This window comes from Peromyscus maniculatus, chromosome 4 (genome assembly GCF_049852395.1).
Source record: "Peromyscus maniculatus bairdii isolate BWxNUB_F1_BW_parent chromosome 4, HU_Pman_BW_mat_3.1, whole genome shotgun sequence".
Classification (NCBI taxonomy): Eukaryota; Metazoa; Chordata; class Mammalia; order Rodentia; family Cricetidae; genus Peromyscus; species Peromyscus maniculatus.
In genome coordinates this window covers 97,961,696-98,031,087 of record NC_134855.1, presented here as the reverse complement: position 1 = coordinate 98,031,087, position 69,392 = coordinate 97,961,696, and the positions used below count along the sequence as shown (strand labels likewise).

Here is a 69,392-nt window from a genome sequence, read left to right as displayed (position 1 = left end):
AAGTAGGTGGTCAGGTGGCCCAGCAGTTGAAGGCTTGTGCTGCCAAACCTGATGACTGGAGTTTTGGTGGAAAGAGAGAACTCCTCTAAACTGTCCCACAAAGCTATAAATGAATAAATGTAAAAAAAAACAATTAGCTAAGGTGAGGGATAATTGAGAAGGACAAATTAATATTAATATTATTATTAATATCTGGCCTGAGTGCACACACACTTATACATACCTGCGTGTATATAAACACATATACTTCCACAAAACATTCCACGGGGATAGAGCTCTAGTTCCCAGTCGAGTATGTTCAGCATGCATGAGTCCTAGGTATAACCCACAGGACAGCTAAAACAAAACAAACTTACAGAGCCATCATAATCAAAACAATGTGGTATTGGCATGAAAATGGAGAAGTGAACCAATGGAACATGGTAGAGAGCCTAGAGGTTACATTTATACATTCCTGGTCATTTGAATTTTGACAGAGGTACTAAGGACAGATAGTAAGAAAAGGACTTTTTTTTTTCTTTTTTCAGTAAGTCATGTTAGAGAAACTAGGAGTCTAGTCAAAATGACGTAAAGGCTCTAGGGGATCTAGTTCAGTTGTAGAGTTCCAGCCTTGCCTGAATGAGGTCCTAGGTTCAAGCCCCAGGACCATAAATGGGGTGAGTTGTGTGTGTGTGTGTGTGTGTGTGTGTGTGTGTGTGAGAGAGAGAGAGAGAGAGAGAGAGAGAGAGAGAGAGAGAGAGAGAGAGAGAGAGATATTAAGGTCTTAAATATAAGACCTGAAACTGTAAAACTCATAGAAGAAGACAGGAGAGACATTGCATCATAGTGGTCTGATAATGAGTTGTTTTTTGTTTTTTAATTTGGTTCAAGCAGCTCAGGCCACAGAACCAAAACTGGAACAGCCGTCACATAGAACTGCATCAAACCAGAAAGCTATATGGTCAACAGTAAATAGTTGTGGAATGAGAGAAAATATGGTTAATATCTATATATATAATGAACTCACAACAAGTCAGTAGCAGGAAAACATACTGACTAAAAGGAGGCAAAGGACTTGAATAGAAATTCTCACAGGAAGATGTTACAAATGTATGTTTAAAAAATGCTCACCACAGCTAATCAAGAAGTGCAAAATAAAACCCCAGTGAGCTGTCTGTCACCTTATAGCTGGTAAAATGGCCGTTATCCTAAAGGCAAAGATGAAAACCTTGGTGAGAAGGGGGAGTACCAGGAACCTATATGTGCACTGCTAAGCATGAGTTAGTGTGGGGAGTCCCTGAAAATCAAGTAAAGCTACTTACTCCGTGACTTAGAATCCTGCTGCCGGGCACGCAGTCCTAAGAAGTCAGCGTGCTGAAAGGATGCCCGTGTTCCCAGGCTCATTGTGGCAGCCTCAGCAGCAAAGATACTTTAGTTAAGTTCATTCAGTGACCATGGCATGCTTGCACACACCTTTAATTCCAGCACTCAGGAGGCAGAAGCAGGCAAATCTCTGAGTTCAAAGCCAGCCTGGTCTACAAATAGAATTTCCAGGACAGCCAGGGCTACATAGAGAAACTGTGTCTTGAACACCCCCCCCCCAAAAAAAAAAAAAAAACAACGAGAAAAAATTTCACTCAGTGGATGACTTAATGAAGAGAATATCCACAGTCACATTGCATTTATTCTTAAAACAGAAGGAAATCCTGACAATTTCAGTAACACTGTTGAACTAGAAGACATTTTGTTAAATAAGCCAGATGTAGAAAAACAAGTTCTTCATGATCCTTATTTGTGAAATCCGATAATGTTGAACTCACAGGGAAAGAAAGTTGAGTAGGAGTCAGGGGTTGGGATACTGGGGAGGGGTTAGTCAAAGGTATTTGAAGAACATTTTTAATCCAATTTTTTGTCAGCCTCATTTGCCATGTGCATGTACTATATGACAAAAGGCTGCTAAAAGAACAAAGGTCTTATGAACTCGGATCTATTCTTGAGACATATTGGTATGTTTTAGTAACAGTTGGTATTTATGTTCCCAGCAGGAAGATGATTTGAAGTGGGTAGAAGAGAATGTTCCTTCTTCCGTGACTGATGTGTAAGTGTTCGAATCGTTACTCTATGAGCCCTGTTTCAGTGCTAGTATTACTTCATTGTTGTTTTCAGTGGACAAACTGAAGAGAAGTCTAATGAGAATATGGATCAAGCACTGGTTGAAAGATTAGGAGTAACATAAAAACAAAAATAATTAGGATTACTCATTCAAATGACATCTGCTTAGAAATATTTAGCTCTGTCTAGGTCAGTCTAAAATCTGTAGGGTATGCCTTTAAAATGTGATGTTAATGGGGCGTTGATCCTGCCGCACTGTAGAGTATGTTTTATTCTTTCTATAGAACTTGAGTGACTCTGATTCTCTACTTGCTTTTGTTTCTCCTCTTGAAGGGCTATAATAAGGTAAAATCCTAGCTGAGTTGTAAAAAAGCTTTAAAATGCATTCTGTTCTGTTGTCCTTCATGAACTGGTTATGGCCTTATTAAATGTCATGTTTCTCTGCAGAGCACTTCCGGCCTTGCTGGATTCAGATGAGGTTAGTAATCAAATCACGGACATTATCTCTGTGGATCTGGTAACTAAATAGTATTCATGAATATTCTGTTGAGGAGTCTTATCCTTTCTGTATGTCTGTGTAACATACTCCCTTTTCCAGAGTTATGTGGTCAGACTTAGGAATATTTTCATTTAAAAGTTGAGTAACAAGCCAGGTGTAGTGGTGCACACCTTTAATCCCAGCACTCAGGAGGCAGAGGCGGGTGGGTCTCTGAGTTTGAGACCACCCTGTTCTATAGAGTGAGTTCTAGGACAGCCAGGGCTACACAGAGAAACCCTGTCTCAAAACAAAACAAAACTAAAAAGTTGGGTAACGGACACTGAACTCTGTACTATGTAGTTCCTTTGTCTTTAAGAAATTCAAATTTATCGTACTCTAATCTTGGCAAAACTAGGAATAATGCTGAAAAAAGAATATAGTAGATTAGAACAAATCCTGAAGCTGTTGGATATATTAAACAATGAATACCCTTCATTTCTGATCTGAATTATTCCACACAACACTTTGGTTTCTGGGTTCTATTCTTTAGATTCCTGGATCTCTCTCAGGATCTTCCTCTGTTGCAGGATAGTATATCACACTGTGGACCCCGAGATTGCGTTATCTACTAGAAAAACCTCTTTCTAGTTGCGGTGTGGCTCAACCCTCGCACACACCTTTAATCCAAGAGCTTTCTGCTTGAATATTGTAAACAGGACTAAATCAAGTCAACCATAGGTCAGGAGGTGGAGCAAACAACCAGCTGACAGGAAGTGAACATAGGATTATTAGGAAAAACCGTAGAGTAAAGGGAGTCAGGAGGACGGATAGAAAGACGCACAGGAAGTAGAAGGGAGGAGGGACATTCAGTATGAGGAGAGGTGTTTGAGACAGCACAGGAGAAGGGGAGAGGCTTCTGGAAGTAGGCTGAGGAGGAAGGTCAGCTGGGTGCTTTCTCTGCCTCTCTGAACTAGCAGGCTTTCACCTCAGAATCTGGCTCCTAAGCCTTTGTTGGTAAAATCAAACAATTGAAATTTTGTTAAAAAACAACGTTCTTCTGCTTTCTGTTTGCCATCATGGACCCCCTTGATCTCATCTCTAGCTCTACTGTGTGCAGCTAAGTAGGACAGTCTGTGTGAAGCCATCTATGGCTTACATGAAAATACAGGCTTATTACAGTGCTTTTGGGAATTGATTTCACCGTTTAATATTTGCTTTTGTGGAAAAACTATAAGACTTTGCAAGTAAACAAAATGGCTACCATAGTCCTCTATGTGGTAAGAAAACACAAACTTTAATATTCTTAAAATCTTTGTTTTCATTTCCAAGACAGGGTTTCTCTGTATTTCCTGGCTGTCTGGGAACTCAATTTATACACCAGGCTGGCCTTGAACTCAGAGTTCTGAGTGCTGGGATTGAAGGTGTATTCCCATATGCCCAGCAACCTTGCAATCTTTTTTAGTGTACAATACTCGTGTGTGTGTGCGCGCGCGCATGCCAGAGGTCTATGTCATCGTCTTCCTCTGTGTATGTCCACCTTATTTTTTGAGACAAGATATCTCGTTGAACCTGCAGCTTGATATTTCAGACTGTCTGGGCAGCGTGACCCTAGATCTGAGCACCTATTTATTTATGTATTATTCTATGTAAATGTTTGCCTGCATGTATGTATATACATCATGAGCGTGTCTGGTGCCTGAGGCCAGAAGAAGGTACAAGGATCACACACACACACACACACACACACATCAGTTTAGTTAAAATAAGATTTCCACATATCTACGGTATAACACTGTGTTTACCTTTGACAATACAGTATTGTACACTAAAAACTGTAAGGATACTAAGTTTCCTTCCGAGTTGTAGTTAAGTTGTTTAACCTTGGTTGGGGCCTGTAATATTTCAGTATTGTCATAGATACGCTGCTGTAAATAATTAACACAGAAAAGTATTTGTGGAAAAATGTGTTTGAGCCATTTTTCTAGAAACTGTTTGGAATGTAGACCATTTTAAGTTCTTAAAACACATCTTTTCCCTCCTTAGGAACGAATGATCACACACTTTGAAAGGTCGAAGATGGAGTGAGCAACGGGAGACTGTGTTGAAGATGGCTCGTACCAGGGCGGAGACCAGCGTGGGCGTCAGTCTTCTGCACTGCGCCATGGGATTCAAGGAAGCAATGGCATCTCGCTCTGTTCCTTGATCTTTATGCACAGAGCTGGGGAGAGGTGTCAGCCAAGAACAGCCTACAGAAAACATGTTCATAGGATGAGAAAATCTACAAGCTTCTTTCCATCATTGACACCCTTCCCTCCCAAACCCTATCATGGCTGTTTTTGCAACCTACATGTTGTCCCTGGACTTTCTCTTCAGTTGTTTAATCTGTCAGACTAGGAAGTTTAATATTTCTGAAAGGACTATGTCAATCTGCACCATAATTTGTCATCTCTAGGAGCAACTGCCTGTGATTTCATTTATTTAGGAAGTTGTATCGGTGATGGGAGAAATTGTCATTTATCTTTCAGTTTCCCGAGAAGTCAAGGTTACATCTGCAGAAGTAGTTTGAGTGAAATAGGCTCTTCTGAGTTAAGGAACCATAGACCTATCAGTGACCAAAAGGGAGAGGGAAAAAGAGAGAGAAGGTTACACGTGTTTGAAAATCAAGTGCAATTTTGTTTACAAATGGTGTATATTAAAGATTTTTCTATTTCAGATGTGCTTTAAAGAGAAATATTAGCTTAACTCTTCTGACATCTGATATTATGACACATCCCATTGCTGGCAATGTGGTGCACACTCCAAAAATTTTAACTACCGTTTAGTTGGCCTCCAAGGGAAGCATTGCAGAGTCACAGACAATGCTTGGTTTGCCTTCATGTCATTCTTTGGGTTTGCACTAGGTGCCAAGAGGCACTCTGTTAAGTGCTAGGATTATTCACCCTGTAGGAGGGAACTATCCTGCTTCAGAAGGGGGAGCTTATAGAAAGGGAATAGGCCCCATTGCTTTTCAAGCAGTTATTCTTGCATGAGTGGTGTGGAGGCCCTGACTGCTGCTCTTTTTTTTTTTTTTTTTTTTTTTAAAGATGGACTGTTCTAGTATCTGGTGTTGGTTTAGAGACTGCTTGTAAGGAGCATCACCAGGTGTTGGGATTCACTTGAAGCGCTGAATTCTGTTTTAACAGTTCTGTCCAGTTTTGCCTTCCCAAGACTTTTGTTCTACATGAAAAGTTCATGCCACTTTTTAATATAAAAATTTTAACAAAATTATTGGTTTCCTCATTTATTTCAAATTTTCTCTGTACACTCTTCTTTCAGATGCTAGAGGAGACTTTCTCTCTGTGGCTTTACAAATTATCTTATTTTCTATTGAAACTGATGACCACAATTTAAAATAAGACACACTATATGTTCTGGTTTGCTTTCGTTGTTGTGATAAACACTATGACCAACAGCACCTTGGGGAGGAAAGCATTTATTTCAGGTCCTATCATAATCCATCATTGAGAAAAGCCAAGGCAGGAAGTCATCAAGGCAGAAACGGAAGCAGAGGCCATGGAGAAACGGCTTACTCCATGCCCTGTCAGCTTTCTTTTCTTTCCACCCTGCCCTGGGGTGCCGGGGTGGTCCCGCCCACAGCAGGATGGGCTTTTCCATATCAATCATTAATCAAGAAAATGTCCCACAGACTTGCCTACGGGCTAATCCGATGGAGACATTTCTTTTAACTGAAGTTCCCCCTCCCAGGTAACCCTAGTTTATGTCAGGTTGACAAAAAACTCACTCGCCTACCATAGTAAAATGTTAATAGCATTTAGGGAACATTTCTCTACAGCTTTTTGCTATGGTGGCTTGTTTGAAACCTACCTTAGGCAGTGCCTTTAAAGAACAAATAATGTGCCGGGTGGTGGTGGCATGCCTTTAATCCCAGCACTCGGAAGGCAGAGGCAGGCGGATCTTTGTGAGTTCGAGGCGAGGCCAGCCTGGTCTACAGAACAAGATCCAGGACAGGCACCAAAACTACACAGAGAAACCCTGTCTCGAAAAAACAAAACAAACAAACAAACAAACACTGTGAGGAAATGAGTGTATTCTGAAGCTAACCCAGTGTAAATGGCTGGTTGCAGGTAAAGCTTACCAGATGGAGTCCTCACTACAGTATAGCAGGGTAGCTGCTCACAGATTCTTTAGATTGCTTGGATGCTAACTTGGGACTTTGGGAAAAACTCTGTTGTGTTAAGCAGAAACACAATACAGTTTATAGCCCCTTGGGCCTGATATTATGATATTGGGGTTGGACATAGAGTGTGACTTTTAAGGACAGACCAGAAAGGTAACTTAGTTGGGCAGAGTTGGTCTCTTCCTTTCTTAGAGTTTAATATTGGTTGGTCTTAGTCCTTGTATCTGGAACTCAAAATATTAGATCTTTCCCTAACATAGAAATTGGCATTCTAAAATTCCAAGAAAAGACTTGATTAGAAATTCTGTGTTTCTAACTGCTTGACAGTATACTTTCATTGGATTATCTGAACAGTATTTGATAAAGACAGGACAAGCAATTCTTACATATGAAGGAATTGATACAGTACAAAAAGTAAAAACTCCAGGACCAGTTGTTTGGACATCATAATATCATACTCACCCTTTATTAGTTTTGCATTAAACCCAAATGCTAAAGTTTATGGCATGCCTGATTGTTAGATACAGACCATTTGTACAGCTTAAAATGAGTTGGTTTTTAATTCTACAAATGGAATAAAGTTATCCTCGAACATTAAGGACCCCCAAGAGTAAAGAGCCATGTTACCTGCTTCCCTAAAATGAGTATTAGGATATATGGGAGAATCAAGTTGTTTAGGAGTATTATCACCAATTTCAAAGCCCTCCAAAAGTTAGTGAATCAACTCTCAGGCATGTATAACCTGTGGCTAGAGGCATGCAGGCAAGGATAACTGAGTGTAGTTCAAAACTTTCTTAAAACAAGATTTATTTATCTTTGTAACTCGACTTTATATTTCTCAAATATAAACTCTAGATGACAACATTGGTCCAAAGTTGTCAAAAGGCTGCACATGTATGAACTCTTGCTACTTGAAATGTGGTCTCAGAGATCAGTATCGTCAGCCATACCTGGAAGTATATTCAAGGTTCTCAGTTGAGGATCCCATTCTGGTCCTATTGAATCCAGTTTACATTTTACTAACGTCTCCAGGTGATTTGTAAGTACGTTAAGAAGCAATGGCCCAGGGGGCTAGGGCAATGACTCAGATGGTAAAGCGTTTGCCACACAAGCTTGAGGATCTGAGTTTGGATCCACGGTACCTATGTGATGAAGCTGGTGCCCTTGCTCTGGGGCTGAAGACAGGTGGGTCCCTGGGGCTCATTGGCCTGCTAGCCTGGCTAACTGTAAAATGGTGGGTGTAGTGGCACATGCTTCTAATCCTAACCCTCAGAAGGCAGGGGCAGGCAGATCTCTTGAGAGTTCAAGGCCATCGTGGGTTGCATAGTGAGACCCTGTCTCAAAAACAACAGTAAACAACACAGGCCCTTTCTCATAAAGGAACAGTGGCTGACCAAAAGTGTTTACCAAACAAGCCATTTTTGTTCATGTGTCTGATCTTTGGACAAGCTGCTCTAGAATCTCTCTAGCAGGTAAATTCTGAGGGATGTCTCCAAACATCCTCTAGTGCATAACACAGTTTCACATGCAGCCCCTAAAAAATTGTGCTGGAGCTGAGAAACACTAGCCTATAATGGTATGAAGTGAGTTCATACTGTTCCTCTCCCAAGTTTTAAGTAAAGTTGGAATGAAGCACAAAGTTGTGTTTTGAAAGTTGCTGGTGGAGGGACAGGAGAGAACCACTGATCTACATACAGCTTTAACGCAGTAAACCTAAGGTAGTTGAATTAGTTGAACTGTAATGATGATACTAAAGCATATCTATTGACTTGTTAAGAGTATATCAGACTTGATAGATGCTCACAATTGTAATAAGCCTTATGCTGAAACAGTTTTTGCAGAGTAGGAAGGGCCTGCAAGGTCCATTTCCGGGGTGTTGGGGGTGGGTGGGTGGACTACAAATTTCCTAAGTGGTGTATCTCCAACCCAAGTCTGACGCCAAGGCAGAAATTCCTTTGGTTTGTTTGGTTTTTTTTTTTTTTTTCCTGGGGTGGGAGAGCTGGTTTTTGTTTGAGGCAGGGCCTCACATATCCTAGGCTGGCTTCAAATTCGCTATGCAAATGAAAGTATCTCTGAACTTGTGATCCTCCTGAGTGCTGGGATTTCTGGAGTGTGCCATCTCTCCTGGCACTCGGGCCCCTGAGCCACATTTCCGGACAGCACGAGGTCTTCACTACGTTTACTGCCTTGGACGACTCCAAGATTGGGACCAGTTTCCGCCTTTCTACACCAGCTGTCAAGATGGGAACTCAAAGGGAGGGGCGGAGCTCGTTGCAGCGGAAGGGGCGGGCTTAAGTCAGCAGGAAGTCCGGCTGCCAGGATGGCCGTGTTGCCAAAGGTCCTGTAACAGGGTCCCAGGTGGGATCCGGGTCGTCCCTGTCTTCGGGTCGCAGGCTCCGCCCTGCAGCCGGGGCGGGACGGCGGCAGAGAAGTTCCGCAGCCATGCACGACGCTTTCGAGCCGGTTCCGATCCTGGAAAAGCTTCCCCTGCAAATCGACTGCCTAGCTGCCTGGGGTGAGCCGCGGGGCCTCGGGCCAGGGAGGTGGCTGCCCCTCGCGCCTGACTGGAAGGAGACAAGGCGTCTGACCGTGTAGGTGGGCTGAGGACGCAGGCTGTCGGAGAGGGCAGAGATAACCGGACTGGGCACCCGGGGCGGCTTGCGCGATCTCTAAGGACAGTCCATTTGCGGGCGTTCAGCTCTCTCGTGCACTGTGCATTTGGAGGTTGGGCTTGCTGTATTAATTGTGCTCGATTGGGGCCCATTTCTGTGCCCAAGAAGTCCTGAGCGGAAAGGGCAAAGCATCAGGAAGTCGTTAAGCTGCCAGGGGCTTGAACTTGTTCAAATAAATGATTGTGGTGTTTTCTAGGTGAAAGACACAGGTGGTTTACCGGACATTGAACACTTTAGCACCGTATGTTTCAGAACCCTAGTTCACTCAGTTTACTTTTCTTTATGGTACATAGCTCACATAAGTGGTTGAGTGCCTTATGTCGTGAAGTACCCAAGTTACCTGACTCTGAAGTGGGAGAGCATCATAACAGACTGCCGTGAAACCTAACCCACACGACCTTGTATACTTTTTTCTTGGGATTGGCTAGTGCAGAAAGCAAGGTCAGCATCTTTTGTGTGTTCTGGAGTTCAAGAATGTAAATCTTGGCTCTCAGCTACATTGAGTGCTTTTCCATGAATCGTTATTACCTGTTACAACCCCCAAAGGCTAAGTAGAAAATAATTTAAAGTTTTTTCTATTAATGTCCTTGTCCTAGAAATCAAGGGCCTATATGCAAAGGTAAAGTTTAGAGAACTTACTTAGTTTTTACACTGAGGAAGGTACCATGATGGACCATGTGGAAATCTTGATGGTGACCAGTGTCCTATGCATCTATTGATAGTTCTACCCAGCCATCCTTCCCTGAAAGGACTTTGTGGACTCCTCAGAGGGATTCAGACTTTTGTGTTACTCTGTGGCTTTTCTCTTTGAGCAGCCTCTAGCCTCTGTAAAATAGTACCCCACTGTAAACTGGCCTAGTCCTTCGAATTAGGGAGAGAATCCTATTTCTTACAAACATCTCAAGAAAACCTCATTTCCTGGAGGAAAGTGCTCTCAGTAGAAAATAATAAATGAAGGGATTCATTTCTCTATTGTTTCATCAAACATGTATTAGATACCTACCTGGACTAAGTCTCTCCACCAGGGACAGGAATGCAAGGATGAATGAGAAATGGTGCCAGTGTACCTGGAACACAGTGAGGACCAAATGCATGAGGACGTATTAGGGTGCCAGGTAAACGATTTCAACATGCAGGCCAGGTACTCAATTCAGTCTAAAACATATGCATCCGAGAAGGATGCATGCAGCTGCTTGCCACAGGCTTGACTTACCTTGTTGGAATCATGGCCCCCTTTCCCCTCTAAGAGAGACTCATTAACTCCGCGTTGTCAGAGTAAAGATTCCACTCAGCTGAGGTTCTTAAAAACAGTTTTGAAATGAGAAGTAGCTTTTGTTCTGGTTTGACCTCTCACCAACGAGAAGAAAAGCGCTGTCTCCTAGGTTACCAAGGTCAGTGTCAGTACAGGAAGGTTGTTTACTTTTCCTTGTATCAAATGATTTCATTTTCAGGCTTTAGATAATGATTATTGCTACTTTAGCACTGATGATGATTGCTCCTAGTCATTGCTCCTTTTATGTATGTTGTTCTTTCACCTGGGAAGTTCATCCAGCAATCAGATCATGTAGAGCCAGACAGAATTTAAGCTGGAAGACTGTGGCACAGTTCATCTCTCTTCTGGGCATGGAAATGAGGACATTATTGTCCCTCCCTGAATTCCAGTTATAGATGCCAACTTTTTTTTAGCATTGGGATGTCTAATAGCATGACCCTAACCATTCTAGATTTTTAAGTGCTTTTTAGATGCATATGTTTTATCTGTATGAGTATTTGCCTGCGTGTTTGTTTGTGCATCCTGCGTGTGCCTGAGGACGTAAGAAGGTGCCAGATCCCCTGGAACTTGGGATCTGAAGCTACATATGGTTGTAAGCTACCATGTGGGTTCTTGAACCAAACTCAGGTCCTCCCAAAGAGCAGCAAAGGCTCTTAACCTCTGAGCCATCGATCCAGCTCCTGTTCTAGATTCTAATGCCACCAAATACTCCTATCGTGTGTCCCATGTTGTAATAAATCGTATTTCTTTTTCTCTTTAGTTGAGGCGAAAGGCCTTGGAATCACGGTTGACTTCTCACATTCTCAGTCTCCCAAAGGATTTTGACCGACCTGAATAAATCTCCAGTCTAGGCATTTCTTCCATGCCTGTTGCCATTGCTGTTGATGAAGGAAGGCTCTGTCTTTTATCTGAGTTACCCTGCTAGTGTTCTCGTTTACCTTAGCCTGATAGAGTAAGCCTTTGAAGACTTGAGTCCCATTGCATCTCTCTCTTTTGCTCAAACCCCTGCAGTGGCATTAACATAACTAGACTAAGTTCCAAAGTTTTCACCATGGCTGGCAGCATTGGGCATGATCATCTAGGAGGCTAAGACAAGAGCATGGGGAGCCCAGGATTTCAGGACCAACCTATTCTATGTTGGGAGACACTGTAGACCTTGTCTCAAAATAAGAGCAAGCAGACAGAACACGTGAATTGTGTATGTATGCCTGTGTATATTTGTATTTGTGAAAACTGCTCATTTTTACTTGTATGGCCCAAAGAAACACTGGAAGAATAAACCAGAATTACTAAATGATAGCTGTAGCTTTAGAAAGGACAGCAGTGGATAGAGTGGACGGTAATGTAGACTTTTCATAGGTTTTGGGCTTGTTTGTTTCTGTTTGTGCTGTATGTTTGTTTATTTGTTGAGATAAGATATCACTATATGTTTCTGACTGGCCTATAACTCTCTATGTAGACCAGGCTGGCCTTGAACTCAGAGATGTGCCTGCCTCTGCCTCTGCCTCTGCCTCTGGCTCCTTCATGCTGAGATTTAAGGCATTCATCACCACATCCAGCCCAATTTTTGGTTTTAAACCACACACACACACACACACACTATATATATATATATATATATATATATATATATATATATATATATGTATGTATATTTTATATTTATATTATATAATTAGAAATCAAATTTAATTTTATAAATGCCAATCTCAGAGTACCACCCTGGGAGTCACTGATCAGAATCATTAGGTGTGAAGCTAGGCATTTTCGAGTAAATCTACTTTATTCTGATGCAGCTAAGCAGGAGTTTACCTTGTAAGAGCCCCTGCACTGGGCCAGGACTGAAACTGTTTACTGCATGAAGTTAGGCTGCGTTACACTGCTGGACAGACAGAGTTTCATCAAGTCGATAAGAGCAAGAGGTCCCAGCCTTACTCATTTCCCAGGGAGTTCGGATCTAACCTCTAGCCTCAGGACTGGGTCTTACTTCCCCTTGTTATGACCAGGACTCAATATGGAGCCAGGGCTGACCTTCAATTTATGATCCTCCTATCACTTGAGTCCTGGGATTACAGGTATGGGCCACCACACCCACCTCCTTGGTAGTTTTCTGGGACTGACTCTAGTTGGTTTACATGTGTATTACGTGGTTGGGTAAGATGTTCTGTTTTCTGATATGCAGTACTGATTCCCAGGTGAACATCCATGTCGTGCTGCTCCCGGTCTGCCAGGCTTTTTGTTTTCTCTCTCTTGTGTTCCACCAGCTCTGTTGTGTGAGTCCGTGAGTGCAGTGGCGTGCCCTTTCTAGACAGTCGTATTACAGCATTTTTTCACTGTCCTCCAGCTCTTACTTTCTTTTTTACCTCCTTTTCCAAAATGTTTCCTGCGCCTTGGTGGGGTGGGGGTGGGGTGCTTCTGTAGACGTCTGTGTAGGGATGAGCACTCAATAGTCACTTTTTCCCAGCACGTTAACCAGTCATGAGACTCTTCATTAACTACTGTCAACTGCAGAAGACGCTTCCCTGGCCCCGTCTGAGAGTAGCGTGTGGTAATGAGCATAACCATAGATCTTTAGAAGGCAGTTTGATGCCGTGTCCCTGGAACAACAGTAGCAGATAATGGTAGCAGTTTACACCCCCCCCCCAGGGCTTATGACTCCCGAAGCCAGGGACTTTTGATTAGGTTTACCTCTTGGGGAGCAGGCCTCAAATCTACTCGTAAACTGGTTGGTTACCCACCTAACCACTGTGCAGTCACTGTTGTACCAGTGGGCATGTCCCGCCTGGTAGGTTGGTGTCAGAGCATTCAGGGTTCCCAGCTGAGTAACACCACTGTTGATTTTTCTCTCCTCATAGCCTGCGTGGCACCTCGTAGTTCTGGGACGGCTAGTCAGCGGGGAGGAAATGCCTAGGTCAGTTCCAGCTCAGTTTCTCCATGCCCTGCAACCAGAGTGAGTTGTGTCTTCAGCAGTAGTGGCTTGCCCTCTAGATATGGTGGGAGACCAAGAGTGATGGCAGTACACTGTATTGTTTGGGGGGCCTCTGTGACCTTCCTGGCCAGGAACATGAGGTGTCCCACAGCTAGTGCTGAGATTTTCATTTGGTAACCACCTTCTTCCTGGAAAAGCATTGTCTACCCATATAGGATGCCTGTGTTCAAATTCTTTCTCTTGCTAAAATGATACACACACACACACACACACACACACACACACACACACACACACGTATGTTACTTTTATTTATTTATTAGTTTATTTGAGACAAGGTCTCACTAGGTAGTGCTTACTGGTCTAGAACTCACTCTGTGGATCAGGCTGGCCTCCAACTCGGAGAAATAAAACATTATGTTTTCAATTTACTTACAAAGTAGTGGATCCATGAGGCTTTTTCATACATCCTTAGTCTTGGTTAGCCCATCCCCACTCCCTGTCCCCCAAACTTAATTTTAAACAATGAAGCCAAGGACATTTCTTTTCTTTTCTTTTTTTTAATCTGCTAACTTTCTAGCCTAAAAATAATCTTATTTTGGTAGCCCAGGCTAGCTTTACACTCATGGAAGTCCTCCTGCCGTAGTGGTCCAAGTGCTGAGATTATAGGTGTGGACTACACATCTGGCAGAATAAGTACTTCTTGGTTGTTTCGTTTTCTGACACCCCTTTCTCTTCCTCCTCCTTTTCAGCCCTTCTCTGCCCCCCAATCTCCCCAAAACCGTGAATGCAGGATTTATATGTCTCACACCAGGCAGGTGCTCTGCTGCTGAGCCACAGCTCCAGCTCCTCAGACCCAAGTTAAAGAACTAGGGTTTTCACGAAAGCTCATTAACTTTCTCTGGGCTCTTTTCCAGAGGAATGGCTTCTTGTTGGAACCAAACAAGGACATCTTCTTCTCTACAGGATTCGGAAGGATGTTGGTAAGTGTCTCAAACCAAGAAACAGCTGGCTTGTGGTGATACGAAAGAAAGCTTTACTAGTTAACTAGTTAACTAGTGCACAGCTGTGCAAACAGATTCCTAGACCAGTAAAGGAGTGGCTAGGAGAGGAGTGGGGACTGAGAGAGGAGAGAGGAGAAGCATGAGAATCTCCTGGGATCTGTTTTCTTTAACAGACTGTTTCCTCCTCTAGTGGGTGGAGCTGAATAGCACACACCTTCTTATATAGGAGATTGACTGCTTAATAAGAAATGTTTCTGATGGGATAAGAATCCCGTATAAATGCTATATAGTGATAGGCAAGAAGAGAAAATCCTGTAAAGAACAGTATCCATTGATGTGGGTGGCGCTAACCTATGAGGCTAGGCTACGAAGAGGGCAGTCTAGGTTTGTGTACAGTTTTACTTCTTGGCCACATGATGGGTGAGTCCTTTCCAATACCAGCATTCTCTTTGTAAACTTTGACAAGGTTGTTGGGAGCAGGTAAAGCAGTAATCGGCCTGGGAGAACTTTAAAAACTAAAGCTCTTTGTCAGTAATGGTGTACAATAATAACTAAAGTGTTTGGAAGGTGTCCTGCTAGGGACTATCCCCTTTTTTTTCTGGTTTATGCCTATACTTTTCTTTATGGAAAATGGATGTTTGGGAGGTTGGAAAGAGAGCCCCACTGGTAGTTTGTGCCTTGTCAGTATGAGGATCCCCAGAACTGTCATAAAACAGCCAGGCTTACCATGCATGCTTGGAAACACAGGTCTGAGGAAGTAGAGACGGGCAGACTAACAGAATTATTGAGTTCCAGGTCCCAGTGACAGACCTCATCTCAAAAACCAAAGGTGGAACATCATCTGATGTCCTCTGGCCTCCACCTGCATGTGCACACCTGTACATATGTTCCTGGACACAGGTGTGGACACACAGAAAGAAAAAGAAAGCTGATGTTTGCATATTATACCCTAAAATCACAAGAAGACCAAGTTGTCATTATTCGATCGTAATGGACCCGAAAGTTCAACAATCACATAGTTTTAATTTTTTTCATTTTATTATATTTATTTATGTGTATATGTTTCTGTGTCTGTCTGTCTGTCTGTGTGTCAGTGTCTATGTACACATACATATGTAACTAGGGAGGGCAGAAGAAGGCATCAGATCCCCTGGAGCTGGAGTTGTAGGTGGTCGTCAGCTGACAGATGTGGATGTGCTCTTAACCATAAGCCGTCTCTCCAGCCCCAGAAATTACAGTTTTCAACCTGATATGTATTTCCTTAGTATCTTAGGGTAAGAGTAGACATAGGACCCTCTCTTTTGGAATCTGGAAAGGGGTCTCATAACATTGGGGAAAAGAATATCTTTCTGAAGCAATACAGAAAAAGGAAGGGCCCTCTCCTGGGCATGGTGGCTTACCCATAATGCTCAGGAGACTGAGGCAGAAGGGTCACAAGTTTAAGGTTAGCCTGAGCTGTATAACAAGACCCTTTCTCATAATAAACAATAAAAAGGCATCAGGCATGGTGGCTTGCACCTGTAATTGCAGCATGGAGGAGGAGGCTGAGACAGGGGAGTCATCCATGAGTTCATGGCCAGCTTTGCTTCACTACATAGTGAGCTGGTCTCAAAAACTAAACAAAATAAAAAGGAAGATCAGGTTCTATGAAAGGTAAGAGGAGAAACCAGAGACTAAAATAGAGAGTCTATTTCATTCCTAAGTTAGCTATATTTCTAATATTTCCTGCTGCTCCTGCTCAAAAGTACCCTGGGAAAAAGTCGGGGGAGGGGGGAGCAAAATATACAAAAACAGTCTTTCAGGCCAGGTGTGGTGACTTCATGCCTGTAATTCCATGACGTAGAAAGCTGATGCAGGAGTATTGCTTCAAATTCAAGACTAACCCATAGTTAGTTTTAGGCATGCAGGCCCGCGGTTATCTCGGAAAGGTGTTTTGTATGTTGTTCTGTTATGAGATGAACTGGCTGATTTTTTTTTTTTAATGACACATTAGTTTTGCCTGAAAGACTAGTTTTTCAGACCCCTTGGGGTATTGAGTAAAGTTTTTTTGTTTGTTTGTTTTTCAAGACAGGGTCTTACTGTGTTAACTCATAGAGACCCACCTGCCTCTGCCTCCCGAGTGCTGGGATTAAAGGTGTGTGCCACTGTGCTCGGCTGTTTTGTTTGTGTGTGTGTGTTTGTTTTGTTTTTAAAGAAGTCACTTCAGAGGAAGACAACTGGCAGTATTTGTCAAAAGTTATAAAAGTTAGCACTTCCAGCAGAAGGCGAGAGTTGTGGCCAGTCAGTGCATACCCCATATGCTTGCTGCCTTCTCAGACCTGAAAGAATTTTTTAACTCATCCAACATTGATTTGACTAGAAACCATTGCTAGTACTGCTACAGAAGGCTTCCCCCTTCCCTACTCACTTGCAGTTTCCACCAGAGAAGGGGAACTAGAGCAGGAGGAGAGCAGATGGGAGGAGATGTGGGGACTTCAGGAAGCTCAGGGAAGGGCAGGAGGAGGGCAGATGGGGTGTATGCAAAGGTGGATTCCAGGCTGCTACAGGACCATCCAGGAAAGACAGGTCTGTGAGACATTTCATCCTTCCTGTCACTAGGTGTCTGTCAAGAAGGGTAGCCAGCAGGTCTCAGGCTCTGCCTCCAGGCTCTCCAGTACTGAACCAGGGCTGCTTTGATGGTGGTCACCAGCTTCCAAAACCTGCTCTGGGCACCCAGATAGCCACACCCCTCTTCCTCAGAGTGAAGTAACTTCCCATCTACTGTCCTTGGAAATAACCTGGAGGGTTATAATAACCTTTCCACAAATAATCGGACATCCAGGGAACTCATCTTCTAGCTTTTTCTTGACCCAGAGCTACTTTGGCTTCTAGCCTCAAGCTCCATAGAACACAACTGGAATAGGCAGTGAGCAGCCTGGCTCTGGATTGCAGCCCCTGTGAAGTACAAGAACCAGGTGTGGCCAGCTCTGGAGAGCCTGAGGTCTTGTCCTTAAAAATTTTTCGGTTGAGGTTGGGGATGGCATTACATAATGAATATGATGTTAAATATTCTAAAATTGCAATATGCTATCCTTTGGAAAATTTGTGACTCGGTGAAACTATTTTTCCAGATGTTAGTTTCCAGTTGAAGTTTCAAATCATGCATGAAAAGGGCCATCCAGTGCATCAGACAGACCAGTGTGCTCTTAATGTGCTCTTAATGCTCAGAATAAAAAATTCACTGATATGTCTGAGGGTGAGTCCTCATTCTGAGAAACTCCCTTGGTCAAGTATATTATCGACAGTGAAAATCTAGTTACTTGGATGGAATATTGCTCTTTTCCAGCTCTATCTGTGTGAGAGCAGATGTTTGTCGAGCACTGGCTGTTCCCCTAGCTACTTAATCCATCAGACAGCTCAAATGTGATTTTGGAACCTGCCATAGTGCAGCATAGCTGTAACCCCAACACCTTTGGAGGCTGAAACAGAAGAAGGTCAAGAGCTCCAGACCACCCTAGACTATATAAAAAGGCCCTGTTTCAAAAATGCAGTGAGACCCTGTCTCAAGACAGTCAAACCAACCAACCAGTGAGGGGCCATTGACATGGTCCGGAGGGTGAAGTGCTTGGCTGACGACCCAGATCAGTCCCCAGAACCTGTGTAAGGGTGGAGAGAACCGGCCCCACAGAGTTGTCCTTTGCTGTGACAATGTGTGCTCCTGCCCCAGCAACAAAATAAAATTAGGGAAAAGTGAAAACCCGTGTAGAATTTGTGCCTGTGTGCTCCTGCCCCAGCAACAAAATTAGGAAAAAGTGAAAACCCGTGTAGAATTCGTGCCTATAATCTCAGCATTCGGGAGGCTGAGGCAGGAGGGGATTATAGTAAGTTCAAGGCCGGCCTGGGCTATGTAGTAAAACCTAGGCCACCATAGGCTACAAAGTAAGACCTTTTCTTAGAAAACATTGGGATAATAAAACCAGCAACTCCTTGGGGTTAGTTGTGAGGCGATTAAAAAATGTAGATTAAAATCAATCCAGCACTTTGTGACTAGTTACTGCTTCATAGTGCCGTCGGTATTGTAATTTCTCCCATTTTGATTGGGTAACTTCTGTAGCTGAAAGTGTTTGTTTCCCCAGCCAGATGGGCTCATGTGTCTCTGTGGTGTTGTCTTTCTCCCCCTTTTTTGCAACAGTGCCAGCAGACGTAGCCTCACCTGAAAGCAGCAGTAAGTGTAGACGCATCCCCGCACTCTGGCTTGGAGATGGTGCTCTTTGCTCTGTCCTCTGGTGCAGGGTGTAGGGCTTCGCTCGGAGGTAGTTGTAGTGGAAGTAGACTTTGCGCTGGGTCTCAGGGCTTGCGCTTTCCCGTGACGACTAATCTTTACCCTCTTCTTGAGAATCACTTGGCCAGTGTGTTTTGTAGAGTAAGGTCTTCAGACTCCAGGTACCCTGCTGCGTTGGTAAGCATCGTGTGATCTTTTCTGCTGTGCTAAAGGTGCATGCAACCCTCTGCTGGAACCCTGGAGTTGAAAACCACCTACTGTGCTCAGTAAAGAGAGCTGCCTGTTTTAGACCTCGGACTTGTAGTCTTTTAGGTGTTTTTAGAGATTTATTAGGAGTGCAAATGGTGCCACATTTTTATTTTATATGTGTCCCTATATTTGGAACTACAGAGGTTTTTTTGTTTCCCATAGGTTGTAACAGGTTTGAGGTAACACTAGAGAAGTCCAATAAGAACTTTTCCAAAAAGATCCAGCAGGTAAGTGGCCTTGATCCTTGCTGTAAGTATTATTCGGCTTCTGTGAGGCTCTGCTGTGTTAGTCTGGTTTTCAGTACTGTAATTCAATAACTGAACAAGGCTACTTTAGGAAGAAAATAGATGGACTGAGCTCACAGTTCTAGAAGTTCAAGAACACAATGCTGCTGGCATCTCAGCCGTGATGAAAGCCTCGTGACAGGACACACACAAGGAAAGGTCATACTGTCACACAGGAAGCCAGAGATGATTCAGGAAGAGACCTGACCTGTTTACCTCTCTTGAGAACTAATTGAATCCCATGAGCACTAATCCACTCTCTTCTAATTATATATGCCATTGACTTCCCACCAGGCCTTACTCCTTAATGTCACCGCAGTGGGAACCAGGCTCACAACACATGCATTAGCTATTAAGGGATACATTCAAGCCCTAGCCAAAGCCAGAACTTGATGATGCTATTTAATTTGAATCCTCTTCTCTCCACCCTCTGCCTGTGGTCAGGTGCCTGAACCCTCTTTCACAAGCAGAAACCGTGGTCACACAGAAAAATGAGTCAGGAGTCTCTAACCAGTACAGGCCCTTTAGTCTGATTTAGTCTTCTTGTTAAGTGAACTTTTGTTAAACCTTACCAGAAATGTTAATTGAGTATAATGATTTGCTATTTTCCAGATCCATGTGGTTTCCCAGTTTAAGATTCTAGTCAGCTTGTTAGGTAAGAAAAGGGGCTACATTTGTATTTCATGTGTTAATTTGACAGTTAACAATGAGCTGGTATCTTCTAACCATATACAGCAGGGCATACGGGTAATAAAAGCGGCATCTCCCATGACTTTGAACTCTAGTCTTCAAGATTCTCTGTTCAGTGATCAACAAGTAATGATCCATCCAGTGATCGTATATTTATATGCCATACCCTGTGCAAGCCTGAAGTAGACATGAGGAATACTGAGATCAATGAGACATTGTTTCTACCTTTGATATTTATACTCTGATTATCATGGCCAAAATTTAGGAAGGAATGGTGATACAAACGGTAACAGTGCTGTGGGATCTGAGGAATGGGAAGGACTGATAGTTTCCATAGGAAGAGAGAAGTAGGCAGAGCCTGGGTGGCAAGAAAGAACTTAAGCAAGGCTGTCACGTGGCAGTAGATGGTACTTGTGGCCTGACTGAGGACATGTGGTGAAGAGTGGCAAGCTTTCAAGCCAGAGGCAGCAGATAGGGCCAGACTGTTAGAGCCCTCACTTGCAAAGTCATAGTGTTGTAGGAGGCATCCAGAGAGGCCAAGACTAGAAACTTACCTCACACCCTGTACTATTTAGCCTGAGGCCTCGATAGTAGAGCCATTATAACCTGGGTCCACAGTTAAGACGTTTAAGCAGTAAATCTTCACCATAGGAACTAGCTAAAGGTCATTTCAGGTGTTTTGGTAATCCTTCTGCCCACAGGTTTGCTTTCTGCAATTTTGGTTACCTGTGGTCAGCTGTGGGATTCAAGGGAAGATGGCAGTAGGATATTCTGAGAGAGACAGCACTCATGTGCTGTATTATAGTTGTTCTGTTGATAGTTGTTTCTAAGCTCTTACTATGCCAAGTTAATCTTTATCAAACGGTATACGAATAAGAAAGGATATTGGACACTGATTGGTGTCTTGGAACTGAGTAGTTCATGGGAGACTGCTGCATTACTTGGCTAATTTTGCTTAAGCAGAAATCCTTGCCATGGTTTCCACAAAATCCAGAGAGAATTTCGTTTTTTCTTATTGGAATTTCCTAGCATATGTAGCTCAGAAAGCTATTTCCTGGATAAATATGCTGACCTCTTTCCACACTTGAGAGGACAAGGGCAGTAGGAAGTGAAAGCCGCCTTACTGAAGTCAGCTCAGAGTCTTAAGAAATAAAATATCCGGGTCAGAAGATGTTTGCACTGATAGAGTCTGGAATGGATCATTGTTAGTGAACCTGGAGGTACGTCCCCTCAGCCAGGGTCTGTAGCTCACTTTTTATAGATGTGACACAGTTACTTTTTGTTGTTATTGTTTTTATCTTAGTGATTGTATTAGCGATTGACTTAGTGACATTGTACTTCGTCCCAAACAGAAAACAACATTTATGTCCATGACTTGCTGACATTTCAGCAAATCACTACAGTTTCAAAGGCCAAGGGAGCATCTTTGTTCACCTGTGACCTCAAGGTGAGTGTGTTTGATGGGAACTTTGGCTTTGTAAATCCAGCATTGCCTAAGTTCCTACCACTTCATGGGAAGAAGGACTCTGACATCCAAACCCAGCACCCTTCAGAGAAGAATATTTTGCTTTGGATCATATTATATGTGGTATGGGATGCAAGATTTTCATTCCCTGTATGCTAATTAAAATGCCAAGTGTCTGTGTGTCAGGAGGCAACTAGCCAGGGGTAAGGCAGTTAGTTGTCAGGCAAACCATTAGGGGAAAGTAAGACCTTAACACTATCATGAACCTGTTCGTCGTAGTAAGTTGACTTGTCCTAAACAAATTACTGTGGTCTTTGTTATTAGGGAGTTTGCATTGTTCAAAAATGACATCTTTGTTTTTGCCAATTCTTCATCCTTCAGTTCTTCAGACTTCCTAGGCCTCCTCTCAGTGGGGATCACTGTTAACTTTTGGTGGCTCGCTCCACTCTTTTTTTAAATTTGTTTATCTATTAGTGTACAATATTCTGCCTGCATGTATGCCTGCACACCAGAGGAGGGCACCAGATCTCATTTTAGATGGCAGTAAGCCACCATGTGGTTGCTGGGAATAGAACTCAGGACCTCTAGAAGAACAGCCAAGTGCTCTTAACCTCTGAGCCATCTCTCCAGCCCCTTCACTTCCACTCTTAATTGCTCTGTGCTTAGAGATTTTTCCCAGTTCTTTCTAAGTATTACAAGTGGGTCTGCTGTCACTAACTATACTAACCCCTGACCCAGTTCATGACAGCCATGGGCAAGAACATTTAAGGAAACGGGGCAGGGGGTGAGGGATGGCACAGTTATAGCATGGAAGACGTACTCTGGGGTGTTTTTCTGAGTTGAGAGTGTCCATTTGGAAGGAGTGCTCCTCATCCAGCTGTGTCTGAGTACTTGGCAGAGTGGTGTTCCTCTACCCAGCGTAGGCAGCGGGCTTTAGGTTCTGCAGATCTATATTCGAGTCGAGGTGGCCAGTCTGCTTGTCTCTGTCCTTGAACTCATCGCATCCTCCTTGCCTTGGGCGTTTCTCCCCAGCACACTGAGACCGGTGAGGAGGTCCTGCGCATGTGTGTGGCTGTGAAAAAGAAGCTGCAGCTGTACTTCTGGAAGGACAGGGAATTCCATGAACTGCAGGTAAAGGCCACTGTGCCCGCCGTGGGAGCGGGGTGGACGCTGGTGCTGTCGGTAGCCACAGCCTCCCGTTCAGACCCAGTGAGGTTCTCCCAGGCAGATACACTGACACAGTGCCCTGGGGCTCGCCCATGCCCACCGCTGCGGGATTCCACAGCATCACCAAAGATTCCTTTATCTTAGAGTGGCTCTAACCTTTTCCAGATGCATTTTTTCCAGTTCCTGGGTGATTTCTGTTTTTATTAGGGTGATTCATATTGTTTATTTGTTGTTTGTTTTTTTGTTGTTGTTGTTATTGTTTGTTTTGAGACAGGGTCTCTTGATGTAGCCCTGACTGTCCTGAAACTTGCTTTGTAGACCAGGCTGGCCTTGAACTCAGAATTCCACTTGCCTCTGCCTCTTGAGTGCTGGGATTAAACCCATACCTGGTTTATACTTTATGTACATAGTTTTGGGGGTGTAGGGTATTTTGCAGAATGGAAGTAGTATAACAGAAAGGCCTGAATCTCACCCCCACCCCCCTCCCCCTTTTGGAATCTTTTCATTTGAACTCATATTCTCTTTTTTCAGGGGGACTTTAGTGTACCTGATGTGCCCAAGTCCATGGCATGGTGTGAAAATTCTATCTGTGTTGGCTTCAAGAGAGACTACTACCTGATCAGGGTAAAACCTTCTGTTTTTGCTGCTCTCATCAGTTTGCCTTGGGAAGTGATCATGACTTTACCTTGACAGATGACCATCGCTTCTGAACTCCAGGTTGGGAGACAGACCTCCTTAAGTAGGGTGTAACAGCGTTCCTGTCTGTGTGCATAGTAAGTCAGGTGTCTGTAGCTTCAGCCAAGCAGAGTCAGCTCTCAGTTCTCTGCGTCATTATCCACAGTATCTGATGACTGGGACAGGATCAAGGCTCTGTCTGTCTGTCCGTCCGATCATCACACTCTTTCCCAGGTGTCACTGCTCAGAATTACATATGAACTTTAGTGTTAAGTATTTCTGACTTTAGAGTTCAAAATCTCTTAGTGTATTTGTTTTCAGTTTTTCCACTAATTTCAGAAGTTGCACAAGTGTATTATAGAAAATGCCGATGAGGAAATGGGGCTGCTGATCAGCCAGACTCCCTCTCTCCCCAAATCAGAAACAATGCAGGTGAAGGATGGGGGCTTCTGTTTAATTCCCTAGCACCTAGAGAAAAGAAAAGAAAAAAAAAATACTTCTGTTATATGGGTTTCTCCCCTCTTTTAAATATATACCTTGCTGGAGGCTGGAGATGGCTCAGTGATTAAGAGCACTGGCTTATTTTGAGGGGACCCAGATCAGTTCCCAGCACTCACATGGCGACTGATAGCCAGCTGTACCTCCAGTTTCAGGGGATCTGATGCCCTCTTCCGGCCTCCCTGGACACCAGGCACACATGTGGTGCACAGACATATATGCAGGCAAAATGCCCACACACATAAAAAACCCTGCTATATAAACTGTCTTTATAACTTGTTTTTCTACCACAGAGTGGTGAGGAGCCACTGTCTTTTCCCCTCTTGTGTGCATACTGGAGATAGAAAAGATGGAGTGCGCCTCACCTCACAGAGGGATCTAAATCTCTTGGCTTCACGCTGGTCTAATAATCCAGGCCTGGCAGTTCTAGAAGCCTTCCACCTTGCTCCCCACAGTGTTAGCTCGCTCTTGTTTATCTCTTCGCTATTTTTGCTCTGCATGTTTAGTTTGGGGATATTTTACTGTTGCCAGCACTTGGGGTGCAGAGTCCTGAAGGAGTCGCTGCTCTCAGCTGACAGGATTCTGACCAGGCATGTACATGCTGAGAGGAGTCTGCAGTGGGGCGGGGCCTAAAGCTGGAGCAGGCGTCTCGCCTTCTGACTCCTGTGGATGCTTCTGTCACACACCACCACCACCACTGAGCTACATCCTCGGCCCCCTCACCTCCTGAAGATTTCATTTTCTGAGGGTGGCAGATCTTGCTTTAGGACCCTGGCTATTAAAATATTGCTCATGTCTTTACATTAAATTCCACTCTTTTTGTTACATAATCTTGGCTTTAACAAATATCTAGGGTTATGTAACTGATGCCACAGAAACAATTCAAAGCAAGTCTGCCAACTCTCACATTCCTCCAACTGCCCCTCATCTAACTCCCAGACCTCCACCGCTAAGGATGTGTTATCTCTTAAGTTCTGTTTTTGTAGAACGTCATATAACCAGACTTGTATCCCATGGAGAGTGTCTGCTCGGCACAGCACACTTGAGATTCATCTGTGTGCACGTATCAGCGATTGCTGGTTTTCACCGCCGAGTGCCGGTCTGTGCCAGGGGTGGACTGCAGTTTGCTTATCCAATAGCCTGTCAGATGAAGGATACACTTGTTCCCCAGTTTTAGCAACTCTGAATAAAGCTGCTATAAACATCTGTATGTGAGGATTTCTACAAATGTAAATTTTTATTTCTCGTGGATAATCCCGAGAAGTGGTAGGGCAGGCTCCTATGGTAGGCCTGTGCTTAGCTCTGTAGAAAGCTGGCATATGAACTCTCTGTACCATTTTCCATTCCCACCAGCAGTGATGCTCTGTGTTGTAGCACCTAGTATCAGTAAAAGCCCCAGCTGCTCTGCATCATAGCATGGTTGGTGCCAGGCAGATGATTTTCTCTGCTTTTGAAAACTGGTCCTACACTGTGGTAAAGATTGTCATAATGAAAACCATATTCGCTCAAGTCAAACAAGGAACATTATTGGCTTCTCTGGTTTGGGTTTTATGTGGACTTTTCCAGGCTGCATTCATGCCTCTGTCAGGGAAGTGCTGGATGACTCCCCTCCTGTCTCCCTGCAGGTGGATGGAAAGGGGTCCATCAAAGAGCTCTTCCCAACAGGAAAGCAGCTGGAGCCCTTGGTTGCCCCTCTGGCAGATGGAAAAGTAGCTGTGGGTCAGGATGACCTCACCGTGGTGCTCAACGAGGAAGGCGTCTGCACACAGAAGTGCGCCCTGAACTGGATGGACATCCCGGTGGCCATGGGTGAGGCCGGCAGCTGCTGCTGCCTTGTCCCTTGGATGGAGGCTGTATCACCCCTGTGGAAGAGTTCCGTCATGCCGACTACAGCAGACTGCCCACCTTCTGCTGCTCACTCCCAGCTCCCCTTCTTTTGAGTACACACTTTGAGGAACATTAAGGAGGGGATAAGGTTTTTCTGGAAGTGGAGTTTTGCTTCAGAGGGGGAAGAATGCACAGAGAAGTGTGTATTTCAGGAAGTGGTTGTCGGCCATCGTTCTCACTTCTTTCCTGTCATGGTTGTTACTGGCTCCTTTGCCGCATCTGGAAATTCCTTCCTCATCCCTCTGATGTGTATAATTTAGAGGGTCAGACTGCCCTTGTGGCGGAGTTTCCTAAGCCTGCCTTCGGCTTCCTTTCCTCCGCAGTGGTATTTTCTGGAAGCAGGTGACATGCTTGCTGCGCTTTCTCTGCAGTCAGACACACAAACATGGTTAGTGCTTTCTGTACCGAGAGACTCTAGCTCATGAGAAAAGGGTTGCACTTCAGAATTTAGAAGTTCACAGAGAGGGGAGTTTGAGTGTTTAATTAGACATGAAGATGATGCCCTGCACAGGTAAGATTGGACTAGGCCAGGCAGGGAGTCTGGGATAGGATTTGAAGAACGGTGTCCTTACATTCTGGGCAGACGGAGCAGGGTAAAACTGAAGATGCAGAAGGCAAGCTTACTGTGAGTGAGAGCTTGTGCATAGAGAGCTTGACCGGCCCAGCCGGCAGTCGGAATTATGGAGGAATTAGGTAAGGTCCGCTGTCAGGCCCATGCGAGGGACTGAGAGGCTGCTCGAGTCCTAGGTGGCACCTCTTGACAAAGCATTGTGTCCTGGGGCCGGGGTGAAGAGCACTTGCTGCTCTCTCAGTGGACCAGAGTTTGGTTCCCAACACCCATGACCAGTAACTTAACAACTGTCTGGAGCTCCAGCTCCAAGGGATCCAGCACCCTCCTTGGGTTTCTCTGAGTACACCCACACATATATACACATCAGTAAATAATAAAATAAACCTTTCAGACCAGCAGTTTCACAGTGTATTCTTAGCAGACCACTAGCTTTCCCCAGTCTCAGAGCGAAGAATGCCATCAGATAACATCTAAAGCCTATAGTACAGTTTCCCAACTTTACTGTAACCCGCCTTCCTCTGGCCCCGAATCCAAGATGCTTTATTTACAGTTTCTTTCGTTCTATAATAACATCTCATGGAGCCACATTCACAGTGAAATGCGGTGTTGAGGGACACCGGAATCTGCGTTCCTCCGCCACAGTCATATTTAGGTCCAGAGTAAACTCTCTCTTACTCTTTTGAGGTGAGAACTGTTCTTGCATTGACAGTACCACTGACTGAGGCACACCTGCAGTACCTGTGTTTACATTTTTGCAGTTAGCCTTAATGTCGTGTGCAAACAGTAAATTCATTTCAGAATTCAGTATAAAGTAAAGCTTGTCTTTATTCAGTCTTAGAGGTTCTGAGGGTTTTTTTATAGTTTTTTTTAAATTTTATAATTAATTTAATTTTACATATCAGCCACAGATTACCCTGTCCTCCCCCCTCCTGCAGGTCCCCCCTCCCCCCACACCTCTGCCTTCCCCCCAGCCCGTCCCCCATTCCCATCTTCTCCAGGGCAAAGACTCCCCTGGGGATTCAGCTCAGCCTGGTAGATTCAGTCCAGGCAGGTCCAGTCCCCTCCTCCCAGGCTGAGCCAAGTGTCCCTGCATAGGCCCCAGGTTCCAAACAGCCAGTTCATGCACTGAGGACAGGTCCCGGTCCCACTGCCTGGATGCCTCCCAAACAGATCAAGCCAATCAACTGTCTCACCCATTCAGAGGGCCTGATCCAGATGGGGTCCCCTCAGCTATTGGTTTATAGTTCATGTGTTTCCATTCGTTTGGCTATTTGTCCCTGTGCTTTTTCCGATCTTGGTCTCAACAGTTCTCGCTCATCAAACCCTCCTCTTTCTTGCCAATTGGACTCCTGGAGCTCCACCTGGGGCCTGGCCATGGAAGTTTTTTTATCTTCAAAGATACATTTTCTGTCACCTGCATTCATGTTAAATCTCCCTCATCACACAGCCTCCCAGAGGAAGGCTTTCATGGCAAGGCTTCTAGGCTTTTTTGCATACTAACTTTGGCACATTTATAGATTCTTTTGCTTCACCCAGCGCACTAAGCTGGATTGTCCCATTCCTGTAACAAAGTACAGAAAGGAAAGAGTGCCTATGGTAAACACTCTGACAAAGTCGAGGAAGAATCCCTGTGTGGTAGTGCGTACCTGTAGTCTCTCCCACTTCCCATCAGCCCTTGCCTCCCGACACCAGTGCATTGGGGATTAAATGTCCAGTGTATGAGTATTAGAAAAGATGACAATATTCCAGCTATAGCAGGCATTAAGTGGAGTTTTGTATTCTTTCTCTGAAAATCTCAAGCAGGAACCTTACCAAGTGTAAGGAAGGGAGAAAGAAACTTCCTCCTGTTCTCTCTGTGGCCCAGCTCTCTGCAGCTGCAGTGCCAGGACAGCTGCACCTGTATTTATCTGACCTGGCCTCGTGACAGGTGGAAAGGCACACAGGAAGCTGCTGTACAGGGAGCTGGTCCAGTCGTGTTAGCAAAGCTCAGTGTAGCTCTGCTGGGCAAGAGCTGTCTCTTGACATCACTTAGGCAAGCAATGGTCCCCTTTCCTGTGGATTGCGTGAGGGATCATCCTGTCTTAGTGCTTGACTTGAAGGTTTGGGGTTTTTTTTTTTTTTTTTGAGATCTGTTTACATCACCTTTGCGTGAGCAACTGAATCCAAACCCATCCTTAACCCAAAGCCTTCGACCAGAACGCAAGCTCAACATGTCCTCTCTTACAGAGCACCAGCCTCCATACATCATTGCGGTGTTACCCCGATACGTGGAGATCCGAACACTCGAACCAAGGCTTCTGGTTCAGAGCATTGAGTTGCAAAGACCCCGTTTCATTACCTTAGGAGGGTAAGGAATTTCTCTCTTCACTGTGGCTGTGTTGCTCCCAAGTCCCTGTACCGTTGTAAATCTCATGCCCTCTTACCCATATTCTTCGGCCTCCAGATCAAACATTATCTATGTGGCCAGCAATCATTTTGTTTGGAGACTTATTCCTGTCCCCATGGCAACCCAAATCCAACAGCTTCTTCAGGACAAGCAGTTTGAACTGGCTCTGCAGCTCGCAGTAAGTCTTGTTCCTTAGATTTGGGAGGTAGACTGCTTTCCTTATCGTTTTCTAAAGCAACTGAACATGATGTAGCTATTTGTATTCAGATCTATATTTATATAAACAAGGAATAAGCTGGAAGCCTGGGGACTTTGATGGAGGGTTTGAGTCCACCTTCAGATACCCATGTCACCAGTGATTTTACTTGTTCACGTGTAGAGTGAATGTCAAGTATAATGGTGTCTTCTAGAAATTAATGGAAGAATAAAATAACTTAGTAGCTCTTATATGGTTTGCAACAATTCAAGACAATGCACACATTAACATATAGGGATAGTCATACATGTCATAATACTGTTGAGTGTAGCCGCCAGAGGGCCCCTCATTTCTTTCAGCAGTGACCCCTGTTGGCATGTGTAAGCCTTCAGGCTCTGAAACTGCCTCACTGTTACATTGAACCAAGCGGCTGCCTTCTGTTTACTGTGGCCACCGGGCCAGTCAGCTTTTTGTCACCGCAGCAACAGACAGCCTAGGAAGAAGAGGTGTTTATTTACCTCACAACTTAGAGATCCAAAGTCCAAGTGGTATATAGTGCAGGCTCCGTGACGAGGGCCACTCCTTGGCTTTGCTGCCACCTGGAACAGGTGGACGTACAAGGACATACGATCGGTTACACCATGAGCAGACCAGAGGGGTCAGGGCTCCTTTCATAACTGCCCTCTCTCAAGAAAGCCTTCCGGTAAGCCCCACCTCTTGAAGGTCCACCCTCACTTCCCGGTATTGCCGCCCTAGGAAACAAGTTCCCGACACCGGAATCTGTTGGAAGACGCAAAGCACGTTCAGCCATTTGTGGCCATTCTCCTGTGTGTTCATGTGGACTGTTCTAGCAAAGCAGCAGTGTGTCTCTCCTGTTGCTAATGATTTTTTTTTTCTCTCTTCAATTTTTGAGACAAGGCTGTGTAGCCCATGCTGGTCTCAATCTTGGGGCAGTCTGCCCCCCTCAACCTCCAAGTGCTGGGATTACAGGCATACACTGACACAGGTGGCTTATGGGATATTTCTTATTGTCTGTAGAGAGTGGATTTGATTTTCAGAAATGACCATAAGTCTCTGAACGTAACCTGGGCATTAGACTGGACAGTGCTAATTTAAAGACGTTAACAGTAAGCTTGATTTCTAGATGGCCTTGCAGGTCTAGACTGTCTCTGAAGGGGACACCTTTAATCACTTATGGCGGCTGCTTGTGTGTATGTGTGCATGTGTGTTCTGGGGTCCATGCACCGATATGTGTGTGGAGGCTAGAGGCAGCCTCAGGCACTGTGCGTCAGGACAGCCGTCCTCCTTGTTAGTGTTGTTTCCCCCCCCCCCCATAGGGTCTCCGCGGGACCCGGGGCTCATTAGTTAGGTTGTCTAGCCACCAAGTCCTAGGGAGCCTCCTCTCTCCGCCTCCCCGGTGCTGAGATTACAAGCACATACCTTACACCAGCCTTTTTTCATGGGTTTTAGGGATCAAACCGGGGTCCTTGTGCTTGCTGTGTAGACACTTTATGGATTGAGTTGTTTTTCCCGCCCATGGTGTCTGTTTTGAACAGCAACTTTTATTTTGTGTGTGTAAATTCTGTAATTAAATTATTAAATCCCACTTTAAGATGCTAATTTTTCAAGCTTTCCTGCATGTATATATTGTCTGTTGAGTACATTGCCCTTCTCTTCTCCATGTCCCCTTTCCTCACCCCCCCCCCAACTGCTGGGCCCCTTCGTTCTCTGGACAGTTTTACTTCTACTTCTCTCTCTCTCTCTCTCTCTCTCTCTCTCTCTCTCTCTCTCTCTCTCACACACACACACACACACACACATACACACACACACACACACACACACACACACACACACACACACACGAGGGGGGAGGTTTGTGTATCTGTCTAAAATCTAGGAACTACAAATGAGGAAAAAGGGTATACACATTTGTCTTTCTGGGGCTGGCATAGCTCACTTAATTTGATTATTTCCAGTTGCCTGCATATTCCTGAAAATAACGGAACTTTGTTCTTCTTTATGGTTGTTATACATGCCACACTTCCTTTGCCCTTCCTTCGTTACCAGACATCTCGGTCGGTTCCATAACTTCATGTTGTGAATGGGGCTGTGTAGACACTGGTGTGCAGCGTCTCTCGGAGGGGCTGACTTGAAGCCCTCATACCTGAGTGGTGAAGCTGGGGCATGGCAAAGACTGAGTGTAAAGGTTTGTAAGGACCCTCCACACTGGTCTCCGAAGTGGCTGGACTTGGCTTTCCTGCCTGGAGCGCATAAAGTCTCCCTCTTGTTCTCGCCCTTGCCAGCATCTATTGTTACTCATTTTCTTAATGACTGCTGTTCTGACTAGGGTAAGCTGGAATCTCAGTGTAATCTTAATTTGCATTTCTCTGGTGGCTAATGAGAGTCAGCGTTTTTTTCGTATTTTTATTGGCATTCTGTAGTCATCTTGGGTTTGCATGGTTGTTCCTGTGTAAGCATGTGATAGACAGAGGTTGATGTTAAGTGGCTTCCTCAATCACTCTCTACCTTATTTTTTAAACCTGGAGATAACCAGTTTGGCTAAACTGCCTGGCCGAGAGATCCCTTTCTCTGCCTTCCGATCACAGGGGTTATAGCCGTGCATAGTTGTACCTGGCTGGCTTTTCACTGGGGTGCTGGGGCTTCGAATTCAGGTCCTTAAGTACGTTACAGACTGAGCCATCACTCCAGCCCCAGTATTTCATCTTTTTTAAAAATATTTTTTGTGTGTGCCTGGTGCCCCCCACACACACACACAGAAAAGGGGAAAAAGTGAAAAGTGAGGTGCAGCTTTATGACATTTGGAGTTCCTACTGACTTGAGCAGAGGGTATGTCATAAATATCTGGGAATAAGCTTGAAAGACTTGGATACACAGTGCAGGTACAGCTGTGTGTTGACAGTAGTGAACTAGGGGGACAGTAGAGGAGCGAAGGGGGTGAGTAGAGAGGATGAGGGAGAAAGAACCGAGAAGCATTTTATTTATAGTTATGTATTGGTTTAAAATTTTGCGTGTGTACAGATGTGTGAGTTGTATGTGTGTTACAGCACACATGTGTAGGTCAGCGGACGACAGCACCTACCTCTACATGGGTCCCAGGAATCAAACTCAGGTCCAGACTTGTGCAGCCTTAGCCACTGAGTCGTCTCTCTAACTAGTCCTCTGAGAAGGGCTTTATTTTATTTTGTTATTATTATTTGTTTTTGCTTTTCCGGACAGGGTTTCTCTGTGTAACAGCTCTGGCTGTTCTGGAACTCACTCTGTAGACCAGGCTGGCCTTGAACTCACAGAGATCCATCTGCCTTTGAGATTAAAGGCTTGCACCACCACTGCCTGGCAGATTTTGTTTTTAAATATAACTGTACACTTGATGAGATTTGGCCACCTTTTATTAACATCCTTTCATGTGTGTGCCAGGATCAAGTCTGGCATTCACATTCATTTAATTAGCGTATACCGTGGGTGATCTCTAGGCTGTGACAGTTTCTTCCTCTTCCCTTGTTTGTCATGGCCTTAATGGACTTCAGGACACTAGTTAGGTCCTCTGTAGAAGTGCTAGTGATTTTCCATGGCATAGGTACTTTACAGTGTGATGTGAAGATTGTCATGCACCCTCTCCTTGGCTTTCCTGGCACCAGGCATATGTACACATACATACATGTAGGCAAACACTCATACAATAAAACTAAATATATTTTTAATTATATAACCAGAGGCTAGAGAGATGGCTGATAGGTTAAGCACACTGGCTGCACTTGCAGAGGACCTAGGCTGGATTACCTGCTCTCATATGACAGCTCACAACTGTCTGTAACTCCAGTTCCAGGGGAATCTGATGCTCTCTGCTGCATATATGTGGCAAAACACCTATACACATAAAATTAAGCTAGGCAGTGGTGGTGCACACCTTTAATCCCAGCACTCGGGAGGCAGTGGCAGACAGATCTCTGTGAGTTCCAGGCCAGCCTGGTCTATAGAGTGAGTTCCAGGACAGCCAGGGCTATGCAGAGAAACCCTGTCTTGAAAAACAAACAAATAAATAAATAAATAAAGTTTTGAAAATTATGTAGCCAGGTTTTAATGCAGTTGTTTTAAGAAGTAAAAGTTCTCATTAAAAGAAGATCCTCAGGCAGTCTGTGCAGGCACGTACCATGTTGCTCTTGTTCAGTTTATTTTAGCGCCTGTGGTTTCTAGGATGTTTTACCACCTAGAATGAGCAGAGCAAATATTTGTAGAGTGAATGAGCTTTCCTTTGTTCTGTCTTTTCTTAGGAAATGAAAGATGACTCAGACAGTGAAAAGCAGCAGCAAATCCATCACATTAAGAACTTGTATGCCTTCAACCTCTTCTGCCAGAAGCGCTTTGATGAGTCCATGCAGGTCTTTGCTAAACTTGGCACAGGTAACAAGCAGGTGTGGCTTTGGGGTAGGAACTGCTGGTGGAGAAGGGAGCGGGGAAGATGGGGAGACATGAAAGCAGAAGAGACCCACTCTCATCACAGTTGACTTCCATGCCTTACAAGCTCTTGTGAGGGGCCACGGTGGTCATACACTTACAGCCCTGCCCTGTCTACTGGGGTCTCACCGATTAAGGCAGGCTTCCAGTTTTCCAGAAGTCTTTGTCCTCATCGTTCAAGAGAGGTAACAGTCATCAGGTCTAACAAAGGTGCATGATCGGCTAGTGTTCACTGAATGTAGGGCTGGGCAGAAGTTCCTGGGCCACACAGTAGGTCATTGTGGAGAGCCAGCACAGGCCAGTGCTTCAGCGCCCTCCCTCTCTGTTGGAGTGTGGTGGTGAGGAGCAGATACATGGGGGTTGGCCTGTGTGGTGTGAGGGAGAACGTCTCCCATGGCGCAGATATTTGAAGATTTGGCCCCCGGTTGGTGCTATTTGGGAGGCTGAGGAGGAGTCTTTGCTGGAGGAAGTACTCATTGGAGGCTAACTGAGAATTTAAGGACTCTTGCCATTTCACTTTCACTCTGTGCTTCCTACTTGGGGTTCCAGATGTGAGCCCTCAGCTTCTGCCCCAGCCACCATGTCTGCTCTTTGTTGCTCCCCGTGCCGGGACAGACACACCCCTCTAGACTCTTCTAGACGTTGCCTTGGCCATGTGGCAGCTGTAGAAGAATGGCTGGTGCAGCCTGCCAGAGCTCGTGACAGCACTGGACTCCCTGCTTCAGTTTTCTCCTCTACAAATCACACTTGTAAGAGAAGTGCAGTGATCGCTTCCCTAGAGTTCTGTGGCGGTTATGTGGGGTGATTGGAACAGTGCGCAGTACTGCACCGTGTGTCTGTTGCTGTTTTACTTCCGTCGGGCTTTCTTCCATATCCTTTCGTTGGCCTCTCCCTTCCCCCCCTTTCCACATCCCTCCCTGGCCAGTAACTTGGGCTCTTGGTTGAGTAATGGAGCTCAGTTCTGAGTAAGTTCACTAGAGTCTGATCAGTTGGACAGAGTTGATGAATCATTAGGTGGTACTTGGAGGGACCCATAAAATTGATGGGTCAGTTTTTCATGGTTCCAGAGGGAATGCTAGAGGCCTTCAAAGCAGGAAGAAGGAGAGAAATTAGTCCATAGTCACAATAGACCGGGTGACCCTGCTCTGACATAACCATTTCCTTAGCTATTGCCCCTGCCAGCACCATGGTGTTTCATCCCATGGTGTAAAAGTCACTGACTACAGTGTATCAGTTGCTAACACCAGAGGTCTTCGGCTAGACAATCCATTTCCAAGGGAACTCACTGTCATGGCTGACAAGTTGGCGCCGTCTGGGTCCTAGGTCCTCAGTTCTTACTCAAGTGAGTCTTCATGGAGCTGAGCAAGTGTTATGCGGCAGCTGGCTTTTCCCAGAGGATGTGATCTGGGATACCTCAGTGGACAGCTCAGTGCCTTTGTGATTCTCGTGCCTGCTGTATTCTGTTGTTGTACAGGGGTCATCACAGGCTTACGACAAGGGAATCCAGACTCCTCTTGAGGGAGAGGAGTGTGTGGGATGGATATGTGCCACACTTATTACCCTTGCTTTACCTTCTCAGGGTTGAAGGGACCTGATCACCAAGATTAGGTCATTTCCAGACTGTAGTAGTGTAGAGAAGGAGGTTGGGGCCCTCTGATTGTGAAAGCTCAGTCAGCCCTCCAGCCACAAATACACACAGTGTGCAAGAAAGAGCTCACCGAAAGGAAATAGGTTGCTGTTGAGAAAGGAGGCAAAAGCCAGGTGCAGTGGTCCATGGTTGTATGCACCCCAGTGCTGAGGCTTGAAACAGCCCTGCACTGTGTACCTCACCTCTACTGGCAGCTTTCCCACAGGGCTTAACTTAGAAAATCCGTCCTTGAAGCTGTTAACCAGCTGCTATTTGCAGTGAAGTGGCATTTGTGTTGTTTTCTGTTTCTTACGGTCTGGTGTGGTTAAAGCTCTGATCTGCAGCTGTGAGCCAGCCTGCTCTCGGTCATTTCCAAACATTAGTGATCTAGGGGAGAATACCCACAGACCAGTGCGACTGTTTTCTAGCGTGGCATCATTTCCTACTTTAGCAACTACACATAAGCTAATTCACAGTAGCCAGAATCAGGTGAGTCTAGAATCTCGTGCCAAAGATGGCTTTGGGAGCACAGCATTGGTGAGGAAGCCACGTAGAGGCACAGTAGGTGTGAGCCAGAGGAAGACGCCACAGTGGGGGCCAGTCTCATGTGGCTGAAATACTGTTTACAAGCCCGGGGCACCTTTCCCCCAGTGCAGCGTGGGCCGGATCCAGATGTCTGTGTTTGCTGTCCAGCCACTCTCTTCTGTGTTCCACTGATAGGCTCCTTGTCACTACAGCCCTGTGTCCTGAGGGTCTGGACTGCAGTTGAATATGAAGTAGTTAGGCATCTCTACAAATAGGGCATGTTAGTTACCACCTGATAGACAGTGCCTCCGTGAGTCATTCCGGGGTCCAGGTAAGAGTATTCTAGGCTGAGAGAGCAGCCAGCAAATGTGCACGAGGTAGGAAGCGTGCCTGGGAATTCAGGAACTGGCCAGGCATTGGAGTGGGCAGAGCTGCCTGATGTTCTTTCTCTGCATGAGGGATGCCATTTCCTTGTTCTTGTATGTATGTGTTCTTGGTTTTGAGTGTGTGGCATAACCCTGGTCTCAGAACCCTCTCCCCTCCAAGCAAACCTAAATGTTGACAGTGCCAGCTCTGCCCTCAGTCCGGGGCTTCTAGGGTAATACAGCATGTCACAGGTGCACAAAGTTCTTGCATGAGAAACGACTCGGTTAAACATTGGGGTATGTGTGATAGAGTTCTCCAGGAGCAGAGAACTAAGTGAGGCCAGACATGGTGACTGACATCTCAGCACCTGGGAAGTTCAGACAGTAGGATTGTCCAAAGCCATCCTGGGCTACATAGTGAATGCTAAGCAAGCCTGACATGGAGTTTGAGAACCTATCTATTTCCACAACCAAACCAAAGAAAGAAGGGGTGGACTGGGCCCTGCAAATGAAGAAGAACATGGAGTGTGAAGGAACCATGGCGTCAACAGAACTCCCATCCTGTCCAGTGGCCTGTGGACCCGGTGTGGTGATGTGTGGCAGAGCATGCAGGAAGATACACTGGAGCTAGATCTCCGAGGACCTTGAAGGCCACAAAGGAGCGTGGAGTTTGATAGACCTTAGGTGACATTGCAGGCCTTGTGACTTTGCAGTGCTGGGATCGAAGCCTGGGACTTGAACGTGCCAGAGTCCCACCCTGAGCTGCAGTCCAGGCCTCCATCACAGAGTGCTCCGTAGACTGTTCTGGGTGTGCATGTAGGCACAGGAGACGGGCAGAGGCGGTGTGTGCACTTCCCGTTCTCCATAACTGCCTTCCTCCCGAGGTTGTGCTTTGGTGGGCTCCCACGCTGCCAGCTGCTCTGCTTGGCTACCCATTCTTGACAGTGCTTAGAGTCCCTGTCCTGAGGGACAGGGTCTCCTTAGATGGGCCAGATACTGTGACGTGGGTTAAGTAGGTTCGGAGCCTCAAGGGAAGACTTACCTTCTGGTTGGCTTGCCAAGGACTCATGTCCATTGCAAGGGAGGTGGCTTTCCTTTGCCGACTCTGACATTTTTCTAAGGGGAATAAAGTGTCAGTTGTCCATACAAAAGTTTTAAGATCGGGAGGAAGATCTTTTAAGAAATCTTGATCTGAGTTTGTTACTCATTTTGTCCCTTCTTCATACAGATGTTTTCAACATTTACACATTAACAGAATTGTGATCATAATGGCATATCCTTTCTGTGCATGCTTCATAATTAGTGTGCACTGTGTCGTAACACTCACCAGCTAAGTAAAATGCTTTATTCTGCTGTTGAAGGACTTATGCATTGTTTCCAAAACTGCAGTTATAATGAATCTCTCATACACACTGTGGCTATATACTAAATTCTAAAGAGTAAAAGAGAAAAAAAAAAACTCTTTGACATTGGGTTTTTATTGTGTTGATTTTTAATATATTTTATTACATTAAGTTTTTATCACTTTAAAAAATTACTGCGTGTGTGTGCACATGTGTGCATGCACACAAGTTTGTTGGTTGTACCAGGCTTTTTCTTTGGGCCACCAACCAGCTCCCAAATCATGACACAGACTTATTAGTTTTAAATGTTCGGCCTCGCTTAGGGTCATTTCTGGCTAGCTCTTTTAATTTAAATTAACCTGTTTCTCTTTATCTACCTTTTGCCTCGCGGCTTTTTACCGTTCTTCTGTATCTCTTATTTTCACTGCTTCTCATGTCTGTCTGGCATCTGACTGGCTTCCTGCCCCAGGTGTCTCCCTTCTTCTCACCTCCTCTCATTCTTCCTTCTCTTCCCAAGCCTAGATTTCTCCTCCTATTTATTCTCTCTGCCTGCCAGCCCCGCCTATCCCTTTCCTGCCTCACTATTGGCTGTTCAGCCTTTTATTAGACCAATCAGGTGCCTTAGGCAGGCAAGGTGAAACAGCAACACATCTTTTCATAATTAAACACACATTTTTACATCATTAAACAAATGCAGCATAAACAAAAGTAACACATCTTTGCACAGTTAAACAAATATTCCACAACAGTTGGTCTTTTTCACTTAAATATCAGTTTGTTTTCTTTGCAAGTTTTGAAAAGTCTGCTTCTTTTAGAGAGTTGATAAATAGTTCTAATTCTGTGTTTGTGAATCATGCCTTTTAGGTAACATTTTAATGAAATGGACATATAGTGTTCAGATCATAACTAGGTGGCTTATTAAGCTTTTCTGAACTTAGACTCGTTTTCTTGGTTGAGGGGTAATCCAGGCATGCTTATGTATGTCTGTAGTTGTAGCACTTGTGAGGCAGAAGCAGGAGGATTGCCACAAATCTGAGGCCAGCCTAGTCTATGTAATAAAGTCATGGCCAGCCAGGGTTATATAGACCCTGTCTCAGAACAACACAAAACAAAAAATGAGATAAGGCATAAACCATGGGTCTGGGCTTACTTTGCTGTCATAGAGTCATGTTGTATTTTTGCACTTGCCTTTCTTCCAGATCCCACCCACGTGATGGGCTTGTACCCTGACCTGCTGCCCACAGACTACAGGAAGCAGCTGCAGTACCCCAACCCGCTGCCCACACTCTCTGGTGCCGAACTGGAGAAGGCTCACTTAGCTCTCATTGACTACCTGACGCAGGTAGGCCTAACACACACTGCGTGGGGGCCTCTGCCTCGATTCCCACCCCTGCTTCTCTGTAGCCGTGATGGGGCTGCAAGAGGTCCACAGGTGAATGCTGTGGAGTCGGGGTGGGCCATCTGCTGCTGCCTCCAACTTCACAGGACCATTGATGTGGAGTCGGGGTGGGCCATCTGCTGCTGCCTCCAACTTCACAGGACCATTGATGTGGAGTCGGGGTGGGCCATCTGCTGCTGCCTCCAACTTAACAGGACCATTAACACTCGATCCCCTGGAAGCTAACAGCTATCCATAGTTCCTTGGTTAAGGGTGGGGGCTGTTTTGTTTTAAATCAAATCCTCATATCAGGAAGCATATTCATAGTAAGTTATTATTTGACCTAAAAGGGGTAAATCTTAATTATTATGAACTTTTCATGCCATACATAATTGTGTGTGGTGGGGGAAAATGCCTATAGTTTGGGAAACATAGAAAGTATAAGCCACAGGAGCATAGTGGTACATGCCTTTAATCCCAGCATTTGGAGGCAAAGGCAAGCAGATCTCTGAGTTTGAGGCCAGCCTGATTGATCTACATAGTGAGTTCCAGACAGCCAGAGCTACACACTGAAACGCTGTATCTAAAACAAAGTATAAGCAAGAAACATAACATCCATAGTTCTCCCTGAGAGAAGTAACCAACACTTTAGCATTGTTTGTTTAGTTTCTTATATGTATTCACGAACTAGCTTCTACCTGTTTTTTTAAAAGTTTTTTTGTTTTGTTTTGTTTTTTTTCGAGACAGGGTTTCTCTGTGTAGTTTTGGTGCCTGTCCTAGATCTTGCTCTGTAGACCAGGCTGGCCTTGAACTCACAGAGACCTGCCTGGCTCTGCCTCCCGAGTGCTGGGATTAAAGGCGTGCCCACCACCACCCCCTGGCAAGATTATTTTTATTTTATGTATATGGCTGTTCTGGGTAATGTGTGTCTGTGTAATACATGCATGCCTGGGGTCAGCAGAGGACAGAAGGACACTTGGTGCCCTGGAACTGGAATTATAGACAATTGTGAGCTCTATATGGATGCTGGGATCAAACATCCTCTGAAGAAGAGCCTGTGCTCTTAACCACTGAGCCATTTCTCCAGCCCATTTTGTTCTTATTAATTTGTTTATTCAATGAACATCAAAGGATATTTTCTGTTTTATAGTTTAAAGCTTAAAGTTTGGGAAAGTCCTTCCTTGTCAATAATTATTCTTCCATAATATACATTTATGGTTTAATTTTTTTCTATTTATTATTACAGACAGATGAATGAAAGTTTAAAGTTAGCACTACAACTTACCTCTTCCTAAAGCTCAGTTTTTTTTAAATACGATCTCATGTAGCCAAATATGACCTTGAACTCTCTATATAGCTAAGGATGACCTTGAACTTCTGATCCTCCTGCCTGGGACTACAGGTATACACCACTACACCCAGTTTATGTGATGCTGGGGATTTGTGCATGGTAGACAAGTACTCACCAACTGAGTTATATCCCCAGCCCTCCTTCAAATTTCTTAACTCACATTTTGTCACAAGTAGTTTCTGTTTATTTCTTGGGTACGCATTTGTGTCAGAGACTTTATAGATATTGTTTCAGGTATCTCTGTGGGCTCTGAAAAGTATCTCTGGGAGAATTGAAATGCCGCATTTCACTGTTGCTTCAGGGTCAGTGAGTGTCAGCTTGTCTGATCAGCATCTCAGACATGCTGTGTCCTTGACCTTGAGCTCCAGGATACCCAGCTCTGACTGGCAGCCCGCAGGCATCACCCAGGCTTGTCTCATTGTTCACACCTGGAGCCCTGGACCAAGGAAAGACGGTTCCTAGGATATATTTCCAGAAGCCTGTGTTCTTCTGCTTCTGCGATCTCAGCTTTAGGAAGCAGAGCGCACTTTCTTCCCTGTCCGCAGTGACCCTGAGCTGCATGAAATTAAGCAGCACCAGTGTTTTGCCAAACAAGGCCATGGCAGACACAAAGAAGTACAAACGATGACTGCACTATCTGAAGATTGTTTTCATTCATTCATTTAGGTTGAAATGAGTTCTCGCTGTATTGCCTAAGTTAAGCTTGAGATCATGAGATCTTGAATTCTCCACTCAGCTTTCTGAGTAGCTGTGATTACAGGCCTGTGCCCCCATACCCAGCTGGATAAGATTTTAGAACAGGCAGAAGCTAATTTTAGAAACAAGTGGGTTCAGAGTGTAGCTCTGTGGTAGAGGCTTGCCTGGCATATGCAAGGCCCTAGTTGGATCCCTAGTTCTGCAGAAACAAAGCAGGAATACATCACCATCATCACTGGATCTGTGGCAATGTGACAGTCATGTCTTTTGATCTCTGGAAACACATGATGTTGCTGTGAGACCTGAGTGATGGGCAAGAGCTGATTTGGAGGCATTCAGAGTTAACTCAGTAGCTCGGGTGATGAAGGAAGATTGAGTCCTGCCCTTGACCCCATGTTTTTGCCACGTACAGAAACGAAGTCAGTTGGTAAAGAAGCTGAATGACTCGGATCACCAGTCCAGCACCTCCCCACTCATGGAAGGCACTCCCACCATCAAGTCCAAGAAGAAGTTACTGCAGATCATCGACACCACCCTGCTCAAGTGCTACCTGCATGTGAGTTGTCAGGATGCTGGTCCCTCATTCTCAAACTCGAGGGATGTTGCAGGGATCTCTGTGGGAGATTTCCACTAGTAAGAGGAAGGTTTTGGAGGGTGAAGACCTCCCGGCCTTTGCATGATGCCTTTGCGCTTAAGAGGATAAGGCAAGATATTCATTTGGGAGCTTCCTTTGCTAGTAAAATTGAAGTTAGTGCCACAGTCTCAACAAGGACAGCAATACCTCAAGGAAAGGAACCACTTTGCCTCCCCCAGAACATTGAGACATATTATGAAAATGCCCTGAAGGCCACCGCTTATCATTCTGCAACAAAGGACCATTTGCTTTCCTATGCTTGTTTTGTGGGGCCTTTGAGCCTGGGGCAGGCCTGGGCTAGCGAAGGGGGGGGCTTCCAGGAAGAGCTTCTGCTGCTGCCCCACATGATCCTGTGTCAGCATCCTATCTCCCCGGCAGACGAACGTGGCCCTGGTGGCTCCCTTGCTGCGCTTGGAGAACAACCACTGTCACATCGAGGAAAGTGAGCATGTGCTGAAGAAGGCTCACAAGTACAGTGAACTGATCATCCTGTACGAGAAGAAGGGGCTCCACGAGAAAGGTGATTGGACGGGGCCTTCCGGAGTCGGGGCGGGGCTTTTGTATATGGGCAGCATCCAGTGGACCTCACAGGAGGAAGAAGCTCATGGGTTTGTTCTTGGGCTTTGTGGCCAGCTCTGCAGGTGCTAGTGGACCAGTCTAAGAAAGCAAACTCACCTCTGAAAGGCCACGAGAGGACGGTGCAGTATCTGCAGCACTTGGGTGAGCTCGGTGGTGGTGGTGGTGGTGGTGGTGGTGGTGGTTTTTGAGACAGAGCCTCTCTCTGTAGACCAGGCTGGCCTCGAACTTACAGAGGTTCACTTGCCTCTGCCTCCTCAGTGCTAGGATCAAAGGCATGTGCTACCACATCCAGCCCTGAGCCCCACTTTTAAGAACTGTGGAGGTGGCTTCCGTTTGTGTCTCCCTCCATTCCTGAGTCTGGTCAGTCCCTTCCCTTGTATTCCATCAGTTCTGTTCCTCTGCCTGCGTTAATTATTCAACAATCGAACCATGAAACTCTTTAGTATGTGGACAGACCATGAGGAACAAGCAGGTCTGAATGGCTGATGCTTGGATCTGTCTTGTCCACAAAATGAACCTACACCTGCACACCTACCCTTCCAGTCTTTCTGCACAGGCCTGACTTTTGTCTGCTGCTAACAAACCTTACTTTTCCTTTAAGGCACAGAAAATCTACATTTGATTTTTTCCTACTCGGTCTGGGTGCTGAGAGACTTCCCAGAAGATGGCCTGAAGGTAGATCATAGGCCCCCCCTGGGTTTGTCTGGTGCAACAGTTGATCCAGATTATATGAAAGAGACACAGATACAGGAGGAGGGTGAATTGCCCGTTCCTTTGGAGTCGTAGGGTAAAGTGGACGTGTGAGACAAGACTGTATATGGAGAAGGATCCTTGTCCTAAGGCCATTAGGCTCCCCCATAGACCACCATATATCAGTCAGCTACTGATACCTTATCCACCCTCCCCTCAAAGGGTCTGCAGCCCCAACACTTAGTCATGTGTGTTTGTGGCCTGAGTCAGTTTCTGCTTGTAGAATTCATGTTTGTTCTGACAGATATTCACCGAAGACCTCCCGGAGGTGGAGTCTCTGCCACGAGATCGAGTGCTCAGCTTCTTAATAGAGAATTTCAAGGGTCTGGCCATTCCTTATCTGGTGAGACACAGTTTTGTTTGTCCCAAAAGACTTTAAACCCAGGATCTAGGAACCTAAGGATCACTTAGGCAGTTCAGATTCCAGGTAGGGTGGGGATCACTTGGGTCTTGGTGGTGTTATTAATTAAGCGGCACCTTTTACCGTTCTAGAAAAGCCATGAGGTGCAACAAAACCCACTATAAGAGTTTATTAAGGGGAGGGAATAGAAGGGGGTGCATAGGTCTATGGAATGACTGTGCAGGACGAGCAGGGAGGGATAAGTGGAACCCACCATTATACGATCCCCCCACACATACGCATATGGGCTTTCGTAGCTACGCCACACATGCTCATAGATCACGTGATCACACAGCGCACGGACTCTATAGGACACAGAGCCCTGGGATAGCTGGGGAAGTGGCTAGGAATTCTAACAGGTGGGAATATGAGGGTGGTTATTTCAGCTTCCTTTGAGGAAAGCAGTCCCAGGGAACCAAGCTAGGAACGCTGCTCTTAACAAAAACTTCTCAATCTAATGGAGAACTGAGGGAACCAAGAATGATGCTGTTTAATCCCAGCATTTGGGAAGCAGAGGCAGGCAGATCTCTGTGAGTTCAAGGCCAGCCTGGTCTCCAAAGTGAATTTCTGTTTAGATTGAAAATTGAAGAAACCCTCCCTGACCTCACTGGGTTTGTTGTGGTTTGGAAGAGCTGCCCCTTGGTAATCCTTGCAGCTTAGTTAGGGACCCGAGAGGGAGACTGGGAGATGGGCTCACAGCATGGAGGGTACCAACGAGAATGCCCTTCATTCCTCTCAGGAGCATATCATCCACGTGTGGGAGGAGACAGGCTCACGATTCCACAACTGCCTGATCCAGCTGTACTGTGAGAAAGTGCAGAGTCTGATGAAAGACTACCTTCTGTCCCTGCCCACAGGTACCAGTGCCCATCCACAGCAGGTGGCCCCAGACCTGAAGGACCAGACAGCAGTGCCTGTGTGTAGTGTGGGGAAATGGGCCCTGTTGTTCTCTGTGGGCGGGAGGGCCTTTAGGGGAGTCAGAGACACTGAGTAACTCAGGAGCCCTGGTCTGGGTATGGGCATCTCTGGGGGTCCTCCCGGGTAGGACAGAAGGACAGATCTGTCTGCTGACAGCTGTGCTGCTGAGAGACATGTTGGCCAACACGTTTGTCTGCTCACAGCCTTTCTTAGTGTCGCACTGACGTTTTAGGGCCAGAGAGACTATGGAGTAAAGAACTACGGGAAATGTCCTTGGAGGCCCTTCCTTGATCACAGGGTGACATCACTGAGCCCCATCCCCTCATTTGACCCCACATTATTGCTTAGCATCCTTTCATGTGGAGCTTGGTTTCCCCTTAAAGGTAAAAATCCCGTCCCCGCTGGAGAGGAAATGGGTGAGCTGGGAGAATACCGGCAGAAGCTGCTCATGTTCTTGGAGATTTCCAGCTACTATGAACCAGGCCGGCTCATCTGTGACTTTCCCTTTGATGGTGAGTGTCTAGCTTAGAGCCAGAGCTGTTTCAGCTAAGCGCAATGGAGAGACTCATCTCGGCTTTATTGCCGCCTCCAGCCCTCGAAGGTAGATGTGTGAGGGCCCAGGCTTCCGGGCCTCTGCCCCTGTTCCTCCACATCACTTTTTTGCTAAGGCTGAGAGAAGACTCTGGGTGTGAACAATGTGCTAATTTGTAGATTGTCATCTGTTGCTTTAGAAAGAATTCTTGTTGGAACTCACTGTGGAGTACTCCTTGTAACCTGGCGTGACTCACTGAGGAAAAAGATAAGCCTGTCTGGCGTTAGCTGTGTGAGCGCCAACATCAAATCTTTGCCTCACCTTCCCTGGAGTGCCCAGTCTATATACACTTGGCTGTTTGATGAGTGTCCTTACTCAGTCGGAATGACTGTTAAAAGGGTGAGATATGACCAGGCATGGTGGCCCATGCCTTTAATCCCAGCATTTGGGAGGCAGAGGCAGGTGGATCTCTGTGAGTTTGAGGCCAGCCTGGTCTGCAAAGTGAGTTCCAGGACAGCCAGGGTTACATGAGACCCTGTCTACAAAAAAAAAAAAAAGATGGGGAGGAATTAGTCCAGTACCTTCTAAATTAGCTTCCTTCTCCTTTAAGAATTCTTAGATAGTTTTCTCCCTTTCAATAAAAGGTAATAGTATTTTCTGCCATTTTGTTTCATTGTATTTTTAGTATTTTGGTGCTTGGATTTGAACCCTTGCAAGTGCTGAGCATGCACTCTACCTCTGAGCTGGACCCAGCCCTTTGTTTTGTCTGAATTTTTTTGTTTTTGGAGGATTGGTTTGGTGTTTTTTGTTTTTGTTTTTGTTTTTAAACTTCCCTCCATTTATTATTCTTGATACTTTTTATTCCATTTATTGCCTGTTTGTGTATGTATGTGCCATGATGCATATCTAGAGGTCAAAGGACACTTTGTCCGAGGCCTGGGGATTGAACTTAGCTCATCAGACTTGGCAGCAAGTGCCATTACCCACTGGGCCATCTGGCCACTCTCCACCCCAGTCCTTTCTGACGTTCTTGCATTGCCCCAGTCTCCCTTCCTGGGTTGCTCTGTCCCTCGTCTGTGCTCATGCAATGACAGCGGCAGCTACTTGGAGTCCTTTCCCCCCTAGGCCTCTTAGAAGAAAGAGCTCTCCTATTGGGACGCATGGGGAAGCATGAACAGGCTCTCTTCATCTACGTCCACGTCTTGAAGGACACAAAGATGGCTAAGGAGTAAGTCAGCCCTGCTCTCGCGCTCCCCGCTGGCCCTCTTCGGTTACCATTGGCAGCACCATGGACACCTTCCACGGAGTCCCTCCTGCCTGCTCTCACCACTTCCTCCCTTGCAGGTACTGCCACAAGCACTACGACCAAAACAAAGAAGGCAACAGAGATGTAAGTAGCAGCTGTGACCAAGGGGGCATATGCACTTCTGTCACTTTAGCAGACCCCACTCGTCCAGTGTGGCCACAAGTGGCGCTTGTATCAGTCATGAGACACGGAATATGTCTGTGCTCTAAATGATTGTTAGCGCGTGTTTTCTGGGAAAGAAACTGAGTTACCGTATGACCTGGTTTACTTATGATTAATGTGGATTGGCCCATCTCAGAGGAAGGGTCTGATTATACATTGATTCATCAGTATCACGAGACATTTGTGATTGGTGTGACTGGAAGTGGGGGTGGGATCTGGGGCTAGAGGCCAGAGATGCACGGGACAGCCTCAGTGACAAAGAAGTCCAGAGATGCACGGGACAGCCTCAGTGACAAAGAAGTCCAGAGATGCATGGGACAGCCTCAGTGACAAAGAAGTCCAGAGATGCACGGGACAGCCTCAGTGACAAAGAAGTCTCTGGCCCCACATGTTAAGAGTGTTAGGATGGAGTGACCCTGTGGCACTAGAACCAGTCAGAATTATGGTCAAGCTCTCAGCCTTCAAAGCTTAAGAAAAGGAGGCATCTCTAGGGTATTTCTCAGTGTTAACTTTCTGTGAATGGTATGACATTAGACAGATACAAGGCATTCAGGGAAAGAGCAATATCAGCATCCTCATTTGGCTGTTTGACTTTGCCAGAAATTAAGGAGAAGGTGATGGTTTGGAGTGCTCCGAGCCCGTGGTTGCTGTCAGCCAGCCTTCTCATCATCAGGGAGGCTCAGGGCGTGAGGGTTCCAGGAGGGCTGCTGCTAGCCTGACATGCATGTCTGCATCTCCGGAACAGGTGTATCTGTCCCTGCTTCGGATGTACCTGTCCCCCCCCAGCATTCACTGCCTGGGGCCGATCAAGCTGGAGCTCCTGGAGCCACAGGCCAACCTCCAGGCTGCCCTTCAGGTCCTCGAGCTGCACTACAGCAAACTGGACACCACCAAGGTCGGGGGCCGCCGATGGAGCAGCAGTGGGAAGAGGGCTGGAAGGGGGCAGGCACAAGCTTTGCCTGGTCTCCCTCCTCATCTCCCTAACCTGTCTCCATCCTGTCTCTGCCCCAGGCGATCAACCTTCTGCCAGCAAACACTCAGATCAATGACATACGCATCTTTCTAGAAAAGGTTTTAGAAGAAAATGCACAAAAGAAACGGTTCAATCAAGTGCTCAAGAACCTTCTCCATGCTGAGTTCCTGAGGGTATGGGCCTTCCACACTGGGGTGGTCTTTGGGGGTTGGTTGGTTGGTTGGTGGGATGGTTGGTTGGTTGGTGGGATGTTTGGTTGGTTGGTTGGTTGGTTGGTTGGTTGGTTGGTTGGTTGGTTGGTAGGATGGTTGGATGGTTGGTTGGTGGGATGGTTGGTGGGATGGTTGGATAGTTGGTTGGTGGGATGGTGGGATGGTTGGTTGGTGGGATGGTTGGTTGGTTGGTTGGTTGGTTGGTGGGATGGTTGGATGGTTGGTTGGTGGGATGGTTGGTTGGTTGGTTGGCTGGTTGGTGGGATGGTTGGATGGTTGGTTGGTGGGATGGTTGGTTGGTTGGTGGGATGGTTGGATGGTTGGTGGGATGGTTGGATGGATGGTTGGTGGGATGGTTGGTTGGTTGGTTGGTTGGTTGGTGGGATGGTTGGTTGGTGGGATGGTTGGTTGGTGGGTGGGATGTTTGGTTGGTTGGTTGGTTGGTTGGTTGGTGGGATGGTTGGATGGTTGGTTGGTGGGATGGTTGGATGGTTGGTTGGTGGGATGGTTGGTTGGTTGGTTGGTTGGTTGGTTGAGACAGGGTTTCTCTGTGTAACAGCTCTGGCTGTCCTGGAACTCACTCTGTAGACCAGATTGTCGTTGAATTCATACAGATCCACCTACCTCTGCCTCCCAAGTGCTGGGATTAAAGGCATGCGCCACCACAGCCTGGAGGGCTTTAGGTTTTAATTGAGACAGTTTTCACATACCTCTTGTCATCAAGGCAACACATGGCTCAGGTGATCCAGCAGTCAGTATGGCATTTAGTGGAATCTATGTAAGCTAAAGACACAAACAGTGCCAACTTCTACTTTCTGTTTCTACCCTGGACATGGAACTTCTCCAATCTCTTCCAGGTTCAGGAAGAGCGGATTTTACACCAGCAGGTGAAGTGCATCATCACTGAGGAGAAGGTGTGCATGGTGTGCAAGAAGAAGATTGGGAACAGGTGAGCCCCCTCCCGAGCAGCATCTGGATGCAGATGGGGCAGATGGGGTTCTCTGAGAGTGGAGATACAGGGTAGATTTCTGCCCTGAGTTTCTGACCCTGTTGCTGTGATAAAGTACGCAACAAAGGCAGCTTGAGGGAGAAAGTTTATTGTGGTTAACAGACAGAGGCAGGAGCTTGAGGCAGCTGGTCACATTGCATTCCACAGTCAAGAAAGTGAGAATAGTGAATGCTTCCTAGGCCTCAGCTCTACCTCTCCATTTTCCACAGTCCCTACCAAGGGAATAGTCCTACTCACAGTCAAGATTGGTCTTCTCACATCAGTTAACGAAATCAAAATAATCCCCCACAGGAATGTCCAGAGGCACAAGTCCTGGGTGGTTCTAGATTCTGTCACTTGGACAGCACTAACCTCACGCCCACCATGGAGGGAAGCTGTCTGTATCATTGAGTTCTTGAGCTTTGAGAGAGCAAGTCATACTATCTTTTAGGGAAAAGCTTCAATAATTTAAAGACCTGACATAAGGCACAGAGCTGTTGAACTCTCACCCAGAAACCTCTGTTCCCCAGGCAGCTAAAATGAACAATGGAGCCAGAGAGTCAGTAAGAGGATGAGAGACAGAAAGTCTTCTTGAGATACAGGCTGGCTGGGTAGCTCAAGCTGATTTGGAACTCTGAATCAACCCTCCTGCCTCAGCCACACCCCAGTGCTAGGATTACAGGCCTCTGCCACCATGCCAGATAGAAAGGATGAGCCTCCACAGAGGGAGAACAGCAGATCTTTTCAACCTGCTGTCTCGAGACTTGAGCAACCTCCTGAGCCATCATTATTCTGTGTTGAGACATGCCCGAGTCAGCCCCCTGCCTGGAAGGAGCGTGATCTGCCTCTTATTTGGCTAGAAGAATCCTTTTCTTTGCAGAGGCTTGACTTGCTGTCATTCATTAGAACTAGCTCAAAACATGTTCCGCTGAACCTCATCCCCCAGGGCTAAACCATGGGCACATGTTCTACATTGGCTTTTTGTTTGCCCATTTATTTGCCTGGCTAGTTGGTTGATAGTGCTACTGAAGGTCAAACTACCACTGACCCAAACCCCCAACCCTGCGCTGATGGAGTAACAAAAATGTTTGCAAGTACTTTAATGTTGTATAGTTCATGCTCTGGTTGTTTGAAGAAGTGGTATGACAGCATTCCAGAGATATTGTCATAGGCTGTTTGGGGGGGTTTGGGTGGCTGCTGGGGATGTGCCTCTTGCAGGTGCTGGAGGAGACTATTAGAACACCGCTCACCTCTCAGCTGTTCTTCCACACAGTGCATTTGCAAGATACCCAAATGGAGTGGTTGTGCATTACTTCTGTTCCAAAGAGGTAAACTCGGCCGACACCTGAGCCCAGCATCCCAAGGACTCAGCAGTGGACAGCTCGGCTTTCCCAGAGAGTCGAAGGAGCAGCCACATTAGGAACCAGGGACTACCACCACCAAGCGTCTCCCTCATTTGGACGTTGCTGGCTGCCTTGCTCCCTGGAACATCTCCGAATTAACTGGACTTGTGACCTGGCATTGCTGGCTTTTTCCTAGAAAAAGATTAGTTATATCTTACACTGTTATGTTGCAGACAATTCCAGGAATTTAACCCCTGCTTGGACAGGAGGAAATGCACCGTCTTGCCTTTGTATACCAATCATCTGGACAAGGAGATTTCATCTCAAGTGTTTGTACCCATGGGGTTGTTGACTGAGAGTTTTCTATTACAATAACTATAGAGCTTCACAAGACACCCCCACCCCCAGCATGGCAGCCTGGAGAGTCCCTTGGGAGCTGGTACTAGAGCTCTCCGCCCCACTGACCAAACAGGCTCCCTGTCTGTACTGCCAGTGGTTTCTCCAAGGAGCTGTGCCCTGCGTCCTGTTAAGTATTCTCCCGCTATCCCTTTAGTTTTCAGTCTCCTTTTCCTCACTATTTATTTTGCTCCTTAATTTCTTCTCTTGCTTGCTCTCCCACTCTACAGACTGAAGGGGAGAGAGTGACCAATATTTAAATGAGGTAAAATGGGAAGCCGCAGTCTGGGTTTCCAGGAGTGCACTGATAAGCAGCTGTCAGGTATGTCGTATGAAGGTTCTCCGTAGCTGAACTTTTCTACTAAGGTGCGTGAGAGAGCGCAAGTCTGCAGGCGTAGGCTTTGGCACCTCCCTGGCCAGCACTGCACAGGGTATGTGGTCTCCTAGGCAGGATGTCTGCAGAAGTGCCTGCTCCAGCCACTCACCAGCCGCTTGGACAGGTGGTTGAGCCTTTGTGGGTGAGCTCTCCCTGCTTTGAGCATCTTCCTCTTCCCTAGCCACCTTCTGTCCTGTTGCTTTCATGGCCATCGTCCTCCCTTGGCCCCCTTTTTTTCAAGACTGGAGGATTGCTCTAGGATAGGGTGACACTGTGGGTCTCCCCAGCACACAGGGAACGGTTGACGAGAAACTGACTGGTGAGGCGTGTTTGTGAGGCGTGGAGGAATGGCAGAGTGACGCAGGAGCAGGCGCACTCACTGCTGCCTCTGTTGAGCATGTCCGGAGCCCGCACAAGCTATGCAGGGTCTTCTGGCGTTGGAGGCACACACATGCACAGACATATATGCAGGCAAAACACCCATACACATGAAATTTAAAAAAAAATGAGCAGTGCTGCCCATGATCCCATCTGCACCAGCTTAAAATACACTTCCTCAGGAGCAGCACTGGGGTGCCAGGCAGCTCCCCACAGGACGGGAGCCCTGTCCTCTTACCTGGTAGGCTTGTAGCATCCCTTCTCACGAACTGTATTTGAAGCAGTAGAATAAAGCCTGTGTTTTCTCCTGGATGGTGTGCATACTTAATTCTGTTTTCCCAAACTCCATCCTTTCTTCCCAGGACTAGGAAGTCTGTTTTCCCAAACTCCACAGAGGGCTAGGGAGGGGAGCAGGAGCAGCCCCAGCCTGACAGCCATGGAGGGCTGCTCCTCAATAAACACCAGCAAGAAACCAAGTCTCCTTGAGCCTGTTTCCCCTTCTGAAGACTTCAATGGAAATGTTAGTAAGGGGGGAATAGTTTAGCTAAGAAGAGAGGATAAGATGGTAAGTATGAAAAAAAAAATCAGAGTAACAGTCCTTTCACGAATGCCTCCATCTGGTGGCCAGCGGGTGTGGCTATGGGTGTCTGGCTGACACCGCATGCCAGAATATTCCCATCTTCACACCGGGAACCCTGGGGTTCTGTGTTCCCATCTTCACACCATCACACCAGGAACCCTAGAGTTCTGTGTTCCCATCTTCACACCATCACACCAGGAACCCTGGAGTTCTGTGTTCCCATCTTCACACCATCACACCGGGAACCCTGGGGTTCTGTGTTCCCATCTTCACACCATCACACCGGGAACCCTGGGGTTCTCTGTTCCCATCTTCACACCATCACACCAGGAACCCTGGGGTTCTGTGTTCCCATCTTCACACCATCATACCAGGAACCCTGGGGTTCTGTGTTCCCATCTTCACACCATCACACCGGGAACCCTGGAGTTCTGTGTTCCCATCTTCACACCATCACACCAGGAACCCTGGGGTTCTGTGTTCCTATCTTCACACCATCACACCGGGAACCCTGGGGTTCTGTGTTCCTATCTTCACACCATCACACTGGGAACCCTGGGGTTCTGTGTTCTCATCTTCACACCGGGAACCCTGGAGTTCTGTGTTCCCATCTTCACACCATCACACCAGGAACCCTGGGGTTCTGTGTTCCCATCTTCACACCATCACACCGGGAACCCTGGGGTTCTGTGTTCCCATCTTCACACCAGGAACCCTGGAGTTCTGTGTTCCCATCTTCACACCATCACACCAGGAACCCTGGGGTTCTGTGTTCTCATCTTCACACCGGGAACCCTGGAGTTCTGTGTTCCCATCTTCACACCATCACACCAGGAACCCTGGGGTTCTGTGTTCCCATCTTCACACCATCACACCGGGAACCCTGGGGTTCTGTGTTCCCATCTTCACACTGGGAACCCTGGAGTTCTATACAGTCTAAATGTCTAACACAGCATTGCTTTGTGCTGCTTCTTGAAGCTCACTGTGGCCAGAAGGGTCGGTCCTGTGAGGGTGTGGAGTTGGTAGGGGTGAGGGACTCTGTTTGAAAAGTCAAGTTGGCTCACTTTGCCCAGCTCTCAAATGACAATTGGGTCCTTCGGTAATGTCCCCTCCTTGAGCTGGCTGGCTGGCCGTCCTGCAGATCCTCTGCCAATGAGAATCATCCAGAACGTTGAGTTGAGGTGTGACGGCTGAGTTATGGGGAAATGGCTTCCAAGAGGAGAGTGTGGTTTAAGCCAGAAAACACTCAGCCAGCTGGTACTGTTCCCCTCCTGCCCAGGGCCAGGGCTTCATGTGGATTCAGGAGTATTTGCTTATCCACAAGATCAGCAAGGAGGCTGGATTCAGATCTCTGAGTCAGATCAACTTCAGAATCCACAGGAGGTGAAACAGGCCATTGCAGTTACATCACCCTCGGATCTGGAATTTCTGGTCTGAACCTGCCTGTTTGAGAGTTGATTCGCCTTGGCGGATGTCATTTTCAGCCTCCTACTGTACGTTTGAGGCAAGACAGTGGTGATTACCTGATTGTTTGAGATAGGGGTCTCATCTTGTACCTCGAGCTGGTGTCATATGGCTGAGTTCAAGTCAGCCTCCTGCCTCAGAATGCCATGTGCTGGGCTTCCATGTACCACACCACCCCTGGATCTAGGAAAGGGTTGTGGTTAAAGAGATGAAAGGGATCTCCCAACAGTTCAGTCTCCTAGAAACCTTTTCCCAGCGACTGCTTCTGCCCAGCCACCTAGATTGTGGTCCACAGGGAAGGAGATGATACATACTGGCGTAGCTGCAGGCTCACACACATGGTCATGAACACTAAGCCTTTGCCTCTGGCCGTTTAAGGTCAGGGAGGCCTGCCTCTCTCCAGTTCTTATTTATACTGCCTGGCCATGTCCCTGCCTCTATGCCTGAATCACCAGGCACTTCCATTGGGAAGGGAGTCATGAAGTGAATCTTTCCAGGGTAGCGGTGACTTGGAGCATAGGCAGAGTGCGCAGCAGGCCCTTTGTGCTGAGGGAATAACCGAGGGAGGCCAAAAGAGACATAAAATGTCTTGGAGTCTCCATGAAACCCCGAACCAGAGATTCCGTATTTCTACTCAAGAGCTGAGGGGAAATTGGAACTTGAAGAAGGAATGGTGTGAGGATTTCTGGCAGCTAGAGGAGGTGAGCCCTGATTCTGTCACCTCCTAACTTCTGCTAATGCAGACTAGTTGGAAACGGGAATGCCTCGGCTCTTGCCCTACCCACTAAACAGGACCACGGCAAGGGGAGAGGGTGGCGGGAGGCTCTTGGTGTCTGCTTTTCACAGCTAGCTCAGTTAGGCAGGGCCTGGGTTGGGGACCAGAGTGCTAAGCAGGACCCCAAGAATCTCTTGGAAAGGGACTAACTTGCCTCTTGCCTGGGGAAAGCAGGCGCCACTCATTTCCTGGAGCACTTCCAACCCCACCTCCAGCCCGTGGCCACCCAGCACTAGTCCTCAGCACAGGCTTGCTCCACCCTCCCCACCCTGCGCTGCCTGCCAGACCTGAGCTACAGTGAGTGTAGCCAGAGAGAGGGTGGCTCAGGGGAGCAGGCAAGCTCCCTGCTGGGACCCAGGCTGCAGGCCATGCCCAGGACCCTCTGGCAAAAGTGGCTGGCAAGCAAGGGACTGCCCCTTCTTGGAGCAGTGCTGCTGCGGAAGAGAGAGAAGAGGGGACCACCGTTGAGGCATTGGCGGGTAAGGTACTCATCTCTCTTGGGGAGTGTTGACTGCAGTCCTGGGAGATGGTGCCCTGTGGGGGCTGAGCCAGCCACCGCTCTGGGGTTTGATTTAGGGTGGAACATACCACAGACAACCTGGAAAAGCTCAGACTAGAGGGATGGGCCAAGGCCTTGGCTCCTGAAAGTGATCTCCAAAAAGAAATGATGGCAAGTCCTGTGACCGTTGCCTTTGGTTGGTTTGCCAGGAATGTGCAGAGCGGCCATATAACCCATTGTGGAGAGAAGGGATGGGGGGGTTGGGGTTCCGGGAGGTAGATTGACGCCCAGAAGGCTGCAGTCTGGTAGTATCTTTTTTGAACCCAATCTTCAATGTAGTAACTTGTCAGACTAGTGCAGGCTGGGGGGCTGCTTCTCCTCACCTTCCTACTCTCCACCTCTGGTTGGTTTTCCAGCCCTTGCCTGGAAGCCCATAGATGTGGTGGGTTCTGGCTTTCCCTTTAATGTTTAACCTTAAATACACTATCCCAGAGCTCAGGCCACGTAGACGGAGCAGCTGTAGGCTGGCCGTCATAAAATCTAACTAGCTTAGCGTTGAGCAGATCCAGGTTCCCCACCAATCCTGACCACCCAACACCCTGGGCCTTGCAAAAGCTTCCCAGAGCTCCTGCATCAGTGACCCAGGACCAGGCAAGCTCTGTGGTAGGACAGTAGAGAGAAAAGGAGCCAGAACTCACTGGAGAGAGGAGACCAGGATGCTCCTGGCTTCCTGGGACTGAGTCCCTGGGGTTCTGTTGTTTCAGAGAGAAACCCACCCGTATTATGACCTTCAGGTGAAAGTGCTGAGGGCCAGAAACATCCAGCACACCGATCTGTGTGAGTGAGCCTCACCTCCACCTTCTCCTTTTCTCTAGGGTGTTCTCAGGTGTGTGTGTGTGTGTGTGTGTGTGTGTGTGTGTGTGTGTGTGTGTGTGCACACACGTGCGCACACACGTGCACAAATACCCACTTGAAGTAGAGTGAAGGGTTGGTGTTGACTATCAAGGGAGGTTGCCCTGGTGTGGGGTGCACAGAGAGGGGGGGTGGCACTGGAGAGGTGAGTCGTGTAGACTCCAGCCTCCTCCTGACCCTAGGAGGCTGTGTGAGGGTGTATTAGGCTCATGTTACCACACATCAAATGCCTGCTCTCTGGTGGTGCTCACACAGGGCACAGAATTTTACTGCCTGAATCAGGCAATTTCAAGGAGTTGCCCAATGGTCTGTGCTGCCACACGATGCTTTGAACTGTGGCTGCTGCTGCAGGATTTCTTGTCAGTTGAGTGGGAGGCAGACCTGGCTAGGATGGAGCTGGGAGCACCAAAGCTCCCTCCCCTGCCCCAGGCAGGTAGCCTGTCCCCTTGCTCCTCTGTCTCCAAGCGCAGCCTCCCCTGGGGAACCTTTTCAACAGAAAGAGTTTGATGCCAGATCCTCTCCCGTCTTTCCTGCAGTGTCCAAAGCTGACTGCTATGTCCAACTGTGGCTGCCCACTGCTTCTCCTAGCCCCACCCAGACGAGGACAGTGACTAACTGTAGTGACCCAGAGTGGAATGAGACCTTCCATTACCGGATCCATGGTGCTGTGAAGGTACAGGCCGGTAAGGGACAGGGCATGGAGGCCAATGAGTTCCTCCACAATGCTGATCCTTCAGTCCCCTCCCCAGAATGTCCTGGAGCTTACCCTTTGTGACAAGGATATCCTGGACAGTGACCAACTCTCTGAACTTCTGTTTGATCTGAGTAATCTCCAGCCTGGCCAGCCTCATACACACACCTTCTCTCTGAACCAGCAGGTGAGGTCTACCTGGGTTAGCAATAAGTAAATCTCAGGAGAGGACCCCTCCACCCCTACCCCTAAGCCACTGATAAGCAGCCATCTTGGTTTGGCCTTGCTAAGTCTGGAACCGTATCTGGCACATATTTCTGAATGAATGAAGCTCTACTTAGAAACACCACTGTGCCTATGAGGTGCCGTACCAGACTCGTTTCCTAGGCCCTAGAGCTCAGCACAGGTGGGAGGCAGGAGTGGCCCTTGAGATTTTTGAAGGTGTGTGAAAATTGCTGCCGTTCTCACCGCCCCCACCCCTTTCAGGATTCACAAGAGCTGCAAGTAGCGTTTACACTGGAAAAGAGGTGAGTCCAGTGAGAGCCAGTATCGATCTGTTTATTCCAAGTGCCAGTCCTCAAGTCCTTTACTTGCCTTGGAGGCGTGACTTTAGAGAGGACAGCCTGGAGTTGACACCTAGACGGGGAGATGCTGGATGACAAGCCTCCCTACCCACAACCCTATCATGCTTTCCAGGCTCTTACACCTGCTTTGATCATGTTGTTTTAACAGCCGTGGTAAGGGGGTGATGGCCCATGAAACCCTTATCTTTTACAGCCAGGTGCCTGCATCTGAAGTCATCACCAATGGGGTCCTGGTGGTGAGTAGGGAAGATGGGTGTAGAATTGTGTGGGACTGGGGAACAGGAGATGTAGTAGACTGTGGTTGAGTCCAGGATGCCCCCATGTCTCTGGAAGACACTCAGTTCTTCCTTAGAAGGAAAGTGTGTGAGGGGATGAAGAATACATGAGCTTGTGTGGGTATCACAGAACCTTTGTTCCTCTGGGGCCCTGGATGCTGAGGGAGCCTGTGGGGCCCCATAATTCTCTTTCCCACAAATGCCCACTTCTTATGAGTCCTGAGGAGGAACACGGCACAACCTTGGGGATTGTGACAAAAGACCCCTGCCCATAGGACCCACGTCCCAGAGAGCTGCTATGGTCCTTCCCCTGGCTGTTCTTCCCTTCTCCATCCTGATCAGACCCTCTAGGCTCTCTTGACTGCTAAGGTTTCTGCTTTCCTCAGGCTCAGCCCTGTCTGAGAATCCAGGGCACGCTCAAGGGAGACAAGACAGCCTCACTTGGGGAGCACGGTGAGTCGGGCCCTTGGAGCTTGCCTTCTTCCTGGAGGCCACGTCAGATGTGAGGGCTGTGGCTCTTAACATTTTCACAGCTTAAAGAGGGGGAGAGGGCAGCAGGGACTTGGCTAAGAGTGGTCTCCCCGACCTGTGCCCAACTGACCAGCCTGGACATATTCTTAAGACCTCAGCAGAGGCAAGAGAGCCGACTCAATTGAGCAAGTGCTTTTAAAGCCTTTAGTCACATCCTGGCCATTCACAGGTTACTGGCCCAAACAAGACATATGCTTAAACTCAAAGTCAGAGGGCAAGGGGTATAGTCCACCTCCTTAGAGGGGAAACTGAAGTCACTTGGTTAGCACAGAAGACCCGAGACTCTGGGAGAAGGGAGTCCTAAAAGATAACACAAGGCTCGTTTCCTACCTGTTCAGTCTGCCATCTTGTGTGAAACCAAGGCCTCGGCCTTCAGTTTAAAACCTCAGCTTTAAAAATAACAAAATGAGGGGGCTAGAGAGATGGCTCAGTGGTTAGGAGCACTGACTGCTCTTCCAGAGAACCTGGATTCAATTCCCAGCACCCACATGGCAACTAACAACTGTCTGTAACTCCAAGATCTGACACCCTCACATAGACATACATGTAGGCAAAACACAAATGCAAAAAAAGTAAGTAAATTATTGTTAAAAAAATAACAAATGAGGCTAAGGAGAAGGCTCAGTGGGTAAAAGAACTTGCTACGCACACTTGAGGACCTAAGTTCAAATCCCTAATGTTCACTTCAAAAGCTGGGCATGGCCCACAGTGCTCTGGGGATCAGAGACAGGAGGATTGTTGGAGCTTGTTGACTGCCAGCCCAGCTCCAGGTTCAAAGAGAGACTTTGTCTCAAGGGAATAAGGTGGAGCATGACAGAGCAGGACACTAACATCCTCTGTCCTCCTTATATGTGCACAGGCATGCATAGTCACACACATGTGAGCATGTTACACACAAAACCTAAATAAAAATAACAAAACGTCTCAACCAAAAGTCATGGGACCTTGAGCAATTCAAGAAAGAGTTAGGCATGAGATAACCAAGAAAACTACAGCTGCATCATGGTGGCTGTGTCTCCTGTCAGTCAGAACACTCCATAGTTAAATACGCTGAGACTGCCGATTTATTATTTCAAAAACTAAGGCACCAGGGCATTTCCCCCACACAGGTGAAGAATCGTCATCCCCCAAAAACTAGATTCATCATTATTTTGCCTCCCTTTAGGCTTTTCTAAAGGACCATGGGGAAGGACGGATGTCTTAAAAGGGATTTTCACTTCACTCTGATTTGGGGTGGGGGAGGAAGATCATATTGCCCTTTGAATATGCCACCCACCACAAAATATTCATAGAATATTTAAAATCTTAGGTTTAAAAACTTAAAAATCCATAACACAGAACTCCCAGTGCATCTCCCTGCTCTGCGGCAGCCTCTGCCATCTCTCTGTGAAGGGCTTGCTCCGCGCAGCAGCCCACTGGAATCTCCCCGTGGAGTGCTTGCTTTGATAAACTGCTTAAAATGCAGCTCTTGATCCAATCCATTCCTCTGAGGAAAAAAGAGCTGAGAAGAGAGAGACACACACACCCATAATAGCATGGCAAAGAGAGAATCCTGGGGGAGGTGCAGGATTGGGGCTATTAATGCAGTCTGGCACAGAGGAGGAGAATCCAGATGTGGGAGTGGAGCCTGGTGGTATGACAGTTAATGTCCACATGGAGTTGAGCCTGTGAGATGAGCGCTGCCCTGGTGACATGGAGAGTGGCATTATGCTGAGATCTTAGCATCTATTGGACCATATTTCCTCATGGCAACCATGGAAAGCAGGCGCAGTCACTGACCTCTTCACTTCATACCACCAATAATACATGGAGAGCCAGGACCAAACACAGATCTGACACACTCCGAGGCCATTGCCTTCACCACAAGATCTGGCATTTCTTCAATGAATGGCACACCTTAGTCTGACTCCATCTCAGGCCATAATCCTTGGTAGGCGTGAAAAAGCACCTTTCCAGGTGTCTCCTACCTCAGGGCATGTCAAGTCTGGCTTCATCTTGTGCAAGGATGGGATCCTATCTGGACCTCCGCTGTCTTCCAACCCTTTGGGTCACTGTTGCTTCTGTGATGTGTTCAGAACCCAGACTCTTCTGCACAGCAGCGTGTGGATGTCAGGCCTGGAAGTTTCTCTCTGGATCCATCACCTCTCACAGCTGCTAGGAAGCTGGGCAGGAAGAGACTCACCCCGCTGTTCCTTGCCAATACGCAGCCTCATTTCTTTGCTTTTTCCCTGCTTGGGTCTCACCTAGCTTGAGCTGACCTCTGACCCCTCTGCTTCTGCAATATACAATTCTTCTGTTCCCAGAATGCCATCCTGCCTTCTACCTCGTCTTCTGAGTCCCTACATCCTTCCAAGGTCTTTGACTTCTGGAAGCTAAGGCCACAGCAACTAGCAGCATATGTCTGTGTTCTCTTTGGCCACAAACCTCCCCAAAAGCATGAATGGAGTCAAGAGATTGGGAATATTAACAGTTGAAAATCAGTAATTAATGCAATAATGAATAGCTATTTATATTATTAGTTACACGTTAGGTAACTAAAATAAAAATTTCAAAATTTCCAGCCCCATAGGCTATGGGCTGACCCAGTCCCTTCCCTCCTAGTATTGGTGTGTTTCCCACACTATATATACCAGGGCTGATTGGTTGTAGAAGCCGAGAGCTCTCCATGGTTCTTCTCCTGTGGTCAAGGTCCTGGAGTGAGCAGGGGATGAGAGCTAGGGACCCGGGGAAGAGGAGGAATTGCTGTCATCTGGAGTGTCATTGTCCTGAGCCACATTCACATCTGTCCACTTTGACCCTTCACTGGACCTCTGCCCTCAGGCTCGAGGCAGATCCAGCTGGCAGTGCCTGGGGCCTACGAGAAGCCACAGCCAGTGTCTCTGCGGCAGACCACGGAGCCAGGCCTGCCACCTACCTTCACCTTCCACGTCAACCCAGTGCTGAGGCCCAGACTGCATGTCGAGCTGCAAGAGAAGCTCCTGGTTCTGCAGGTAAGTGAGCAATGGCAAAGGGAAGGATAACGGAATGAGTCCATGTAGGAGGAGACAAGGGTGCCTGGGAGGCATGTCTTCCACCCCCATTGCTCCTTGGTACTCTTCTCCACAGAGTGGCCCAAACGATGAACTGGAGACTCAGACCAACAAGCTGAGCGAGACAGGCATCTTGCTCTCCTCTCTGCCCCTCGGCCAGGAGGAACAGCACTTTGTGGTCCTGGAGGAGGTAAGGTTTAGTCTGGTGCTGGGGGCTCCTGCCTGTCCTGTGATCACTGAGAGGTCTGGGGTCCACCCTGGCCTCCTACCTGAGTCCCAAGGGCCACAGGTGGGGGTCTGACTCTACTTTCTCAGGGATGAGGGCACTGTGTCTCTTTCAGGGGCAGGAGGTGGCTCTGAGTGTGAAGGCAGAAATGAGGTGAGGTGGGGATTTTGTGGAAAGCCCTTGGGCTTGGCTAGAAGTGGGGAATACCCCAGTGGGTTCTGCTTTCCTGCCCACTTGGGTCCGGCCATGGGGACCACCTCTTTGGTACTAGTGGGAAGTCCCTGGGGTGTTTTCTGTGGGACTTCCCAGAGTGTGGATCTGTTCCTATGGAAAATAGACTGGGCTCAAGGTTCTCCTCCATACTCCATCCACTCCATCTGAATCAGCTCTGGGGACTTAGACCTGCGCCTTGGCTTTGAGCTCTGTGATGGGGAGCTGGAATTTCTGGACAAGAGGAAGCGGGTCGCATCCAAGGCCCTGCAGCGGGTGATGGGATTGCGCGAGGCTCTACACTGTGACCAGGTATGGGACGGTAGGTGAACTCTAAGTCCAGCCTGTCCCCTTGATGGGTGTTACGTGGATAAGAGATGACAGGAAGCTCAGAGGAAGCATGGGCAGCAGAGGATGAAGAGAACAAAGGGGCCTGTTCCCCTAGCCGATGGGCACAATCTGCAGTTGGGAACCGGAATGAAGATTTACACAGTCCTGGCTGTGGGTGGATAGCTTTAACAGCTTGGGCTGTCACAACAGGATACTGCAGACTGAGTAGTTTAAACAACAGAAATTCATTTTCTCATGGGGTCTCCTTCCTGACTGGTAGACAGCTGCCTTCTTGCCGTGGTGTGACATGGCCGTTCCTGTGTGTGTGTGTATGTGTGTGTGTGTGTGTGTGTATGTGTTTCTGTGCATGTGTGTGTATCTGTGTGTGTGAGTCTGTGTGTGCATGTATGAATGTGTGTCTGAGTGTGTGCATGTGTATGTGTGTGTGTCTGTGTATACATGTGTATGTGTATGAATGTGTGCCTGTGTGTGTGCATGTGTACGTGTGTGAATGTGTGTGTCAGTGTATACATGTGTATGTGTATGAATGTGTGCCTATGTGTGTGCATGTGTACGTGTGTGAATGTGTGTCCATCCGTGTATACATGTGTATGTGTGTGAATGTGTGCCTGTGTGTATGCATACTCAGGAAGGAGCAGGAGCTCTCTTACCACTACCCCCGTTTCAGGAAAGAATCTTACTGTGTAGTCCTGGCTGACCTCAAACTTGCTATGTAGACCAGGTTGGCCTCAAACTCACAGAGAACCAATTACCTCTGCCTCCAGGTTATAATTATTAAAGGCGAGCACCACCATACCCACCTCCCCAAACCTTTTTTTTTTTTTAATGAGATAAGTATTAACACTGTGTAGCTAAGGCCTGGCTTCATATGTAATTTAGACTAGTCTTGAACGTGTGAGCCTCCTGCCTCAGTCTCCCAAGTGCTGGTATTCCAGGGATATGTTTCCATGTCCAGGCCTCTTCCTCTTCTGGTCAGGACAGCGGTCCTGTCAGATTGAGGCTCTCCCCTCTTACCCTCTTCTAACCACATCACTTCCTTATAGGCTCTGTCTGTAAACAGTCACATATGAGGGACAGGGCTTCAGCAAATGAATTTTGAGAGGGCACAACTGGACAGTGGTCAGAGGGATCAGAAGTAGAGGTTCTATAGGATCTCTTAGGCAAGGACCAGTTGGCCTGTGACTGGGAGCCAAGAAGATAGGAATGCTAAGAGATAGACCAGTGGAATAAGCCAGGAAAAGGCTGGTATCATCTTCTTTACCACATGGGTACAGCAGATGTGGAACCGCTGTCCAGCACTGGCCAGTAATGGCCAGTACTGCCAATAATCTAGACTGTATTCAGTCAACAGAGGTGGCCACTGAGTGCCAGATATCTGTTCTGATTCATCCAGCACTCTGTAACAGTAGGGCCCCAGTGAGCAGGGCCAGGGGAAGAAAAAAAGGAGTCAGAGTCTTGATAGACTGAGTCAACCCTTTGTGGCAAAGCTAATCCTACCAGGCACCTCTGATCCCGAGGAGAGCTCAGACTCTGGGTGTCCTCTACCTGGGGCCAGGCCAGGGAGGCTTGCTGGTCTCTGTCTCAGCTGCCAGCAATGTTGTCTTCCAGTCCCCAGAGGATATTTATCAGTGTCCAGGGATGTTTTGTTGTAAGTGGTGTATCCATGTAGAGGATACTGCTGGCATCTATTGAGGAAAGGCCAAAGATGCCACTGAGGGCCCCGCACACGGTACAGAACCACAAGGAGCCAGCCAGGACCCAGTGTTCGCATTGCTAATGGGGTCTGGTGAATCAAATACACCTGTCACTAGACATCTTTCTGAAATAATGGCTAAGAGCTGCCGCAGAAGTCAGGCATGGCGGTGCATGCCTGTAATTCCAGCACTTAGGAGGCAGAAGCAGAAAGATCAAGTCCATCTTTGGCTACAGTGTAGCTAGAGTTTTCCTGCCTTGTCCACAGTCAGGACAAATCTTTGTCACCTGCCAGTCCCACAGCCGCTCAGACCCAACCAAGTAAACACAGAGACTTATATTGCTTACAAACTGTATGGCCATGGCAGGCTTCTTGCTAACTGTTCTTGTAGCTTACATTAATCCATTTCCATAAGTCTCTACCTTGCCACGTGGCTCGTGGCTTACCGGCATCTTCACATGCTGCTTGTCATGGCAGCAGCTGGCAGTGTCTCCCCCCCACCTTCCTGTTCTCTCAAGTCTCCTCTCTGTTAGTCCCTGGCCACTAGCCAATCAGTGTTTTATTTATCGGCCAATCAGAGCATTTGACATGCAGACCATCCCACAACACTACAGAATGAGTCTGAGGTCAATCTGGGCTTCAGGAGACCATCTCAGAAAACAAAACAAAGCTACAGGCTGAGGAGTAGGCTCAGGCAGGAAAGTGCTTGTCCGAGTTCAGATCCCTAGCACCCAGGTGGAAAAGCAAGGCATGGTGGCACACATCTGTAACCCCAGCCCTGGGGGAGGGGGATGGTGACAGGCAGGTGATTGGAGGGAAGTGGCCAGCCAGTCTAGCCGAATCCATGGGTTCAGTGAAAGCAGTGTCTCAAACAATAAGGTGGAGATCAGCAGAAAATGACACCCAGTATCATCCCCAGGTCTCCCTATGCACATGTACTCATATGTTCACACGCCTAGAACCATGTGCACTCACATACACCAGGCGTAACACAGAATTTTTAAAAAGACAAGTCATCTGCGGGCTTTCACTCTTGGGTTTGAGAACCATCACTCTTGGGCTTAACCTTACACATCAGTTTGGTCATCTGTAAAGTGGGGGGCTCCCTGGGTTTCTGGGAGGACTCAGTGAGCTAATACATGGAAGGCGTTTATGACAACGGCGGCTGTGGATAAGCAGTAAATACGTCAGGCCTGGTGGTGTTGCTAACAAGTCATTGCTGTGCTCAGGTGCCTGTGATCGCTGTGTTAGGCTCTGGGGGTGGAACCAGAGCCATGACTTCCCTGTACGGCAGCCTGGCGGGGCTGCAGGAACTTGGCCTTCTGGATGCTGTGACCTACCTGAGCGGGGTTTCTGGGTCTACCTGGTAAGTGAGGTAGGGCAGAACACAGAGTGAGCTCTGGGTGGGTAAGGATGTCCAAGAGATGGGATGGAGTCTCTGATAAGGGGCTGGGAGCCTGCCTTCAAGGGGGTCAGGATGAGTGAGAGGAGGGTTCCAGGGACATGTCTGAGTGAGGGAATAGAACTGCGGGTGTATGTGACAAGGAGGAGCATCCTCTAACTCACAGGCATCCCCTCCATCCGCAGGTGCATCTCTACACTCTACAAGGATCCATCCTGGTCCCAGCAGCCTTTGCAGGGCCCCATTGAACGTGCCTCGGCTCGGGTCTGCAGCAGTAAGATAGGGATGCTGTCTGCAGAGAAGCTGCAGTACTACTCCCAGGAGAAGGAGGCCTGGGAGAGAAGAGGCCACAACATGTCCCTCACGGACTTCTGGGGCCTCATCATTGAGTATTTCCTGAACCAGGAGGTAGGAGACCAGGAAGTGACTATATTCTCCCCACCCCAGCTCCCTTTCCACACGTTTCTTCTCCCTTGACTCCTTTCTTATTCCTGGGGTAGAGCCCAGTAAAAGTGTGTATTGAAAATTGTTCCTGCCTGCCTCTGAGGCAGAGCGCCATGCCCACCCACCCATTGGCCAAAGCAGCCCTGACCCATGCCACCAAGCAGCTACTCCTAGAACCTCAGGCCCAGTCCGGCTGAGGCAGAAGGTTCAGGCAGCAGGTTCAGGCAGCTGACCCACAGTGTTTGGCTACAGGCTGGGCGTGGCCACCTGAGCTATCTCATTTCTAAGAAGTTACATCTCCTAGTGACTTTCTTTGTAAAGAAATTAGACTGGCTTTTCGATGATCCCCTCAAACTGTCAGTCTGGCTGTCTGCCTTCTGATTGCTCTCTGGAATGACCGAGAAAGGAGAGGATGCTCCCAGAGGCACTGGCATCATGAAAACCCACAGGGGGGCTGAGCTCTGCTACGGCCTAAAGCTACAGCCTGGCCTTGACAACACGACATATCTCTTGTGGGGTGCACCATCCCCCTCAGGGTGCTGATGCCAACCCCGAAGACAGAGAACAGGGGCTCCCCCAAAGCCAAGCTGTCTGCTTTCTCTCCTACCCAGGAAAACCCTGCCAAGCTGTCAGACCAGCAAGAAATGGTCAGCCAGGGTCAGAACCCTTACCCCATCTACGCCAGCATCAATGTCCACACACACATCAGTGGGGAAGACTTTGCAGGTGCCTGGGTGTGGGCGCAAAGGAAGGAGACAGGGAGATGCGGCAGGAGCGTGGGTGAGGGCGGGGCTGTTATCTGTAAGTGGGAGGTGCTCCCGAGCAGGGACCTTGGCCAATGGTGGAGTTCCTGCCTCTGGTTTTTGGAAAGCCGAGGTTCCTGCTCAGTCACGAGGACCCTGGTTCCTTTGTCTTCCCCAGAGTGGTGTGAGTTCACCCCCTATGAGGTTGGTTTCCACAAGTATGGGGCTTATGTTCCCACCGAACTCTTCGGCTCCGAGTTCTTCATGGGTCGGATGCTGCGGCGCTGGCCAGAGCCCCGCATCTGTTACCTGCAGGGTGAGTCTAGGTTTGGAGGTCGGAGGTTGGCAGGGCTAGGGCCAGGCTGTGATACGGGGCCCTGCCTGTCTCCCTAGGCATGTGGGGCAGTGCTTTCGCAGCCAGCCTAAGTGAGATCTTCCGGAAGATGGGAGGCTCGGGCCTGCGCCTCCTGGACCCGTACAAAGAGAGCGTCACTGTCACAGGTGAGAGCAGAGGCCCCTGGTCAGTCACCCCCACTTGCCAGGGCCCTGGCAGAGGGATGAAGAATGAGGGAGATGGATCAAGATGGTTCTCACTGTATTTCACTGCCCCTCCCCCCCATCCAGATGACCGCCCAACGTTCTGGTCGCAGGACCTGGACCCCACACGGCTGCGTACCAGGCTCTTCACCCCACAGAGCCCCTTCTCCCAGGCTGTGCTGGACATATTCACCTCCCGCTTTACCTGTGCCCGGAACTTTAACTTTACCCGAGGCCTCTGCCTGCACAAGGACTATGTGGCTAGCAGGGAGTTCATGGCCTGGAAAGGTGTGTGGTGCCGTGTGGGAGGGGGGAGCCGGAAGCAGATCCTTCCTATATACACATCTGGCTCCCTGGGGCCAGCGTTGGCTTTTATCTGGGTCTTGGAGGAGGTAAGGTCGTGGTCCTCTGTTGTTGATGGGGTTGGCTTTTCTCACTGCTGAAAGTTGAAAGGCAAGGTGGAAGGGCCAGGGTGAGGGACTCCTGGGCTGTTGGGAGGCAGGAGAAGTCTAGAGACTGTGACTATAGATGCAAGGAGAGGGCGGTCACCAGCAAGAACCACTGCATCTACCCCTGTGCACCTTACAGACAGACACCCCGATGCCTGCCCCAGCCAGCTCACACCCATGAAGGACTGTCTGCGCCTAGTAGACGGGGGCTTCGCCATCAACTCGCCGTTCCCGCTGATCCTGCAGCCCCGGCGGGCTGTGGACCTCATTCTGTCCTTCGACTATTCCTTGGAAGCCCCCTTTCAGGTAAGGAGGGAAGCAGGGGTCACCCAAAGTGAGTGGAGGGGAGGAGGAGAAGAAATCTCTGCTGAAAGGCCCGGCTGGGTGTTTGGGTGTCACTTCTGGTGGAGGTACCCTTTAGACATTGTTGACAGGTCTCCCAGCTGGAGAATTCTGGGATTATGAGAGGATGTATAAAGAGGGTCTCAGCTGTCTTTTAGACTCAGTCCTAGAACCTGCCTAGTTATGTTAGGATTTCCCTGCTCCACGGCTCCACAGGGGGCCTGGGGTTGCTGCCCTTTGTTACTATGGTAACACTAGCCATGAAAGTCCTCTTGGGGAGAGATCTGCAAAGGGCGCCTCAAAATCCCTAGGACAGTGGATGGATGCCATCAATCAGGTGTGGGTCTGGCGGGCTCTCTTTGACTTCCTCTTCATCCTCCCTGTCCAATGACTGCCTAGGATTGGAGAAGAGCTAAAAAACCCGTCCAACACGCCCTTGCTATCAACCCCTTAACAGGGAACAGCGGAGGGACTGTCGAAGGGACAGCCATGCTAAGGGGAGGAATGAGGATGGCATGAGAGGTCCAGAGGACTAGATTGACAGCGGCCTTTGCTAATTATTGCTAACTCACTGCGCTCTCACTGGATGCTTATTTCCAACTTTATCTGGCAAATAGAAAGGTGGTTCAGAAAGTCACTCAGAAATTCCGACACAGAGCTAGCTGAAGCCTGAGTCCAGGTAGGGGCCAGAAGCTTGCCTCTTTGCCCAGGTCTTGCAGATGACGGAGAAGTACTGCCTGGACCGTGGAATCCCCTTCCCCAGGATTGAGGTGGGCCCCAAGGATTTGGAGAACCCCCGCGAGTGCTATCTGTTCACCAAGACTGAGGACCCCTGCTCGCCCATTGTGCTGCATTTCCCCCTTGTCAACAGGACCTTTCGCACCCATCTGGCCCCAGGTAAAGGGAAGTCCCAAGCCTATTCCAACCCTCAGGGGAGGATGGGACACTAGCCTCCTGGAGGGCCTGGGCTAACCACTGCGCCCTCTGATGCCTGGACCTTCGTGTTCTCTCTGAGCCATCTCTTTCTAACGGGCCTGAGAGCTAAGATGGTCTCTTCCAGAGAGCAAGCCAGAAATCCTGAGCAGGGAACGTGTCCAGGGCCATCAGCTCCCAGCCCAGTTTCACAGAGTTCTCCAGCCTAGCCTTGCTTTTCCCACCCCCAGGTATAGAACGACAAACAGCCGAGGAGAAGGCCTTTGGGGACTTCATCATCAACGGGCCAGACACCCCCTATGGAATGATGGACTTCACCTATGAGCCCAAGGAGTTTGACCGGTTGGTGACTCTGAGTCGATACAACGTCCTGAACAACATGGAGACTATAAGGCATGCCCTCCAGCTGGCTCTGGATCGACGACGACAGGCTGGGGAAGGGGTTGGGGGCTGACCTGGTGGGAGTCAGAAGACTGTGGCAGAGATGTGATGGAGGGCCCTAGGCCAGGGCTTGCTGAGGGAGAAGACTTTAAGGAGCTTCTGTTTCCTACCTCTTCCCTGAGGTCTCCCAGTCCCCAGAGGTCTTGCCAGTGAACTTGGAGCAGAACCTCCTCATTCCCTAGAGAAGATGGGACAGTCTAGGTCTCCAGGAGTGCTTGGGGACACTGGGCAGGAGAGAGCAGATTCCATATTACAGTGGGGTGTAGTGAGAACCAGGCATCAGCCTCATCAGAGGGCCCACCCCCTCCACAGACGAGGGCCTCTGAAAACACCCTGCTTCTCAGAGCCTCACCACAGAGAGCTGTGGGCTGAGGAACCAGCTGCTCTCTTCACACTGAGACTAGATGCAGAACCACAGCCATCCACACTTCCACAGAGGCCCAGCTCTGGTCCCCTCCAAAGCTCCTGAACTCAGTGATCTCAGGAATAAACAGGAACTGTGTGGATTGCCAGTCTGTGTCATTGAATCCATGCCCTACTAATTCTTCTCTGCATTCTGGCCTCTCTGTCCCTCCTCAGAGGTCACCAGGCTCATGGAGCTTGTGACAAGATGGCCCACCCTGACAAGTGTGCACAGCATTTTGCTCTTTGAACACAAACCACGTTTTCTGGTTCATAAATACAGCTGTCACTTTGGGCAAATACAGTCTTCCCATTCTCAGGAGCCAAATGGGTATGTCTAGAGGGGTCATCTGTTAATCACGGGCAGAGGGAATGGACAACTGCATACATTGTATATACATACATTGTATATGTGGGTATATGTTCCTATGTATCGTGGGCCAATGATCACATGGGATGGGCAAATGGGTTGGGGGTGGACCTAGCCTGGATTCCTGCATCTGAGGACCTACATAGGTCCCTCCCTCTCTTTCTTATTTCTCCTGATCCACTTGAGGCCTTCCAAATATTGAGAGCCTCTCCAGAATGAGCAGCTTTCCAAACTGTGAAGAGGAGATCTATCTTCCTCTGATTTGCCTCCTTGGCCTCATCTTCCTCCACCAGCTGTGCCCTGGTGCTGTGCCACCTGAGGCTGTGTAGTAGCTGAGAGGCTGTGCTCAGTGGACCTGTTGCTCACACCTGTGCACATACGTGTACACACGTATGCTCTGAGACCAAATGCACAACTCACAATTCCTCTTTCAGTTGAGACACCTTTCTGGGGGCTGTCATCTGCCTTAACTTTGGGGAAAAGGCTCTAGTTCTGTCTCCTGCCTACAATAGTCAAAGCTCCATCTGTGTTCCCTGTCTAGCGTGTCCTGAGGCCCAAGCCTCCCGCTGATGTGAAAGTGAAGCCAGGGGCTGCGGGACCAGTTTGGACTGGCATGCAGTAAAGCAGACGGGCCCTCCGCGCCCCCTTCTCACTATTGCTGGCCACCACCCCGGCACCCCTTGGCTTCAGTAATGGGGGGTTTATTTGGAAGGTCCTGCAGTGGCCATTGTCACTGACTTGCTTATTGGACTGTCATAGCTGTTAGGACTCATGGAGTGCACAGCTGGAATCTCTAGTCTATCTGCAGAATCAGCCTGGACTCTGACTCCTGTGAGAGGCTTTTGTCT

General features: G+C 47.6%; 3 protein-coding genes across 12 annotated transcripts in view; all 3 read left to right on the top strand.

Annotated features, from left to right (window-relative positions):
* The window catches only part of Tmem87a (transmembrane protein 87A), a 50,283-nt gene extending 44,450 nt beyond the window's left edge, over positions 1-5,833 (top strand). For 4 of the 7 annotated variants that reach the window (XM_042275996.2, XM_076570429.1, XM_042275995.2 and 1 more), the window contains exons 18-20: positions 2,022-2,077; positions 2,539-2,569; positions 4,613-5,833. In XM_042275996.2, the coding sequence (XP_042131930.2) occupies positions 2,022-2,077; positions 2,539-2,569; positions 4,613-4,654 (129 nt within the window). In that variant the 3' untranslated portion in view covers positions 4,655-5,833. The remainder of the gene's footprint in view (positions 1-2,021; positions 2,078-2,538; positions 2,570-4,612) is intronic. The other 3 variants (XM_042275998.2, XM_042275997.2, XM_076570430.1) reach the window with 1 other exon arrangement.
* A 3,191-nt stretch (positions 5,834-9,024) lies between these two features.
* On the top strand, positions 9,025-50,971 carry Vps39 (VPS39 subunit of HOPS complex). Of its 3 annotated transcripts, XM_006996967.4 has the most exons (26): positions 9,034-9,261; positions 14,538-14,603; positions 18,796-18,828; positions 19,297-19,361; positions 20,031-20,073; positions 21,461-21,555; positions 22,606-22,704; positions 23,272-23,364; positions 25,539-25,722; positions 28,598-28,718; positions 28,815-28,935; positions 33,246-33,375; positions 38,489-38,631; positions 41,127-41,270; positions 41,727-41,868; positions 41,982-42,068; positions 42,529-42,602; positions 42,922-43,020; positions 43,817-43,934; positions 44,379-44,507; positions 45,653-45,755; positions 45,872-45,917; positions 46,741-46,890; positions 47,007-47,141; positions 48,038-48,129; positions 49,442-50,971. In XM_006996967.4, exons 1-26 carry the CDS (start codon positions 9,189-9,191, stop codon positions 49,515-49,517), a joined length of 2,661 nt encoding a protein of 886 aa, XP_006997029.1. In that variant the 5' UTR covers positions 9,034-9,188; the 3' UTR covers positions 49,518-50,971. The 3 variants fall into 3 exon arrangements, with proteins under 3 accessions (XP_006997030.1, XP_006997029.1, XP_076426539.1); XM_006996968.4 differs by lacking the exon at positions 18,796-18,828 and having other exon boundaries at positions 9,025-9,261; XM_076570424.1 differs by lacking the exon at positions 18,796-18,828 and having other exon boundaries at positions 9,078-9,337.
* Positions 50,972-53,193: 2,222 nt separating this feature from the next.
* On the top strand, positions 53,194-68,284 carry Pla2g4f (phospholipase A2 group IVF). Of its 2 annotated transcripts, none has more exons than XM_076570425.1 (20): positions 53,194-53,406; positions 54,744-54,816; positions 55,428-55,564; positions 55,641-55,769; positions 56,069-56,109; positions 56,360-56,402; positions 56,828-56,894; positions 59,793-59,962; positions 60,078-60,191; positions 60,343-60,380; positions 60,614-60,749; positions 63,711-63,847; positions 64,069-64,291; positions 64,939-65,053; positions 65,249-65,386; positions 65,464-65,571; positions 65,695-65,895; positions 66,196-66,362; positions 67,109-67,295; positions 67,562-68,284. In XM_076570425.1, exons 1-20 carry the CDS (start codon positions 53,290-53,292, stop codon positions 67,783-67,785), a joined length of 2,565 nt encoding a protein of 854 aa, XP_076426540.1. In that variant the 5' UTR covers positions 53,194-53,289; the 3' UTR covers positions 67,786-68,284. The 2 variants fall into 2 exon arrangements, with proteins under 2 accessions (XP_076426540.1, XP_015845662.3); XM_015990176.3 differs by lacking the exon at positions 53,194-53,406 and adding an exon at positions 53,718-53,959.
* The last annotated feature ends 1,108 nt before the right edge of the window (positions 68,285-69,392 follow it).

What these genes read in the sequence shown, in the direction of transcription:
- Vps39 (XM_006996967.4), top strand. Translation starts at nt 9,189, where the DNA reads ATGCACGACGCTTTCGAGCCGGTTCCGATCCTGGAAAAGCTTCCCCTG. An exon ending in GATTCTAGTCAGCTTGTTAG is followed by an intron (nt 20,074 to 21,460) that starts GTAAGAAAAGGG and finishes CGTCCCAAACAG; the next exon opens with AAAACAACATTTATGTCCAT. An exon ending in GCAGTATCTGCAGCACTTGG is followed by an intron (nt 42,069 to 42,528) that starts GTGAGCTCGGTG and finishes TTTTCCTTTAAG; the next exon opens with GCACAGAAAATCTACATTTG.
- Pla2g4f (XM_076570425.1), top strand. Translation starts at nt 53,290, where the DNA reads ATGTCTTGGAGTCTCCATGAAACCCCGAACCAGAGATTCCGTATTTCT. An exon ending in GCGTTTACACTGGAAAAGAG is followed by an intron (nt 56,110 to 56,359) that starts GTGAGTCCAGTG and finishes TATCTTTTACAG; the next exon opens with CCAGGTGCCTGCATCTGAAG. An exon ending in AGTATTTCCTGAACCAGGAG is followed by an intron (nt 64,292 to 64,938) that starts GTAGGAGACCAG and finishes TCTCCTACCCAG; the next exon opens with GAAAACCCTGCCAAGCTGTC.